This window comes from Gorilla gorilla, chromosome 15 (genome assembly GCF_029281585.2).
Source record: "Gorilla gorilla gorilla isolate KB3781 chromosome 15, NHGRI_mGorGor1-v2.1_pri, whole genome shotgun sequence".
Taxonomy (NCBI): Eukaryota; Metazoa; Chordata; class Mammalia; order Primates; family Hominidae; genus Gorilla; species Gorilla gorilla.
Window position 1 is genome coordinate 29,447,725 of NC_073239.2, and position 72,089 is coordinate 29,519,813.

Below are 72,089 nucleotides of genomic sequence, written 5' to 3' on the forward strand. Positions count from 1 at the left end.
AAAACAGACTATATTGTTCTAAATATCAGCTTAATTTTAATATCTAGTGGCTGAGGAAATAACACCTTTGTTACAATTCAGTTTTATAGTGCTGTTTTCACGTTAATTATACATTGGTAAGAAAAGAGGGACAAGAAGTGTACACTCTAACCCTGTTCATGTCCACATTAGTTTGATGTAACTTTTCCCTCAATAAGGCTTTTTTTAATGAAACTGATTTATCCTTCCAAAAATATTAGTGGAAATGCTGCTTAAATGCTCTGTAACATTTAGCAATCCCTAGAACATTTTAAGCTACTCTGGAAAAAAACAAAACAAAACAAAACAGAAACACTCAATGTTCTGCCCACATGTAGGCATATGAGTTTCCCCACTGTCTCAAAGCATAGGAAATATTTCATTTTACCCCCACAGCTTCAGCTAATGCATGTAATAGAAATGGATATTAGAAATCTATTCTCATTTATTGTTATACAAATACAAGCAGACAAAACAGTAAAACTCTGCAATGTCTGCACATTTCTTAGCACTCTTGCTTGTAGGAGAATAAGAATTATTTATGGACATTCTTGCACAGCTCTAGTATTTAAAGGACTACAAGTCATTCTTTTCCAAGAACTGCAGGTTTGAAAGTATCCTATACAGATTTCCATAAATTAACCTTCTTAAAAGTAAAGGAGGAAATGTCGGTCTTTACATGGATTAAAAAAGACTTAGATGTATGAGGTTGGCTTAAGTCTTTTATTATGCATTTCTTTATACTAAGTTACCACGTTACTTTATTTTTTAAAAAACACAGAGGCAGTTATCCTCCACAGTAGCAGAGATTAGAGACAAAAACATTCTGGCATTTCAGAATCCCTAAAAACTGGTGTTTATGCTGGTAGTTCTTTGTTATTTGTCCCCTGCATACGCAGAAACATACAAAAACAGGAATGTAACAAGGTTTTCAATAAACTTGCTTTCATTTAAAAACAATATTCTGGGGATAGGTGAGTTCATATTCTTCTAATTAAAGAGTATGTTTCCAGGCCCACTGGAATAAAAGGTATTTAAATTGGCATTCAGCTTCCTCAATGATTATAAACTTGCTCAATTCCTACCTAACATTCCGAATCACCAGTGGTGACTCACTTTTTTTTTAAATATTGAATTCTAGGGCTATGCAATATTATTCAAAATAAATCTGCCTAACCACTTGTTCTCAGGGACAGAAGCCATGTACTAAGGGAAAAAAATACCAGGATAGGTAAGATAGAAGGGTAAGCCCTTCTATCTTAATTCATGCCATTGAATATTTGTGTACCGACATAATTTTCATAGGGAAGAAACTCGAAATTTCTGTAGACTAGGATATGAAAAGATAGAACAGGTCAGTGAAATATTTGATAGTACTGGAAAGTGTGTAGTTGGAAAGAAGCAGCAATCTGGTTGAAGAAAGAGATTCTTACAATCCAGATGGCAGAAACCTGTGCTGATTGCCAACACCTTTAAAGGTGTCTGGGGAGGGGTTTGGATGTAGGTGTATATTTATAGAATTAAAATCTGTTTTTCATGGCCTTTCACTAGGAGAAACCTCATTCACTGTAAATATCAACCTTCAGGGGAAACTCCATGATAAGGTATTAGAGTAAAAGGGTGACTTCTCAACCATATAATTTTTCAACTATAGGCACATCGTATTATACAGCAGAGACTTTTTACCTAGTATATGCAATACAGGTATGAAATACAGATCAATCTTTTTATGATGTAGCCCGAAATAAAAAAAGACTTGGAAAAGTTACAAAACTTATTCCAATCTGAAGCATTTTTTATGCTTTTGTTCACCAACTTCTTTTGCTTTGCCCTTTGCAAATCTCCACCCACAATTAAATCCTGTGTGAGAATATAAAGTTTTATCCCCAGCTCTTACTGCTTCCCTATAGTCAGTTACCACAATGGCCTTACGTCAAGCTAGCAGCTTACATAGACAACTATCTAAACAGGTTTCCATCTTAGCTTCTGTGGTTACACTATAAGACAAATTGTTTGATATACCAATACTAATATTATATATGATACCATAGTTACATATAATATACCAATACTAATGAATACTATTTATTAACTGAAGAGGAATATAGGCTCAGTGTAAGATATGGAAGTTAGTTAGCATTTACCTATCTTCAAGGACAGTCACTTACTCATTCTGTCCCTCTATTTCCCCATATGTAATTCATGCCCTTATTTAACAAGGGAAATGGAAATATTTCAGGATCACCTTTAGGATTAAACAAATTACTAAACACTGTACATTGATCAAAGATATGTGCAATGTAAGTCTGAAACAGAATTATGCATATTCAAAGAGCAAATAAACATATATTTGAAGAGTGTCTGAAATCAGATTTGACATTTGTACAACTAAAGTAAACATAGGTGAAGTTTCAGTGTGTTTGCCTCTAGAATGAACACATTGGATTTGATATCTTAGTACAATTTCAGCTTTAACTTTCCATAATTCTTTGATTGTGTATTTTTTAAAAAGAAAAAAATGATAAGCAAACAGTAATAATAAAAACCTAGAATCACTATTTCATTTGTTGTTAATCTTTTGCAAGTAAAGTTTCAGATGTAGTTCATAATTGGACATTTTAATTGCTTACTCCATATTATTAATTTCAACCATTATTGTTAAGAAATTGGACTTTACTAAGCAACGATTCCACTAATTATTTGTAGTCCAGAGCCTCACTTTCTTCCCACAAATACTTGTATTGATTTATATTCAAGCTTTCCAATAGAGAACATTCTGAGCTAAACGAGTTCTATGTTTGGCTAAATAATTCATATACACGCCTTTATTATTATAAGACTCCTTTGCCAAGCTAGTTCCTTCCTGAATAGTCTATGTTTTCATATTGTCTTGGCATCAATACGATGTTGCCTTGTTATTTTTTTCAATCACAATGAGATAAGTGGCTCCATATAAAATGAATTCATAGATGGTGCTCTAAAAATCTCAAGTGATAAATCAAATTAATACAAATAAGCTTACTCATCTAAGAGAAAATAAGAAAATAATGAAGTCTTTCTTTTTTTCATCCTGCGTTGTGTTGGTCACTACTGCTTCCTCTGTTAAGTGAATTTAACATAATCAGATTTGTAAAGGATGTCAATTTGTGCAGACTACTTTGTGTCTTTCATATCAATAAAAACCTCTGATAAGCAAAATATTGTAAAACCAGAAAATATAGTCAGAATAACTTAAAGTAGTATAAAAATCAAATAGAGCCAGAATAACTATAAAACTAATTATGTTGGATATTCCTTGAGCTGGGAGTCCTATGAATACATGAATGGACAAAATAGTAATAGAATTGTTACTCCTTAGGAGATAAATTCTTAGGAATGTACAAATATAATAACAAATCTTCGCTAAACATTTACAAAACTAATCATAGTTGCACCTCTCTAGGAATTAAGGAGGCATCTTTAGTAAAAATCTAAATTTAAAAGTACTGGAATTGAAGCCATTTTCAGGTGGTGTCACCACCCTTAAATTAAAAATTAGAGGCAGGGCAGACAAAGTTACATAGTTAATGAGACAGATGACTGTGAACAATGCTCATAGTTATTTGAAATAACTAGAAATAATGTAATATACAATAGCTGAAATGGGAGATAACGTAGTCACAAAGGACAAACATTGGTGAACAGATCAGGATTAAGAATGCATCATGATAATCTCATTCTGAAATCATAGACCGTGCTAGAAAAGCTGTTTTGGTTTAGTTTTTTTTTTGAGTTCTTGAGTCTAAAATACATATGTTCCTCCCCATATATCTCAGTAGTAGACTTTGGCCTTTGGTCTGTGCCTCAGCTGAGTGTTGGAATGAGAGTTATTAGAGGAGTTGAAGATGGTGTGTATGACTGATGAGGCAATTTGCCCTTTCTATATCCACAAAAGCCTTCTTGAATCTAACCTTCTGTCCTGAAAAGAAAGGCAACAAAATCTCTGAAATGTGACATTTTCCAAATAGAAGAATATGAGAAACCCAATTACCAACTTATTCATTCATTCTTTCACTCTTTTTACCACTCTCTTCTTTATAGTCACTAAAATCAGAGGTTTTGTTATAGTCTCAACAGACCAGCCAGTTACTAATTGTATCCATTCTCTATTCATGTTTTATGAGGCAGATTTCTTCAAATTTCCATCTAGCCTATGTACAAACCAGTTGCATTTGATCTACACTTTTAAATTATAAAATTCTCTACTGTGCTAAATTTCAGAGGGAAATGAAGCAGCAAAAGAGAATAGTTTGTGGTCAAAGAGTTTGCAGGGTGAGTATAATTTGCCCCAAGTGAAACTAGAATGAATATCCATGAGATGCTCCTCAGTCTTTCTTTTTAGCTCTGCCTCTGAAAAACGCAGATAGTATAGTGTGAACACGTTTATTTTCCACGTGACCTGGTCAGATACTTGGTAATGGCAGTAGCTGACATTTCTTAGGGAAAAATCTAACAACTTAACTTTAATTGAGTGCACTGCAAGATAGCCACCAACATAATTTTATTTTTCAAAGATTTCCCAGGATGGGAGAAATGCTCATAGACCTAACAAGCATAGTGATTGCTTTTCCTCTGGGTAATAAAACCAGCTCTATTTCTCTCATTTTGCCTGTAGTTCCTAAATGCAAAAGAAAAGCAATTATCACATGAAATGTATGCCTAAGGTTCTCTTCCTGCATTAGTCAGTAGGCATCTATTTCTCTTTCAATTCAGGATCTTTTGGAAGAAAAGAAAATTTCAGGCCATGTAAGATATGTGCCCAGAATATTTGTGAGATTGGGTGGGTTTCTTTTTAATCTACTTAATTTACTCTAATAGAGACAGAAGTCAGTTTGTTTTCTAATTATAGCAAAAGACAGTCCCCCACACCTGTTATTTAAAAATTAAAAAAAATCTTAGAAACAAGAAAAGCTATCGGTATGTCAGTTACCTTCTAACAGATATTTTCTTTCATATTTTGAGGCTTTCAATTAAAACAAGCATTCGAGACAGGTAATTAACTGATTTGAGGATTATATAAAAATTTCTTGGATTAAAAAAGGGCTATGTATTACTTAAAATTATCTCATACATGTTTCTCTTTCCTTTAAGCAGAGCATTTAACAGTGTATCACTATTTTCTAAATAATATACATGAGCAATAAAACAAAAAATGAAAGAAAATTACTACTTAGGTTTTAGATATTTCTAGACTAAATATCAGGCTGAAAATTAAAAATAGATACCTCAAATATTTGGGGGGAATTAATGGGTTGGATCAGTTAGCAAAATACTTGGTTTAAACTTTGGTATAACCTATCAAAAACTCAAATTTTCACCCACATTTAGCTGGCCAATTTAGTTGGATCTAGTACAGATTTTGAATCTTCAGCACCAAAAACAAGGACAGGTGAAAAAGGCTTCTCAACAAACATAAGTTTAATGAATAAATAAAAAGGCTGATTAATTTTTAAAGTGTTCATGCAACATTTATTCAAATATCTGCACACACTCAAGTATATAACTGTATATACATCAGTAACTGTGCTAAATGCAGAGAAAACAAGATACACATTGCTGGCCAGACCCAGTGGCTCATGCCTGTAATCCCAGCACTTTGAGAGGCTGAGGCATGCAGATCACTTGAGGCCAGGAGTTCGAGACCAGCCTGGCCAACATGGTGAAACCCCGTCTCTACTAAAAATAAAAATATTGGTCAGGTGTGGTGATGCACACCTGCAGTCCCAGTTACTCAGAAGGCTGAGGCATGAGAACTGCTTGAATTTGGGAGGCAGAGGTTGCAGTGAGCTGGGATCACACCATTGCACTCCAGCCTGGGCAACAGAACAAGACTCCATCTTAAGAAAAAAAAAAAAAGGAAAAGAACAAAGAAAAATATATATACATTGTCTTTGGTGTTGTGGAAATTATATTCTAGTAAAGATGGAAAATTATAGGCAGATACATTTTGAAATGACCCAAAAGTCACAAGTTTCAATAAGTTTAGTAAAAGCAATAAATGGGAGTGGTGGGCTGATTAGATGTTTTGCTTAGAGTTAGGGAAGCGTTTCTCAGGAAGTGACCTCTAAGCTGAGATCTCAAGCTCAAGATGGACCCAGCCATATTATGAGCTGACAGGAAGAAAAGTAAAAGAAGAAAAGAACAAAATGAAGGAAAGGAAAGAAGGAAGGGAGGGAGGAAGGAAAGAATGAGTGTGGGATGGAGAGAGAAAGAAAGGAAAGAAGGGAGTAAGGAAGGAGAAAGGGAGAAACAGGAAAAAGAGAAAAAAGACATAAGAAATACTTGCTAAGCCTGAAATACTATTTCTCTAGAATTATTCTGTCCTAGCAATCTTTTTGTGCAATGATCATAAGGCTGAAAACTAGTAAGCAGTCAGAAAATGAAAGGTTAAAAAAAAAAACCGTATTGACAAATAAAAATATATTCAACTGTGAAAAGTAAAAATGAATACATGGAACATGGATCTCAGCAAACATTATGGAATTCATTTCTGAATATATTTTATGTACAAGAAAAACTAATCACTAGTAAGTAGCATATGTTCATATAATAAGTGTTGCCAGATTTAACTATTTTCCTATCTTGATGATGTTGTAAAATTGTCAGGGACAATTTCCAAATATTTCCACATTCAAACTCCTGTGATGGCATCCTTGTGCATACCTGGGGGAACTATGTGTTAGGGAACAGTAAGAATATATAGATATATAATTGTCAATTAGTAATAATATCAAGAGGTTATCTCCAGCAATGTGCTACAGAACTCTGTCCCCGTCTACAGGATTAACAAAGAAACACAGATGATGATATAGACATAATTGGTAGAGCATCTATGATATCTGGAAGGAAAATAGAGCATTATTAGAAAGAAAGAATTTTTTTTTTTATCAAGAGACTAACCTATTATCTACTTTTGTATAACTTTTATATTTGGTCCACTTTGGATCCTTTGAAGCTATAAAGAATACTTTCAACATTTCTTTTATGTCACATCCCTTCAAACATTTGAAGAGAGGTATATTCATATTCACTTTCTTCTGATGTACTATGCACACACACACGTGTGTGTATATATATGAAGTGTGCATATGCATATATTGTGTATATAGGAAGATATATATCTTCATACATATGTGTGTGACTATGCGAAGGGTATATATGTGTAATATACACATAAGTACACATAAGATACATCTCTCTATATATAGATTTTATATATATGTTATATATCTAGATTTTATATATAATATATATAGATTTTATAGATATATATAGATTTTATAGATAATATATAGATTTTATGTATATTATATATAGATTTTACATATATATTTTATATATATACATTTTACATATATATTATATTTATAAATATATATAAAATCTTCAGCTCTTGCTCTTATTCTTCACCATCTTGGTTAAGTGTCCCTACACATATTTCAGCTTATCAGCATGCAGCTTAAAGTGTGGTACCAAGAAATGAGCACAGTATGTTCCTTCCAAGGATGAGAAGGGCTACCTCAGGAGATAGTCGAGTTCCACAATATTCCAAACCTGTAGCTGGATGGTGACTTGGAGCCCACTCAGGAAGAGGAATCTCATTCAGTTGACACTGATCCTTAAGGCCGCTAGTATGTTAAACTTCATCCATCAACAATTGTTTAAAGAACTTAAAAACTTCATGTACATATGGTGAAACTAAGTATTGTATAATATTTTATTAATAATTTCCGCAGACAAGTGCTATTTTGGATCTAAGGTATAGAATACATTAGGAAAGAAAGAATCAGAATAAACAAAGAAACTTCTCTCAATCATCTCTATTAAAAACTACTTACACTGACTATTTGATCAGGGTGACTAACTCTGTTTACGGGTTTGACAGAGCAGTTAAAACAATTTTTTTAATGTTACTGAACTATTTCTATCTAAGATGAAATACTAGATCTCCAAAAAAATTAACACTAAGAAAATGTGACTTTTATATAGAAATAGGTTACGTATGTTGAGTTTACTCTTTCAGTTTTTCTTTACCTTGATTCCTCTTCTTTGAATTATGTTTTTTTTCTATTGTCATCCTCTACTTAGTTTACATTTGCGCTTATACCTTATCTTTCATCAGCGAAGGAATAAAGATATGAAAAACACGAATGATTCTATGCACAACTGAATGAACAAAATGAGCATTTGGTGATCACAGGAGTTCTTTGAGACATGAAGTTCAAGACAAACAGAGTTGGAATTTCACTAAGCAATTCTTGCAAACTGGATATTGCTAAAGTCAATTTAACTTGTGATAGTTAATAGACAGTCTTGGAATCATATATTAAGGTTGCTAGTAGAAACTAGAAGGTCAAAGGAACAGAAAAGCTACATTATTATGCTTCTGTATGTGCTCAACACACACTCTCAAGAACCATAGATTTTAAAAGTTCCTAAAATTCTGAGAAAAAATGAGGAAGCATTCTAATAATCATCTTAAGAATTGCAAAATAATTTTCTACTGTTGGTACTTGAGAATGACTGTGAATTGTTTGAACAGAAAACTGATTATAAGATAGTTCTCATATGAATAATAATTGAAAACAGCCCAAGAATAATGCAGTTTGTCGATTAGAAAGTCAAATATATACCATGCATTTTACATACATAACTTCTTTTACTCAAACAAATACCATTTTTATAGGGAACAAAGCTGATAGCATTTATTATTATTATTACTTGAAAAGTCAGCCCTCACACACTCAAATGCTTCCAAGAGTAAACACTATCCACTGTAAATAGAAGAAGTAAATAAAATTTGCTTTGCATTTCTTCATCAAAAAAAATATTTCTGAGTTTTTGATATATCTTACTCATTTCTCTCTCTAGGTTTGCAGAATTTATAATTCTTGTGTATTTGTAAATAAATGTGCATAGGTATATATTTGCATATATACACATATGCTTTTTCAAAGTATTTTTAAAATAGAGTTTTTATTTATTTATTTTTATAAATAGAGTGTTTATTTGGGCCACATTTGAGGATTGCAAGCCGGGAGCATAGGTTTAAGTTGCCCTGAACATACTCTCCCTCAATGTTTTTTAATATAATAGACTCAAACCATATATACTCCTTAGTGTTTTTTAAAAATAAAAACTTGTTTGCACATCTTCTAAATTAGTATGTACATGTAGATTCATTCCTTTTAACGAGAATAGTACATTGCATGGGTGCACCACGTTTTGTTCAACCATAATTTAAGCAAGTTCTGATTTGTATTTAAAGCAATACTGCAATGATGTTGTAAAATATATATTTCTATATTTTATTTTTGTAATATCAATTTTATAGAACAGTTTGTTAGCACTGTTAGTCATTAAGTTTGAACATTTTTATAGATTAAAAATTGCCTTTTAAAATATTGTGTCTCTATATATTCTTACCAAATCAATATTGGAATAGCTTTTTCTTTCTACACCCTTACAAATAAACATCATTAAATGTTTCTTTAATGAACATTTTTATTAATAAACTTTTATTTTTGTCTATTTGTTAGACAAACAAAAGTGACAACTAATCATTGCTTTTATTTAGATTTCAGAGAAATCATTAATATTATGTATTCTCAACAGGTGATATGTGAATCTCAATTTATAGGTACAGGTTCTATGTATAAATACAGAAAAGAAGACAATGGGATTTGTCCTGAGGATAGGATTTTTGACTGACATTTCAACAAAAGGTGGTGTGATTACAAAACTGGTGAAAAACAAAAACAACAGTTCATTTGGCCTTTTCTATTGCAGTAATTCTTAGGATCTTTCCCATTTACTACTCTTTAAGAGTGGTAGATCTAGATCTTAAAACACCAATGTATGTAGATTTCGATCTTTCCTACCCCTCCCATACCATAAATATCGTTATTTACCCTTGAGATGTTTACAATTTAATGAAGAAAGCAAGCCTCATATGTAAAACATAAACTTAAAAAAATTTAAACCACTCTGGATGACATTGAATAGAATATGTAGATATGGAAGAAGTAAATTAGGAGAAAGTTTGATGAGTTGCAAAGCCCTAAATTAACAGGGAAACTAAGGATTTGTTTTTGTTTTCAAATTACAGAAAGCACTTTAAGATCTTCAGGATTATTCCTGTTATCATAGATGGCATTATTAAAAGTAAGAAAATTGTGCAATCATGAGCAAGTAAGCTAAACTCATTGTGGTTAGTAAATTAGGAAAGATAAGAAAGCAAAGTTTACCACACAAATAGAAACTGATAAAAGAAAACAATCACTTTTCCTTAATATTAGTCTCCAAAAAACAGTGCAATAGAAAAGCATTAAAGATATGTGCAGCTTTAGGATTGCAACCATACTAACCATGCACTCTATCTCTGTTGCCGTTCTGCTGGCAGAACTTGACCTTAAGAATCTTCACCTTTTAGAGATAATAAAAATGATTTATTTATATGTAATTAAAAATTAGAAAAAACTTATGAGTTTCACACAAATAGTTTGTATTTTCAGAAAATTAAGGTTGTTTTAAAATATGTTATCTTGTAAAGATTATGAAAAATGTATATTTATTAGTATAATACTTTGATTATCCTAGTTGTTTATTTGGTGGGGAATATAAGCACTCACAAGCCAAAGCATGTGTAATATGTCCATATATGGACATAAACACACACACACATACACACCTAGTTTTAGCCACTGAATCTCTCATCATCTTGATCCCTAATATATACCCACAAAGTAGTCACGTTTATATACGGAGGGAATTTTAGCTCTATTTCAAAACTGAAGTCTCCTTGCTGCTAATCTGGCCCTGAATTTATGCTCTGGGAACACAGTAACTGAAAAAATATCCTTCTGGCATCTCAGGATCTTGTGCCTGAATATCTGACTTAACCTACCAAATACTATACCAATTCCTTCTGGAACTGAGTGTTTGTCCTTTGAACAAGGTCATTCAAGTATCGGAGTCTTGCAACTAAATCCCAGTTCTGTGGCCAAAACTTGGTATTCCTAAATATTCTTAATCTTTACCACTTGCCATGAAACTTTTTTAAATGTTTAACAATTTGTGAGGTGCATGTGACATTTTGTTACATGTATATGATGTGTAGTGATCAAGTCAGGGTATTTCGGTGTTTATTGCCCAAACATAATACATCTTTATTAACTATAGTCACTCTACTCTGCTATCAAACACAATGTATTCCTTCTATCTTACTATATGTTTGTACCATTTATTGCAGTTGTCTCCATTCTCTCACCCACCACTAACCCTGCTCAGTCTGTTATCTATTTTTCCACTGTCTCCATGTGATAAATTGTTTTACCTCCTACATATGAGCGAGAAACTACAATATTATTCTTTTTGTGTCTGACTTATTTCACTTAGTGACCTCTAGCTCCATTCATGTTGCTGCAAATAACATGACTTCTTTTTTTTTTATGGTTGAATAGTATGCCATAGTGTATATATACCACATTTTCTTTATCCTCCATTTATGCCCACTTAGGTTGATTTCTTATCATTGCTATTGTGAATTGTGTGGCAATAACCATGAAAGGGCAGGTATCCCTTTGATATATTGATATTGATTTATTTTCTTTTGGATAGATAAGAAAAGTGAGATTACTGGATCAAGTAGTAATACTATTTTTAGGTTTTCTGGAAATCTCCATGCTGTTTTCTATAGTGGCTGTACTAGTTCATATTCCTACTGACAGTATATGAGTTCCCTTTTCTCCACACTCTCACCAAAATCTGTTGTGTGTGTGTGTGTGTGTGTGTGTTTTTAGTAGTAGCCATTCTGACTGGGGTAAGATGATATCTCATTGTGCTATGAGATTCTTAATGGCCTCTTATTTGCTTATCACCAATAGCCAAGGTGAAAAACAAAATCATATGGATTTTGAGCATTTTAAATGTAAGAAATTTAAGCAAAGATTATTATGTAAACTCATGCTTTTACATTATCAATACAAGCTTTTCTTTTCTAACTTTTGGAGAGGTAGATTGCTTTAAAAGGGGGTACAGTTTAAAGTCAAAGTAACAGATAATGCTTTGTTTCAGTTTTCGAAGCAAAGGCACTTAAGAAGCTTCAGTCTGACTTCTCAAAAGAAGACATTTATGCAGCCAAAAGACACATGAAAAAATGCTCATCATCACTGGCCATCAGAGAAATGCAAATCAAAACCACAGTGAGATACCATCTCACACCAGTTAGAATGGCAATCACTAAAAAGTCAGGAAACAACAGGTGCTGGAGAGGATGTGGAGAAATAGGAACACTTTTACACTGTTGGTGGGACTGTAAACTAGTTCAAACATTGTGGAAGTCAGTGTGGCCATTCCTCAGGGATCCAGAACTAGAAATACCATTTGACCCAGCCATCCCATTACTGGGTATATACCCAAAGGACTATAAATCATGCTGCTATAAAGACACATGCACATGTATGTTTATTGCAGCACTATTCAAAATAGCAAAGACTTGGAAACAACCCAAATGTCCAACAATGATAGACTGGATTAAGAAAATGTGGCACATATACACCATGGAATACTATGCAGCCATAAAAAATGATGAGTTCATGTCCTTTGTAGGGACATGGATGAAATTGGAAATCATCATTCTCAGCAAACTATCGCAAGGACAAAAAACCAAACACCGCATGTTCTCACTCATAGATGGGAATTGAACAATGAGAACACATGGACACAGGAAGGGGAACATCACACTCTGAGGCCTGTTGTGGGGTGGGGGGGGGGGGGAGGGATAGCATTAGGAGATATACCTGATGCTAAATGACGAGTTAATGGGTGCAGCACTCCAGCATGGCACATGTATACATATGTAACAAACCTGCACATTGTGCACATGTACCCTAAAACAAAGTATAATAAACACACACACACACACACACACACACACACACACACACACACACAAAAGAAGCTTCAGTCTGTCAGAGCTGCTATAAAAATTGATAAAGTCCTTGTGGACAGTTCTATCTCGTGATTTCCACGGAGAACATGAAGCCATGGAGCCACAGAAGTCCCATGATTGCCAGCTCTAGGAGAGAAGGTTCAACACTTCCTTCTCTCATCTCTGTGTACACCTGCCCTTTGTATGTTATTCTAGGGAAAACTTCATGGATTTTCCAGGTGCACTACTACTCACCTGTGGGACCAGAAAGACACTTTTCTAGAAAGATACAGATTAATGTCAAGCTAATAATGCAACAGTAAAAGCTTTGTTGTGTGGACTTAAACCTAGAGTAAATACGAAAACAAGATAAAGACGACAGTGGGTGTAGGGAAAGAAAAGCGAGTTGGCGTTCACATGTGATTAGCCAAGAAGCCAGGTAAGAACCACGTAGAGAGATGTAGGTTTATATTAACCGTGAACTCTGTACTGATCTCTCCCCCAAAATGAGCCAGAGTGTGCTTAAAACAACAGAACTAAATAGAAGGAACATATTCTAAACTTGCATAATACAAAGCACATGAGATAGGTGCCCATATAGATTTTAATTCCACTTTGCCCAAAGTATTTCATTTCAAATGGCTAACGTAGGCACATCTTTTATTTTCAACACTACTTCATTTATTGCAGGCAGTCTAACAACTGTCAGGTATGCTAATATGGGCAAACAGTAGAAAATCTTTAAAGCTTAACAAGAGGAAAACTTTATAGAGTGTGAAAAAAAATCCTATTGCATTCATATCTTCATTTTTCCCTTGGTGATTTTTATGTTAGAATGACTGCTGTGATTTTAATACTGACACATTCAGTTCACCCAAACCTAGGAGAGACTGTGATTAGAGTTTTAGAATAATATAAAAGATTTTTTATTAGAAAGATTTAAGATCATCAGGAAATCTTTAAGTTGCAGCCATTTTACTCTCCAAAGCTTTATATTCAATGCATCTTTTTATGCAAATACAATTTATTGATAGATTTGTAAAGAAACACATAATTTATTATTTTTCATTATGTTTTTCCTGAGTTTGGCCAGTAACTATATACAAATGCTAATTTTTTCAACCTCATAAATAGTCCCTCACAAAATTCCAGTATACTAGGTGGGAGAGGAGGAAAGAGAACACACAGGTTTTATTTTTTGTTTGTTTTTAATCATATGCAAAATATTTCAGAGTGAAAACATCCTAAATAAAGGATGCTACTGGAGAAATGTAGATGCAAACATACCCAAAGTACATTTTTGAGAACTTGTTGTCCTAGTCCTTTCAGCCTCCTATAACAACATTCCATAAATTTGGTGGATTATAAACAAGAGAAACTTATTTCTCATAGTTCTGGGCTTGGGAAGTCCAAGATCAAGGTGCTGGCAGATTAGGTGTCTGGGGACGACTTACTTCCTGGTTCAAGGATGGCATCTTCTTGCTGTCTTCACGTGATGGAAGGGACCAGCTAGCTCTCTGGAGGCTCCTTTATAATGTTACTATCCCTACCATAAGAGTTCCAACCTAAGGGTGTTTTTTGTTTGTTTGTTTGTTTGTTTGTTTGAAATGGAGTTTCACTCTTGTTGCTAAGGCTGGAGTGCAATGGTGCAATCTCAGCTCAGCGCCACCTCCGCCTCCGGGGAAGCTGGGATTACAGGCATGTGCCACCACGCCCGGCTAATTTTGTATTTTTAGTAGAGACAGGGTTTCTCCCTGTCGGTCAGGTTGGTCTCAAACTCCTGACCTCAGGTGATCCGCCTGCCTTAGCCTCCCAAAGTGCTGTGATTACAGGCTTGAGCCACCACACCTGGCCTAATGGCGTAATCATCACCCAAAGGCATCACCTCCTAATGCTATGAACTTGGGGATTCAGATTTTAACATATGGATTTTGGAGCAACACCAACATTCAGACCTTAACCCGTGTGATGAACAGAGGTGCTTGAGGAAGAATGGTGCAATATGTAAAAGTTGCCTCTGACTTTCAAGAATGTATATTCCCATAAATTTAGAAATAATATCGGTTTTTAAAGAATTTATAAACTAATCAGAGTATTAAATTTAACAAAAGCATATAAAGTTACTGGAAAATAACAGTTTAGTTCAGTGTAGTGGAAAGGATATTTGCTGTAGAAATTCAAAAATTATTTGGTTGGAAGAGGGGCCTTCACAGAGAAGATGAGGCTTGAATTGGCTAGAAGAATGTTTAACATACAGAAAGGCTGATGTCAAGAGCAAGAAACTTTCTTCAGACTGGTCAGTGGGGGTGAAAGTACATAAGCCCAAACTCAGAAATGGACACAAGGGAATTCCAGTGTTGTAACTGAAAGATGAATAAGTGGAGCTAGTGGAAAATGAGGCTGAATTAGTGGAGCATGTATCAGCTTGTTATTATGTTCAGATGCATGTAACAGAGACTCAACTGAAGTGGCTTAACTAAAGAATAGATTGTTTTTCTCACAAATCATGGATCCTGAAAGTAGACAACTCAGGGATGCCATGACAGCTTTTTAAAGCAGCATGAGATCCTGTGTCCTTCTCTCTTTCTGCACTGCCAGTCTTCTTACATCTTCAGCACTGTTGGTTACAGCAAAGTTCCTGCACGCAAGCAGAGTATCTTTGCTCCAAGTAGATGAAGGGCAAAGAGAAACCTACATTTCCTGAAAGCTCCATGCAATAAACTCATCTGTCTCTCACTAGCCAAAATCATGTCACATGGCCCCTTTCACATGCAAGGGACTTGGGAAATCATGTTCTGTTTTATTTTACTTTGAACTGACTACATTGGCAGACTTACACATCACAGAAGAAAGAATAAAGGAAAAGTGTATATTGCAAAAGTAACTTGCAGTATTTGCTTCCAAAAGAAGTTTCAATACAAAAAAAAAATAGATGCAATGTGATAGTAATAATGGACTATTACAAGTTCCTTAACAAGGCAATTTGGAAGAGAAGTAATGGGTCATAAAACTGAGTTGGCAGCAGTGGATATGAATAGAGAAAGGCAATCATGGAAGGAGGGAGGAGAATGACCGGCAACAATGCTGCAGTCTCATGTATAATGTAAGAACCTATTCTTGTGTGCTGATAATAGAAACATAGAAACAGTAGTGGAGATATTCCCATGGAAGTAGCTAGTGAACACAACGCCATTTTACATAGGTGTTAAACGATAGGGAGAAGCAAAGATCATGCATGTTCCAACCTGTAAAGTTTTAAAACAATATTTCTAAAACCAGTTTTCTGATTAGAAAACTAAAACACAGGAAAGGTCAGAGATGTGTTCAAGATCACAAAGCATCAGTGACAGCTTTGACCAAACTATTTGCATATAAATGTATGCATGCATATTTTAATAAGAATGCATATTTTATACATTAAGAATATTCCCATTCATTGCAGTGCATAAAGATTAGGAATCTAGGGTCTAATGCCTTTAGTTGTTTTTATTAATATGTCTTATATTACAAAATTTTTACAGCATACTTTTGTTACTATAAGGACGTTGCTGGAAATTGCATATATAGCCTGCAGAAAGAAAACATAAACAAGAAAAGATGTGTAGAATTCTTGTAAAAGATTAGAAAGTGAAGAAAGTTACTCTCTACTGATAGAGATTTTGAACTTTTCATTTGGATATTTGTCATAGAAAAGTTACTATAAGCAGATACATTGTTATAGAATAATTATTTTTAAAGTCTTGGTGTTGACTGTTTGACAAAAAGCCATTCACACTTAACAATATTTTTATACCAAAGTTTTACCTGTATTCACCAGCTCTATAGTGCTCACCCCGTCTCTGAAACCCTCCAGACCCATTTACTCCAAAGAGAGAAGGCATTTCACAGATGAGGTATCTGGCTAGCTATCTATATTTTCCTGCTGCAGAATCTAACATAGGAAAGGATCACTGATTTCCCATCTTCCCAAACCTCTGTTCCAACAACATATTCATCAAAACAGACCTCTGCTGTGTCCCAATTCTAAAGTCTTTGTTTTGTTCTTGACAGTAGGTCAATAAATTTGAGTTAATACATGTAATTTCAGTAACGATTTAATATATCCTGTCTCTAGGCAGTATTTTCCTTTTAATCATATTTTTAATCAAATAAATAAAATGGGCTTTCAGACTTAGGAAGCTAGCAATTGCACATGTATTCGGGTTCAATCGCAAATTACATATTATTCATTTACACAATTAATAAACATTTCTAGATTATCTACTATATACCAGATATTAATTCTAAGAAAAATGCACAAGGTCCCTACTTACCCTCATGAAACTTAAAGTTTGGTGGGAGATTAAATGTTAACTACACAAAGAAATACAAAATTCCAAACTGTTCTAAATTCTATAAAGTACAGGATTCTGTGAACAATCTCAAAGGTAAGACTTGGAGTGAGCAGAAAAAGTGAGATTTGCTCAGAAATGCTTTTATATTTAATTCAAGTATCTTTTTTAACCCGAACCTCTAATGAGTGTGCATAATTTTTCTATTCCATTGTCTAGGATTGCATATTATAAAATTTATACATTAGTATGAACATTTAAGATTTTCAGCTAAATAGTTCTTTTCTTCAAATATGCCATTCATTAAGTCTCTGTACAGACTGAAGCTTATGGAATTAGGAACTGAGGAAATAATAGAAGTAGGAAATTTTTTTAAATCACATACTGAGAAGAATTATGCTGGAGTTGATACAGCATATTCTAGGTCACAGTTTAAAATTTTTCTGGAGTATAAGCTAATTTCTCTACATGTTCATCAGTGATGACTATCATGTCTAGAAAAAGACATATTTTTAAAGTTTCTAATTTTAAATGAGTTTGGAGAAATAAACAAGAGGCTATGCCCGAGGCACAAAAATAATTAAGAAGTTGCTAAATAGTTTATTTGAGTAACAGTAAGATTGAAGGATTTGAAATAATTCAGCTTGTAGTAAAGAAAATCTAGTGGTAATGTATTAATAGTCTTCAAACGTGTAAAGGGTTAGTAAGCAGGGTATGATAACCAGATGTTCTTGATCTCTACAATGGAAATAATAAGATCAAATTAGCTTCAAGAGCAGCTAGAGAGATCAAGGCTAGACATAACTTTCAGATGGCAAGGAAAAATGAGTACAAAAGAAACCCTTGTAAAAGAGTTTACAAGATGCGACCACCAAAGGTCATAATGAAGTTGCTACCATGTGCCTGATGTTGTTTAGGTACAGATCTGTTCATAGGTCCCTCCCACCTTATATCTCTCTGATGATTGGCATACAACATTCGGCACAAGATTTCTTGGGAGGAGATTAACTAGAAGCCAAACTGGTAATGACTTGAACAGTCAGAGGAGAAAGAAAAGCAACAGACTTCAAAACAATAACAATGATTTCATACTTTGTCCTCAGGACACAGAATAAGAGTTGATTTCAAAGTTAGCTGAGTCCATGTCGGAAAATATCACTTCTTTACTGTTGAATCCAAGATTATTTGGAAGCTAACTCCTTCCCTAGCCACTAATATGGAAGAAATTTGACTGATGAACTCTGGATAGCTGAACAATTCTTCAACAATCCTGGATCTTGACAACACATAACATATGCTCTTCTAGTTGAGTTTTTTACAAAAAAATCTTGACATCACAAAACTTAATTTGTTTCTCATCCTTTGTAAATTAGTGGTGAAGAATGAAGTAAATAGGGGGAAATAAGACCATGAGAATTCAGATACAACATAAGAAGATTAGCTACTATCATTTGAAGCTTAGTGTTCATGACAATTATAATATTGTATACTTGTTTAACAGGCAATATGATAAAATTGTATACTATTTTATGCTCACACCAATCCTATAAGTTCAGTACTTCCATTTCCTGTAATTTAAAGATTACTAAACTAAGACTTAGATGACAAGGTAATTGATCCATGGTTATATATAGAGTAAATGGCAGTCTCTAAATTGAAGATAGGTCCATTTGACTCCAGAATACAAATTCTCAACTGCTATGAAATACATTTACCAAAATCCCCAAAGTTTAATATACTCATTTGTAGAAGAATTTTCCAGAATGAATTCTCCTTGCCATGCAGATACTAGAAATATCTATTTATTGAAAGAATGGAACCAAAGTAAAATTATAATGTATTCTCATCTGCTTAATAGTAATATGTGTCCTAAATTAATTAAATTTTGTGAAACTCAGCTACTCAATTATTACTTACCACCTGCCAATGTATGAAAAGTCTTATGGAAATTGAGATGAATGTTTTAAATACTCCAGTGCATAACACAAGAGAAACATGGCAAGAGTTTACAAGAATGATAAAATATTGAGTTAGAATGAGCATTAAACAAAAGAACTGGATTTTAAAAACTGCCTCAAAAACTAGTTATATAAAATAGCACTATGCTTACATAATAAATGTTTTCTATGACCTAATATTGTCTCCATAATCTTCTCCACATCCATTCTTCACCATTGTGGAGATCCTTGGTTAAGTTGGTAGTTTTAAAATTTATTTATTTATTATTTATGCCTATTTAAACAAATATTTTAACCATGTTTTAATATTTATTATTTATATTTATTTAAATAAATATTATTGTTCATAAAACTAATCTTACTTCTCATGTCTCCATTAATTAATTACATTTACACACCATCCCTGGATTAGAATTTTTGAAATGTAGCTATAGTCATACTCCACTGCTCAAAATTTCTTGATGACTTTCTATTGTCAGCATAACGCATTATTATAATTACCATCATTGATATCAGCTTTATTTTACTGAGCATTTTATGTGTGCCGAGAGAGATGGTGAACACTTTGTATATTCTATCTCACTTTACCCTCACACGGATGTTGAAATCTACATGTTGTTATTATTTTATAGATGAGAAGCTAAGACTTAGATTTCTGTAGATTAACAAGAACTTGGATTCAAACAAGCTTTGGGTCTTCTAATTCGAGAATAAACTTCAAGTTTTTTCTTCCGGCATGTAAAATCTTAAACAATGTCTTCCAATGCCCTGAATTTTATATAAGTTTGCAGCACTGATATTTCTTCAGCTTTAGTTCGTCTCCAAAATCTGTTCTTTCCCCTCTGATTGAACAAAATTGAACATTTTCTCTTAACAAGGAGACGACTTTGTGTGTATTGTTTGCCATGGGTTACTTTCCACAGTTGTTCAATTAGTCAGTTTATCTTTCTTAGAGGGCTAAAATATTTTATGTTGACAAGATCAGTGTCTGACTCAAATGTGACTTGCTGAAAAGAATTGTGTTATATTTGCTTTTGAATGAACAAAGTAAATAGACCTAAATTATTAGCAGGACTTTACTTATGCCTTAGAAAATATAGTTAGTAAGAAGTAATAGATGTAAAATGGTTACTAAGAAGAGAAGTGGCATTTTTCACTCGGAGTTTCTGAGCAAGCAGAATACCTTTTTATGTTCCATGAGAATTTCCAAGTGGTTCTATCTGAAGAACAGGAATGAAATTCAAAAAACCACTTAAAACTAATTTATAATTCTTTGATTTTGTGAGTGAGGAATAAAATTTGGGCCCACTGGAATTAACTAAGAAGAAATTTGAGAGGAATTACAGCTACAAAAACATAAGCCAGCAATTTTCTTCTTTTTTATCTTCTTTTTCTTTCTGCCTTTAAAAAAATATTGTTATTGTTATTTTTGTGAGTGACGCAAGTGATTCAGTCAATTTACAGAAATTTCCAAGGTCTGGCTATAGCTTATTCACTCACTTAAGTCTTCAGGGATGAATTTTTACATTCCATAAATATTTTACATCCATATTTGAAACTGGAAAGAAAGAATGGGAAGAAAATGCTCATGTCATTTTATTGCTTCCCTCTTTTTGTTCAAGGCAAAAGCCTAACCACGTGAAATATTTGACATAGGAAGTAAATTAACTATGTTAATATACGTTGTAAAGGTCTAAAATCATTTGTAATGCAGGCTGAGGCTATAAGGAAAGTAGGAGCTATTTCGCAGAAGCTATTTAACCTATAGACTACTTGTCTCTTTCTTTGCCTAGTGATGTTGCTGGGAGTGTAGTGCTGAATGATGATGAAGTAATACTAAACACAAACCTCTGCTGGGCTCCCGATAGGAAAGCATGCCTTAGTCACAAGTAATAAAGTAAACACAGAAGCTGCAAAAATCCATCACCAGAGGAAAACAATAATTTAAATGAGTGATAAAAAAGGCACTTCATCTATGCATAATAAGAAACCACTGAACAAAACAAATTATACACCACATCAGAATGGCTCACTGCCCAAAGAAATTGCAAACAGCTTATGATGAGAGAGAAGAGAAAACCGCAGACTCAGAAAGGAAAGGAGAGCGTCCCTCATAAAAAGAATACCAATGCTCTGTCCCTGAAAATCCTACCCAAAGTATTTTGCTCAGTTGCACGGATTGTATACAAGGAATACAGGGCCATTTGTGAAGAATGCCTTTGATGGTGTTTTGGATAAGAGAACAATACCATCAAGGAGGCATCTGTCATACACAAATATGTGTAGCAATGCATTACCTATATTACACCTGTGTCTTCAAATTACTGTTTCCTTCTAGCGAAGTTCAGTTAGATCAAAATAAGGCCTGGATTTTGCTATTTAAAATGATATTTATTACTGATAACCATGGTTGTTGTAGATATTTTTGCCTGAAATATTGTAAGAGCCATTTCCATTATGGAAACTGAAGAACAGAAATATTTGGCAATTTCCCAGTCTGTAGGTAAGTCAGTATTCGTCCCCAAACAAAACTTAGTTCTCATAAACTCCTCAGATACTGTTATAACACCATACTTTTATCTTTTTGTGGATATGCTGTTATATAGAGAAATTCTCACAATCTCAGTGTCTATAATATGAACACAAGTTTAGGAATTGGAAAGTTGTTATGTAATTATACAATTAAATTTAAATTGATTTTCAGAATTAATGAATAATAATATAGAGTACTGTAATATATTGAGTTTAAGCTGTACTAGACAATAAGATCTACATTAAGGTGGTAATTCATATCTATGGAGGAGATCATCAAATGTGATTATTGAGCATGAAAAAAATAATGATGACCAATTGAAGAATTAAATTCAGAGAACTTTTATTATTTATTAACATAGAGAAAAATGTTGAGAAAAACTTCTGAGGAAAAAAGAAATAAATGACACTAGAGAGTTAGAAGTAAAACAAACTAACTAAAACATAATTGAGGTACAAGAATCCACAAGTCATAAGGCTCAAAGTAAAGAAAGGTGGGTTAAAGAACCTTTAGAAATTAAGAGACATTTTAAGTGGTCTTAGTAGCAACAAAATAAATGATGTTATAGCAACAAATGACTGTTTAAGTATCCTTAGCAATATCTTGAAAACACACAAAGAGCAGATTAAAATGGCGAAATGAATACAAATGAGTAACTCCCACTCTTAGTCTGTAGCTTCAAAACTACGTGTGTGTGTGTGTATGTGTGTGTATGTGTGTGTGTGTGTGTGTGTGTGTATATATATGTATATAAAATAAATCTGTAATAAACCTGAAATACAAATAAGCAAACAAAGTAATATCAGCAAACTAGTGGGTGAGAATGTCAGATGAGCAGGGTAGGTCAGCCCCTTTTAAACATGTTTCTTAGGGACTGGCTACAGAAGCCCTTAGGTTGAGGATGAAGCAATGGTTTTAGCACTGCTGCAGAGACAGGCTACTAGCAAGAGTTGGGAAGAGCAATGAGGTTTTAAGCCCAGGATTCAGAGTTCTAGCATCTGGCAGCATCTCTCACTGTTCTCCATGACCCTTTGAGACAGGTTTCAAGAAACTAGTATGGCTTCAGAGAACTGACAGTGGAGAGCTTAAAAAACAAGATGACTATACAACCAAAATTCTAGAAGTATTATTATTAGAGTTACATGAAAATCAATAGTCAGAAGTGCTAACAGAGGAAAAACTCTTTAGAACAATAATACAATTTTTAAAAAACTGTATATAATACAACTAATGGCTTAAAAAAGAACATTGCATTTATAAAATTGTAGCTATAAAATAAATGATTATGAACTTTGAAAATAAAAATATAAAGTCATTTTAATATAAAAACTATAGATGCAGCTGAATAGAATTAGTAACTTAGAAAATTCAAATGGCAGTTTCTGAAAAACAAGATGGAAAAAATCAGTGATTAACATAATGAAAAAGAAAAGTCAAGATTTACAGAGAATAGGTCTAGAAATCCCATCTGTCATCCATGATGCAGAGAGAATGAAAAGGGCTAATATAATCAAAGGTATATCAGAATTTTTTAGATATAATGTTTTTTAAAATAAAAATCCTCATCATTCAGAAAGAAGACAGCAAGATAGAGGCTTTCAATTTTCAAACTTCCAAGAGAAGCAAAATATAAATCTAGACATGAAACGATATTACTTTAAACATTCTAAGTTGAAAAGCTATGTAAGAGTAGAATAGATACAACTGAAAATAACAACTAGAATAAATCTGAAGCATTTTCTAAAATTTAGAATTGAGGTATCAACAAATTTAAAAAGACATCAAAAAACATCGAGAAAATAATGAGAAGATCTAAAGAAAGGCTTTTAGGGTTCTAAGGAGAAAAGAAAATCTGAGAAAAAGAATTATTTATAGAAATAATGACTGGAAATTTTGCATAATTGAATAAAAACATAAAATATTAGATTTGAAACACACACAGGTAAACAGAATATATATATAGGCTAATATTACTATACTGGCAGACTCAGAGTAGCTGAAGGGAAAAGAGAGTATCTACAAATAGAAATCTACAGTGAAAGTTGATGTTTAATACAAGAGTTCATTAATAAGAATCTTCACAATTGGATAGCTTGTGAGAGAGAGATTGTGATCTTAAATATCTGAAACATCTGTCAGGAAATTTGGCAAATAAATATTTGTATGTATAAGTAATTTCACAGTCGATAGTTATACGAATGAATAATCTAGAACTATCAGTACCAATATGAATGAAAATAGTTTTTATACAGAAGAATAGTTATGTGTCAATGCAAATAAGTCGATGATCTATAAATACATGAGCCTAGACATTTAGGAATATTGTCCAAGTTAGCGTAGTGAAGTTTGAAACTACATAGGGGTGTGTTCTGTGAGGAAGGAGTGTGGTTATTAAAAGGTCAGCCAAAAAGCAAGCGTTGCTCTGTTTTTCTCCAGCATTGCCCAGGGGAGGTGGGCGCCAGCCAGCAGATACAAGTTTCTGCTTAACCTAACAGCCTCCACCCTGCAGTGACAACAGAAGCATCTGGCTTGCAGCACTCCATAGCCTCAGGCACTAAGGTCACTCAACCAATACTCCTTCCCAGTTACATTTAATTTCAGGGAAAAATGAAGGAAAAAAAGACCAAAATTAGATGGGAATAATTGTTGAGGATTTCATTATTATTATTATTTATTTTTTTGAGAGTGGCACAGGCTTGTGTACTGGTTTAGGAGAAAAAAGTTACATAATGGATGGGTAAAGTCCAACGGACAGAAAGAAGATCATAGAGTTATAGCATAAGCAGATTGAAAGAAGGACAGTGTTTCCTCTAAAATTTGCAGAGCAAGAAGAAAATAGGAAATGAAAAAAATAAAAAATGTCATTGATGTTGGAGCACATTGTTGAGAAATTTATACATTATATTTATTGTGTTTTCTGAAAGCCAAGTAGGGAAATAATTAATTATTTTGAGGAGTAGAAGAGATTATGAGAAAAGCAATAATGTTTTCAATAGCTATATGGGAACATGGAAGAAAGAGCTGATCAGAGACAAATATGAAATACAAAAATGACTGAGGAATGCTGAAGGCCCAAATGAGAGTAGAGATGATAGATTTTAATAACTTAAACAGCATCATATAATACTTCTCTGGAAAGCAGGTGTTTGTTTTAGCCCAAGGTTAGATATGAGTAGGGAAAGAACAAAAAAAAAAGAAGGAAAGAATAGGAGAAACGAAGAAGTTAAGTAGACAGTTGTTGACATGTCAAATTATAGAAATTGTACTGGATAAGAAATGTGAAACTAGATAAAGACTGTATGGCTAGATCATATGAAAATGAATATATCAAGGAAATGAAAATCCTGATGCAGTCAAAGTGATCCAGTAAAGGAGTGAAAAAGGTACAAAAATAGGAGGCTATGATTAAAAATCAGCTTCCTACACAGAGTTAATACTTGACATTTTCTTGGACTGGTAACTTGTTTGTCTCATTTATTGATGTATCCCTCCCACCCTACCACATTGCATGGTTACTTCCACATGATGACTGTTTAATCGTTATTTTTGAATATCTGATCTCATAGATGGTTTGGTCCTTTGTGTAGGTGATAACTAGATGAGAAATTTTACAAAAATAAGAAGGCTTCACCTGAGAGAATTACATAAGAAACATTAATGGCAGAGTTGGATCAAGTCTTAGAAGACACAATATGGCGTGTGGTTATCAGGCCTCTACAGTAAATTTAAAACAATAAATTTGGCTATGTCACCACAATACATTAGCTGTAGGAGACTATACAATAAACTTAATCATTGTGAGCCTCCATTTTCTCATTTATAGAAAGGGCAAAACACTTCTATCATAATATTTTTGCAAGGACATAATTAGATAATAATGCACATCTGCTTGTGTCTGGAATATATGACTGTTCATTATATGTTTGGTATTTTTTAATGCTCCCCAAATTACTGTGATAGAATCTATACCCCTTTTTATGCAATAACATTACTTTACCAAGACATTAAAGATCCCAAGTAAGTTTAAGTTTCGTAATTTGCTAACTCTGAAAGTCAAATAATTGCACCTACTGAAGATTCATAATGTATCACTTAATCTTTAATCAAGGAGAAAATTTTTGTGGCAATGAAATTGATAAGCACAACTAATTGTACATTGTACATATAGATAAATTTCACATTGTAAAGCCATAACACTGTCTATGTCAATCTTTACACCACAAGTTCACAAAACTCTTTTGAAGAAATAACTGTGTGTCTTTTAGCTCTGATGTACGTCATCACCTATGGAACATGGTATAGTGCCATTGGCTTTTTCAAAATTATCTCAGCGGTATAAGCAAAGAGACAGTGTCCTGACAGTTGAAACTACCTTCTGTAAATGCTGCTGCATTGAGAGAACAAGTGCTAGTCTGGAGAGGAAAAGTGTAAGCATAAAACTTTGATGCCTCAATTCAAATTTTTATTTTAAGCTTCCCCTTTAACTACTTGTAAGGCATCCTGACTTTAAAAAGCAAAAGGATGTAAAGCATCTACTGTAGCATATTTAAGTTCTATTCTTCCTTCTGTTTGGCTAATCAAAAGTGATGTATATATCTCAATAATTTCATGCCAAAAAAGCATGGACATATATTGGCAAATTCTTCATAACGGCTCATTCAGACTGAATCAGAGCCTGATTCAAGATAAAAAGGAATTTAAAAATCTTTCCACTATGAGCATTGGAATTAACTCATTCCTTTAATAGCCTTAATTCATCGCTGGAAACCCCACAGCTACGCGAAAAGTTCATACCTATAAAAAAAAAATCCATAGGTATAAAAACGTGTCAAATGACAAGAAGACATGTTTATATAAGGAGCAAACAAATAGGTTTATTAATCTTAAGAAGGAAAAGACTCAATACTGATGGGAAAGATATGAGAAACAATCATTATTTTGATGGTGCATTATTTTACTGTGCCATTTTCATTTGCAATTTGTCACCCTTCCTGGGTTTTGGGGTTACTCTGCACTCAAACTCCACTTACTACATTTACAGAAAAATAAAAGGCAATAAATCACAAGAGCACATTGAAACACATAGAAATAGCTCATGTACACAAGAGATGCAAAGTCAAATAAGAGGCTCTATTTTCATCCCTTTTACTTGGTATACATACTAAAGCAAAACAGTTGGGTTCATCCAAACATGGAACATAATTCAAATTTTTCCATAATTTTTCTAAGAACTGTTTTGTCATGTAAATTATTGAGTGTATCTTTGCCTGAAATTAAAATGTCAAAGTATCACTTTTTACAGAATATTAATTTATTGTCCTTTAACTGAAAAACTCATCACACTGGAACAAAAGGAGACACTGTCAAAAATATAATACAAATTTTCAAGAACTACTATAGTAAATAGTTTTTAACTGAACAGGCATTATGTTAGGTAGCTCTGTTTTCGCCCCAGTTTATTAACTCAATATATTTTTGAAAGCGAAAACAGAAGCATTAATAAAATATTTGCAATATTTTGTAAGGTACTCTGAAGATAGCACACAGTAACTTTTAATAACATAAACACACACACAATTACTAATGTAATGGTCTGTTCATTATGGAAAAATAAGTTTCGTCAAACATCATATTTGCAGATATCAGATGTATAGAAGTCAAGGATATCTTTGCTTTCACTAAAAACTCAGGAAATAGTGACAAAAGACTCGAGGTTTTGTTTAATTTAAGGACAACTGCTCAACAAGGTGCAGCCGTTTCTGTAGCTTCTCAGGATTCAGTGTGTCACTCCCTCCATCCCACACTGTGGTGTGATGAGCTTTGGGAGGCAAGACATAATTTTTTCCTTATCAGTTTATTATCAAAAATATCAAAAGGACTAGATTAGAGATTTTACTTCATTTAGCCTCAATGAAGATATGTACAATGTTGCTACAGGCAGGACATAGTATATTCCACTGACAAATGAGATGAATATGCTGTCTTTGTTTAGGCCCCAAATATTTTCAGCATCATTACTGAAGTACGAAATCTGCATGTCAAATTAATTTGTGCTCTTTTCACCTCACACTGATTAGCACAAATTAAGTTTCACACTCATCACCTAGAGCAGTTAAGTGTACTAAATTCCATTATGTCCTTCAACTATAGTTTTTGAAAGTTCTCTTTCCATATTTTATATTTAATAAATGCCTGTAGTGTTCATTTCAAAGCAACCATGTGAAATGAAGTTTCTCACAGCATGTCTCAGATATTCCTCAGTGTTGAAAGATGGTGTTTAGAAACACCTGTAAATTTCACAGCTAATAGTTTCAAAAGATGTGCCCAAGAATTAGTTAAACAATAAGTATGGTCTTAAAGATCTCAAATATTACATGAATTTGCATCATGAAAACCCACAGGTATACTTTCAATACCTGGATTATATTCATTTACATAAAAAATCAAATGTAGATGTATCACATCACAGAAAATCCTAATATGTACAAAATGTGAGGTTTTAAACTGCTTTACCTTCGTTAGGTAGTTTCCTATTGACTCAAAAGGGAGTTAGTGAAGGAGGAATTTTGCTGAGAGTCTATATTCCAAATGTCCTCATAGAAACTCTGTTTATGTTAAAGTTTTGTAAATGTAAATACAGGGAAAATATGATTAGAAATCTATAATAAAGCACATATTAAATAATAAGCTGAAGGAGAAATACATTTAATACATGAATATAGTTTTGTATTTCATCACGTTATTCAGATAATGTGAAAATATTACAGTAATAAAAAGTCAAATTAAGCAGTCTGTAAAGTTATAAAACATTTTAGCAAACTTATGCAAAACAAGACTGCAAACAAACACTTTCTCTTTAATATTTGAAAAGTATTTACTAATTCATTTTAGATATGTTCTCCTGTAGACTGAGAAATTTGTTTCTAAGAGGAGATATGTGGGGGAGGGAAAAGAAGAGAAGGGGAGAAAGTTAGAAGGGATTCCTGCAACATAATAATGGTAAACTCCAAGATGGGTCCTAGTATATCCACATCCTAAGCATCACAGTATTAATATTGTGGTTTATGATACTGTGTTTTGTGATTGATTCTGCCATCTTTCCATCTCAACATTACATTGAACACTAAATTCAAGGACCAAGCTGGTGCCTTTCATTTACTTGGCTATCTGATTATTATCTGCTTCTGTCAATGTCTCACAAAATATTGATGTTCAAGAAAAATCCTCTAGATGTTTATTGCCCTTGTGCTTTGTTATATACTGAATGTTTATATTTGCCACCCCCTACATCCGTATGTTGAAACTCTAACATGAAATGTGATAGAGGCATAGTCTTTGGAAGCCAATCAGGTTTAGATGAGGTCATGAGCATGGAGCCCTCAGAATGAAATTAGAGTCTTTATGAGGAGAGAAAGAGGCCAGAGCTCCCTTCCTCTCTCCCAATGTGAGGATAAAATGAGAAGGTAACATGTATGTATGCGAATCAGAAAGACGGCCATCACCTAGAACCAAATTTATTACCACCTTGATCCTGAATATCTTAGCCTCCAGAACTATGAGAAATGTCTGTTGTTTAAGCCACTCAATCCACGGTATTTTGTTATAGCAGCTTATGCTGTACATCCACTTCACGTACACAACTATACTACCCTATAAAACCATGGGAATATGATTTGAAATATGACAATTATTAGGAAATACTAACTCTAATACCATATTCTTGACTCTGCTCTTAAAGAAAAAATAACAATACAAAATGCTGTAATGTTTTCTGTCTCTTTTAATTGCAGAATATAGTCATTTACGTGTAAGGTGGACATTTTTAATGACAAAACTTTGTGTAGGACACCAAAAATATTTTTATTAATTTATATCTAATAACTATTAATGTATATCTAATTTCCTTACCATGTTATTTTGTTTATTCATACTTATATGCTCATTATTTTAAGAGTTAACTGATGTATTTCAGTTTAATGTAGTAATAATTTCAATACCTAGAACAAGTCTTTCTATGGATTTCTGAGCGATGAATAACTTTTCATTAATGTACACATTAAGCAAACCTTGATTAACTCTAATACTTTCTTAGACAGTGATTCCGTACATTCAATGCTCTGTCATGGTCTCTCACTTTGTCTCTCTGGCCACCACTGGGAGCCAGTTGGATGCAGAAAAATGAAATACCTCATGCAGTAATATAATGTGCTAATTACATAAATGAAAAATATTCATTAAAATTCTAAGAGACATGAGGTCGTCAAAAGTAGACTTTTCATCTTATGTCCCTGGAATAATTCACAGAGACTAGTATGTACTAAGTCCTTGGTATATTTCCTGAATTGGTTAATTAAGAAAAAGTACCAGGCACTCTACACGTCATGAAGCATTAAAAATAAAGTACATTGATGCAGTGGCTCATGCCCATAATCCCAGTACTTTGGGAGGCCGCGGCAGGCGGATCACGAGGTCAGAAGATGGAGACCGTCCTGGTTAACACGGTGAAACCCCGTCTCTTCTTAAAAAAATACCAAAAAAATTAGCCAGGCATGGTGGTGGGTGCTTGTAGTCCCAGCTACTCAGGAGGCTGAGGCAGGAGAATGGCCTGAACCTGGAAGACGGAGCTTGCAGTGAGCTAAGATTGAGCCACTGCACTCCAGCCTGGGTGACAAAGTGAGACTCCGTCAAAAAAAAAAAAAAAAAAATTGAGGGTCCAACTCTAGAAGAAAATACAGTCTAATGGAGGGGTTTATTCATACTGAGAACTAATCTAACTAATTAGTAATGAGAATAGAATACAGATATATGCAGTTCATTTAAATAAGCAAGGTGCATATTTTAAGCAGTAAAATGATGGGCCTGAAAAATCATACCAACAAAACCAGAGCTACCATATATAAACTTTGAATACTCAGTTATGTTTATTGTATTCTTTGCTCCGTGGAGTTGTGAGTCACAGAGCACTGGTAGTGTTCCTGGACTAGCCTAGTAAATGAAGAGGTTTGCTTTGCTGCTCAGTTTTGTGATTAAGGCTTACTCTGAATTATCTACCAAGTTCTTTCCTATTAATACAATTTGGGGTCAATAATTTCAAATAATTATTTGAAAATAATTTGAAATCAATCATTTCAAATTCCTACATGTAAGGAGAGACTTATTATTTTTTACCTTAGAAATGAGTTAGGAAGAGAAAAGCACCTCTGGAATGAAAGACTAAAGAGCTCCGAAAAAATTACTCCTTGGTGAAAATTAATAAAAGCACTAGAAAAATGTCAAAATCAACTTTTTCAGAACTCTGGAAGTTAATAAAGAGACTAAACAATCCACAAAACATTTGTTTAGGGAGAAAAATGGTAAATCTCAATAAGAAAAGTGAACTTTATGGCGTTTTAACTTACCCCATCATATTTTCCTCTTGACATCACCGGCAAAGCCTCAAAACCCAGAAGCTCAACAGCCACTGTTGAAGCAAAGTGGATGTGCAGCCTACATAAAGCCCCTTTCCCAAAGAACTGCCACTATTTGACCTGCCTGAAAGATCTCAGGGAGTCACTTGCAAGGCTTTTCATTGTTTGACCTGACTAGCAGCTTGCTCAGTGAAGACAGCTCTACTCTAGAGTGTTTTTGAAAAACACTCAGCGCAAATTATTTAACACTGAAGTTGCCTGAGGCAGGCATACCAGGTGGGCCAAAGAAGAGAGTAGTCAACAAACCTAAAAGGAAAATAAGTGTAATGAGACACACATGTGGGATTTTGATAAGCTCCCAAGTATGCTGTGTTTATTTCTATGCCAAGAAACACCTGAAAGTGCCCTGCACAGTCACCTCTAGTTGACCTCAAGGATCTGCGCAAATTGGAAATGAAGGATAAGGCATAATTGTAAACCCCTGAAGAGCTAAAGTCACCCCACCCCCCCCAATATACACACAGATACCTTCTACAAAGGTTGTGAGATTTACTGATTTAAGGAATTTAAGAAAGTTTCTGTACACTCTTTGTTGACCACTAAGTTAACTGGAACAGAGACTTCAATGGCAACATGCAATGAAAAAATATAGACTTTAAAGAATTAGTCCAGGAAAGTCACTAAACAAACAAACAGCAACAACAAAACCTGGAGAGAAACAGGAATCTCTTTTCCAAAGTTTCACATTAGATTATTGCAAATGTTCATTTTTACACACACACACACACACATGTGAGAAACGTAGAGAAACAAAAAATATTACCTATACACAAGAAAGAAAAAACAAAGGAGTTAATAGAAACTGTCCCTGAGGAAAATCAGATGTTGGACTTATTAAACAAATATTTAATTCTGCTGTTATAAATATACTCAAAAAATAAAAACTAAAGGAAGCCATATCTGAAGAATTAAATGAAAGTATGAGAACTATGCCTCACCACATAGATAATATCAATCAAGAGACACAATAAAAAGAACAAAGTATAAATTATTTAGTTGAAAAGCAAGATTACTAAATGCAAATTCACTAGAAGTGCTCAACAGCTGATCTGAGCTGACAGGAGAAAGAAACAACAAACTTGAACATAGGTCAACTGAGATTTCTCAATTATTTCTGAGGAATGGGAAGAAAAAAGAAATGTATATAATTAAGGAAGTGTCAGAAAACTGTGTGACACCATCAAATGTACCAACCTATGCATAATGGTAGTCAAGGAGAAAAAAGAGAAAAAGGAAGAAAGAATATTATACAGAATAATAGCTGAAATTTTCCAAAATTGATAAAGAACATTAATCTACACATTTAAGAAGCTCAATGAATCCAAGTAATAAACTCAAAGACATCCACACTCAGACACATTATAGTCAAATTGACAAGGGTCAAAGGCAGAGAGAAATCAAGAAGAAGAAGATATCACACATAAGGGATCATCAATAAGATTAAGGGCTGACTTTGCATTAGTAGCAATGGAAGTCAGTAGGCAATGGGATGATATATTCAATTACTGGATAAAAAGAGACTCTCAACTAACAGTCAATAATTGAATTGTTTGTATCTCAAAGGATAAATACTTGAGGGGATGGATGCCCCATTCTTCATAATGTGCTTATTTGACATTGCATGCCTGTATCAAAACATCACATGTACCCCATAAATACATATGCCTACTATATACCCACAAACATTTTTTAAAATTTTTAAAATGAACAAATAAGAATTCTATATCCAGCATTTAGATCCACAGTTTTTGTATTTTATTAAAACTAACTTGATATTAATCAAACATAACTGATGAAAGTTAATATGCTGCTTATAATCCCCAGGGCAACAATTAAAAAATAACCCAAAGTACAATAAAATAACAAGGGAATTAATATTAAGCATAAGTGGATTAGGCACTTCCATCACAGGCAGAAATTGACAGAATAAATTTGAAAAAATAAAGTACCAATTCCTATCTACAAGAGACATGCTTTATAATCAAACATAAAAAGAGATTGAAAGAAAAAGCATGAAAACCTATATACAATGCAAACATTAACCAAAAGAGAGCTGAATGGTTATATTAATATCAGGTTTAATATGATTTGGCTACATCCCCACCCAAATCTCACCTTGAATTGTAACTACCACAATTCCCACATGTCATGGGAGGATCCCTGTGGGAAGTCATTGAATCATGGGGGTGAGTCTTTTCTGCACTGTTCTCCTGTTAGTAAATGAGTCTCATGAGATCTGATGGTTTGAAAAATAGGAGTTTCCCTACACAAGCTCTCTCTTTGCCTGTCGCCATCCACTTAAAATGTGACTTGCTCCTCGTTGCCTTTCACCTTCCACCATGATTGTGAGACCTCCCAAGCCACATGGAATGGTAAGCCCAAAAAAACCTCTTTCTTTTGTAAATTGCCCCGTCTCGGGTATGTGTTTATCAGCAACGTGAAAAGGGGCTAATATAGTAAATTGGTACCAGTAGAGTGGGGCATTGCTGAAAAGATGCCCAAAAACGAAGAAGCGAGTTTGGAACTGGGTAACAAGCAGAGGTTGGAATAGTTTGGAGGGCTCAGAAGAAGACAGGAAAATGGTGGAAAGTTTGGAACTTCCTAGAGACCTGTTGAATGGCTTTAACAAAAATGCTGATAGTGATATGAACAATAAGGTCTAGGCTGAAGTGGTCTCAGATGAAAGATGAGGAACTTGTTGGGGACTGGAGCAAAGATGACTTTTGTTATGTTTCAGCAAAGAGACTGGCAGCATTTTGTCCCATCCTAGAGATTTGTGGAACTTCGAACTCGAGAGAGATGATTCCGGGTATCTGGTAGGAGAAATTTCTAAGCAGCAAAGAATTTACAGGTGACTTGGGTCCTGTTAAAGGCATTCAGTTTTATAAGAGAAGCAGAGCACAAAAATTCAGAAAATTTGCAGCCTGACAATGGGATAGAAAAGAAAATCCCATTTTCTGAGGAAAAATTCAAGCTGGCTGCAGAAATTTGCATAATTAATGAGGAGCAAATTTTATTCCCCAAAACAATAGGGAAAATGTCTAAAGGGCATGTCAGACATCTTCATGGACCCCCTCCCATCACACACACAGAGGCCTAGGAGGTAAACATGGTTTTGTGGGCCAGGCCCAGGGTCTCTGTGCTGTCTGCATTCTAGGGACTTGGTATCCTGCATCCTAGCTCCTCCAGCCATGACTAAAAGGTGCCAAGGTAAAGATCAAGCTTTGGCTTCAGAGGATGCAAGCCCCAAGCCTTGGTAGTTTCTTTCTTTTTTTTTTTTTTTTATTATTATGCTTTAAGTTTTAGGGTACGTGTGCACAATGTGCAGGTTAGTTACATATGTATACATGTGCCATGCTGGTGTGCTGCACCCATTAACTCGTCATTTAGCATTAGGTATATCTCCTAATGCTATCCCTCCCCCTTCCCCTCACCCCACAACAGTCCCCAGAGTGCAATGTTCCCCTTCCTGTGTCCATGCATTCTCATTGTTCAATTCCCATCTATGAGTGACAACATGCAGTGTTTGTTTTTTTGTCCTTCCAATAGTTTACTGAGAATGATGATTTCCAATTTCATCCATGTCCCTACAAAGGACATGAACTCATCATTTTTTATGGCTGCATAGTATTCCATGGTGTATATGTGCCACATTTTCTTAATTCAGTCTATCATTGTTGGACATTCGGGTTGGTTCCAAGTCTTTGCTATTGTGAATAGTGCTGCAATAAACATACGTGTGTATGTGTCTTTATAGCAGCATGATTTACAGTCCTTTGGGTATATACCCAGTAATGGGATGGCTGGGTCAAATGGTATTTCTAGTTCTAGATCCCTAAGGAATTGCCACACTGACTTCCACAATGGTTGAACTCGTTTACAGTCCCACCAACAGTGTCAAAGTGTTCCTATTTCTCCACATCCTCTCCAGCACCTGTTGTTTCCTGACTTTTTAATGATTGCCATTCTAACTGGTGTGAGATGGTATCTCATTGTGGTTTTGATTTGCATTTCTCTGATGGCCAGTGATGGTGAGCATTTTTTCATGTGTTTTTTGGCTGCATAAATGTCTTCTTTTGAGAAGTGTCTGTTCATGTCCTTTGCCCACTTTTTGATGGAGTTGTTTGTTTTTTTCTTGTAAATTTGTTTGAGTTCATTGTAGATTCTGGATATTAGCCTTTTGTCAGATGAGTAGGTTGCGAAAATTTTCTCCCATTTTGTGGGTTGCCTGTTCACTCTGATGGTAGTTTCTTTTGCTGTGCAGAAGCTCTTTAGTTTAATTAGATCCCACTTGTCAATTTTGGCTTTTGTTGCCATTGCTTTTGGTGTTTAAGACATGAAGTCCTTGCCCATGCCTATGTCCTGAATGGTAATGCCTAGGTTTTCTTCTAGGGTTTTTATGGTTTTAGGTCTAACGTTTAAGTCTTTAATCCATTTTGAATTAATTTTTGTATCAGGTGTAAGGAAGGGATCCAGTTTCAGTTTTCTACAAATGGCTAGCCAGTTTTCCCAGCACCATTTATTAAATAGGGAATCCTTTCCCCATTGCTTGTTTTTGTCAGGTTTGTCAAAGATCAGATAGTTGTAGATATGTGGCGTTATTTCTGAGGGCTCTGTTCTGTTCCATTGATCTATATCTCTGTTTTGGTACCAGTACCATGCTGTTTTGGTTACTGTAGCCTTGTAGTATAGTTTAAAGTCAGGTAGCGTGATGCCTCCAGCTTTGTTCTTTTGGCTTAGGATTGACTTGGCAATGCGGGCTCTTTTTTGGTTACATATGAACTTTAAAGTAGTTTTTTCCAGTTCCGTGAAGAAAGGCATTGGTAGCTTGATGGGGATGGCATTGAATCTATAAATTACCTGGGGCAGTATGGCCATTTTCACGATATTGATTCTTCCTTCCCATGAGCATGGAATGTTCTTCCATTTGTTTGTATCCTCTTTTATTTCATTGAGCAGTGGTTTGTCGTTCTCCTTGAAGAGGTCCTTCACATCCCTTGTAAGTTGGATTCCTAAGTATTTTATTCTCTTTGAAGCAATTGTGAATGGGAGTTCACTCATGATTTGGCTCTCTGTTTGTCTGTTATTGGTGTATAGGAATGCTTGTGATTTTTGTACATTGATTTGGTATCCTGAGACTTTGCTGAAGTTGCTTATCAGCTTAAGGAGATTTTGGGCTGAGACAATGGGGTTTTCTAGATATACAATCATGTCGTCTGCAAACAGGGACAATTTGACTTCCTCTTTTCCTAATTGAATACCCTTTATTTCCTTCTCCTGCCTAATTGCCCTGGCCAGAACTTCCAACACTATGTTGAATAGGAGTGGTGAGAGAGGGCATCCTTGTCTTGTGCCAGTTTTCAAAGAGAATGCTTCCAGTTTTTGCCCATTCAGTATGATATTGGCTGTGGGTCTGTCATAGATAGCTCTTATTATTTTGAGATACATCCCATCAATACCTAATTTATTGAGAGTTTTTAGCATGAAGGGTTGTTGAATTGTGTCAAAGGCCTTTTCTGCATCTATTGAGATAATCATGTGGTTTTTGTCTTTGGTTCTGTTTATATGCTGGATTACATTTATTGATTTGCGTATATTGAACCAGCCTTGCATCCCAGGGATGAAGCCCACTTGATCATGGTGGATAAGCTTTTTGATGTGCTGCTGGATTCTGTTTGCCAGTATTTTATTGAGGATTTTTGCATCAATGTTCATCAAGGATATTGGTCTAAAATTCTCTTTTTTGGTTGTGTCTCTGCCCAGCTTTGGTATCAGGATGATGCTGGCCTCATAAAATGAGTTAGGGAGGATTCCCTCTTTTTCTATTGATTGGAATAGTTTCAGAAGGAATGGTACCAGTTCCTCCTTGTACCTCTGGTAGAATTCGGCTGTGAATCCATCTGGTCCTGGACTCTTTTTGATTGGTAAGCTATTGATTATTGCCACAATTTCAGATCCTGTTATTGGTCTATTCAGAGATTCAACTTCTTCCTGGTTTAGTCTTGGGAGAGTGTAAGCCTCAAGGAATTTATCCATTTCTTCTAGATTTTCTAGTTTATTTGCATAGAGGTGTTTGTAGTATTCTGTGATGGTAGTTTGTATTTCTGTGGGATCAGTGTGATATCCCCTTTATCATTTTTTATTGCATCTATTTGAGCCTTCGTAGTTTCCATGTGGTGTTGAGACTGTGGGTGCACAGAAGTCAAGAATTTAGGTTTGGGACCCTCCCTGTAGATTTCAGAGGATGTATGGAAATGCCTAGATATCCAGGCAGATGTTTGCTGCAGGGGCGAGGCCCTCATGGAGAACCTCTGATAGGGCAGGGCAGAAGGGAAATGTGGGCTTAGAGCCCCCATACAGAATCCTTACTGGAGCACACCTAATGGAGCTGTGAGAAGAGAGCCATCATCCTCCAGACCCCAGATTGGTAGATCCACTGACAGCTTGCACTGTGTGCCTGGAAAAACTGCTGACGCTGAACACCATCCTGTAAAAGCAGCTGGGAGAGAGGCTGTACCCTGCAAAGCCACAGGGGTGGTGCTGCCCAAGACCATGGGAACCCACCTCTTGCATCAGCATGAGCCAGATGCAAGATATGGAGTCAAAGGAGATCATCTTGGGGCTTTAATATTTGACTGCCCTGCTGGATTTCAGACTTACCTGGGGCATGTAGTCCCTGTGTTATGGCCAATTTCTCCCATTTGAAATGACTGTATCCCCATTGTAAGTAGGAAGTAAATAACTTCCTTTTGATTTTACAGGCTCATAGGTAGAAAGGACTTGCCTTGTCTCAGATGAGAGGTTGGACTGTGGACTTTTGAGTTAACGCTGAAATGAGTTAAGTCTTTGGGGGACTGTTGGGAAGGCATGATTGGTTTTGAAATGTGAGGGCATGAGATTTGGGAGGGTTCAGGGGAGGAATGATATGGGTTGGCTCTGTCCCCACCCAAATCTCATCTTGAATTTTAACTCACACAATTCCCATATGTTGTGGAAGGAACCAGGTGGGAGGTTATTGAATTATGGAGGGGTGGGTTTTTTCTGTGTTGTTCTCATGATAGTGAATTAATCTCATGAGATTTGATGGTTTTAAAAATCGGAGTTTCCTGGCCGGGCGCAGTGGCTCATGCCTGTAATCCCAGCACTTTGGGAGGCCGAGGCATGTGAATCATGAAGTCAGGAGATCAAGACCATCCTGGCTAACACAGTGAAACCCCGTCTCTACTAAAAATACAAAAATTAGCCGGGCGTGGTGGCGGGTGCCTGTAGCCCTAGCTACTTGGGAGGCTAAGGCAGGAGAAGGGCATGAACCCGGGAGGCATAGCTTGCAGTGAGCTGAGATCACGCGCCACTGTGCCATTGCACTCCAGCCTGGGCGACAGAGCGTGACTCCGTCTCAAAAAAAAAAAAAAAAAAAAAGGGAGTTTCCCCACACAAGCTCTTTCTTTGACTGTCACCATCCATGTAATACATGACTTGCTGCTCCTTGCCATTCACCTTCCACCATGATTGTGAGGCCTCCCCAGCCATGTGGAACTGTCAGTCCAATAAACCTCTTCCTTTTGTAAATTGCCTAGTCTTGAGTATGTCTTCATCATCAATGTGCAAATGGACTAATACAAGGTTCAATAGACTTTGAGACAAAACTTTTACTAGACTAACATTTTATAATAAAAAATGAATAATTCATTGGGAAGACATAACAATTATAAGCTGCTATGGTTTAAATAATCGTGTCCCCTCCAAAATTTATGTTGAAACTTAGTCCTCGATGTAACAGTATTAAGAGATGTGGCCTTTTGGAGGTGAATAAATCATAGGGACTCCAACATCATGGATGAGGTTAGCACCTTTATAAAATAACTCAATGTTCAGGGATGCTTTTTTGCCTTCCTCCCTCAGCCGTGTGAGGACGTAGCAACAAGGCACCATTTTGGAAGCAGAGAGCAGCTCTCATCAGGCAGCAATGTTGGCACCTTGATCCTGGACTTCATAGCCTCCACAATTGTATGAAATAAATCCATGTTCTCTATAAATTACTCAGTTTTAGATATTTTGCTATGGAAGCACAAATGGACTAAGAAGTAGCATATATAGACTTAGCAATGGATCCCCCAAAATACAGAAATCAAAAACTAACATAAGTGAAGAAGTTAATAAACAATTCTACAATAATAGTTGGAAACTATAATACATCATTTGAAATAATGAATGGGACTATTAGTCAGAAGATTGACAAGGAAATAGAAGACTCAACAACACTATAAACCAAGAATACTCAACAAACATCTTTAAAACCCTCCACCTAACAACAGAGAACAACACATTCTTCCGAAGTACACCAAGAACATTCTTTAAAAAAAAACATACATCAGGCCATAAAACAAATCTTAATAAATTTAAAATGATAGAAATCATACAAATTAACATAAGAGAAATCATAAAATGTACGTTCTATTCCCACAACAAATTGGAATAAGAAACAAATTTGATAATTTAAACAATATTTGGAGATTAAACAATGCACTCAAATTCCCAATAGGTTAAACAAAAGGGAGATTACAAAATAGTTGGAGATGTATGAAGATGAATAAACAACATCCCAGAACTTAAGAAATTCAGTAAAAATAGTGCTTAGAGAAAAATTTATATTTATGCATGCATCTAAATTAAAAGAAAGATATCAAATTAATTTAACTTTCCACATTAAGAAATGAGAAAAAAAAGAGTAAAGTGAACCCAAAGCAAGGACAAAGAAGATAATAATAAAGATTATGATAGATGTGAATTAAATAATTAATAGAAAAAAGAGGAATCTGCAGAATCAAAGGCTGGTTTACTAATTTTTTATTAGATTTGCCAAGAAAAAAATAGAAAATAATCAAATTACTGAAATCAGGAATTAAGGAGAAGCCACTATTACTGACTTTATAGAAATAGGAAATAATTACAAGAATACCATGTTCAATTATATGCCAACAAAGTCAAATAGAAAGTTTCCTAGAAAGGAATGAACAACGGAAACACTCTCAAGAAGAAAAACAAAATCTGAATAAAACTACAAGAGGTTAAATTTGTAACTTAAAAACTTTCCAGAGAGAAACCCTAGTCCGAGATGTCTTCATTGGTGACTCCTACTAAACATTTAAAGAAGAATTATTATCAACTTTTCTCATAGTTTTTTTCAAATAGTAGAAGCACTAGGAACATGTCTCAAGTCATTCTCTTAGGCTAATATTATCCTAATAACAAAACCAGACAAAGACATCACAGAAAAGAAAGCTACACACCAATTCTCCTGTGAGCATAGATTCAAAAATTGTCAATAAAATACTAGCAAACCAAATTTAGCAGCATATTAAATTAATTGTAACATCAACAGCAAACCTACAGTTAATATCATACTTAATATAAAACTGAACAGTGTCCACCTAAGCTGACAACAATATAATGGTCTCTTCTTTCACCATTCCTATTCAGTATTGTACTGGAAATCCTAACTAGGGTAATAGACAATAAAAAGAAATGAACAATATACATATTGAAAAGCAAAAAATAAAAGTCTTTATTTGCAGATGATATGATTTTCTTTGCAGAAAATTCCAAATAAATGTGCAAATAACTTGGAACTAACTATTGAGTATTGGCAGGTCCCAGGATACAAAGTCCACATACAAAACTCTATTGCTTTCACATCTAACAAAATATGCACCGTATCTCTAGGCAAAAAAATCTATAAGATGCTGAAGAAAGAAGTCAAGAATATCTAAATAAAAACTACAATCCATCTTCATGGATTGCACAATTCAATATTGATAAATAAGGCCAATTCTTCCCAACTTAACCTATACATTCAAAGCTATCCTTTTCAAAATCTCAGTTGCATTTTTAATTGAAATTGAAAAACTTAACCTAAAATTTATATGGTGATTCAAGTGTTCCCAGTATAGCCAAAACCACTTTGATAAAGAAGAACAAAGTTTTGATGCAGGATTTTTTCTCAATCTTTTCATCCGTCTTTCAATGGGGTCCTCGGTTTACTCGACCCGCAGCACTCAACCTCTTGCAGGAGGGAGCGCTTCAGCGAGCGAGTGCGGGATCTGGCTGGCTGCTTTGGGTGCCTGCAGGAGCAGGCTCCATGTGGGCCCTGTGGCGGCACCCAGGTGGGGGTGCCTGTGACCCCTGCAGCCTCAGAAGTTGTGTTACAATGCTCTCTTATCTCCACTGTCCATGGACCGTAGTGTGTTATCAGCTTAGTGGGCCCTTTGCCTCATCACATGGGGCAGCTGCCCTCTACCAGCAAGGATAAAGGGCTAATGTGACAGCAGCCTTTTTTGAGTACCTGCACTTGGTGGGTCCTGAGCTCTTGTCCAGCATCCAAAAGGAATGAGGTTGTGTGGACACTTGAAAGATGGTGGAGGAGGATGATTTATTTAGCAGTGGGAATGGCTTTCAGGGAAGAGAGGAGCTGGAGAGGAGATGGGATGGGCAGGTAATCTTTTCTGCAGTTCGGCTATCTGCAGGCAGTTAAGCCCTCTCTCCTCTAAAGTCAAGCCACACCTGTGAAGTCAAGTCACCTCTCTCCACTCAAGCTGCTTCTCTCTTCTAGCAACAGAATCTGCGGTCTTTCATAGCCACAGGATGGGGGGGCAGGGCAGGCCATAGGTAGTTTTAGAAAAGGCAACATTTGATTCATAAAAAGACATTATTCAGAAAGAACTAATTGGTAGAGAGCAGGCAAACAGGGATAGAAGTTCTCACGTTGGGCCAAGGGTTTCAAACTTTTTGGCTTGAAGGTGGGGTTTCACCAGGTACTCACCCTTGCCTGCATCTATCAGTTTGAAGACACACACTTTTCAATTATAAGACTTACTACAAAGCTAGTAATCAAGAAAATTTGGTACATATAGAAAGAAACATACACGTGGTAAATATAGAAAGGCTAACATAAATATCAATTTATGAGCAATTGACTTTTGACATGGATTCTGAGACAATTCAATCATGAAAGCATAATCTCTTCAATAAATTGTCCTGGGAGACCTGCACATAAACATGCCAAAGAATCAGCCTGTACCCTCTACCTCATATCATAAGAAATATTAAGTCCAAATGGATCACAGGACTCAATGAAAGAGCCAAAACTATAAACCTCTGAGAAGAAATCCTAACTGTAAGTTTTTATGATTTGAGATTAGCCAAAGAATTTTTAGATATGATATCAAAAGCACAAGTAATGCAAGAAAAGGCAAATAAATTGAATTCCATCAAAATTAAAATTGTTTTATTCAAAGGAACCATTGAAAATGAGAAAAGACATGAGAATCATATCCAGATTATATAAAGAACTCTTATAAATTAACAATAAAAATACAATACAACTTAAAAAGGACAAATATTTTGAATAGATGTTTTTCCAAAGAAGAAAAATATCACCGTAAGTTCCAAAAAGAGAGACAAATGATCAATGGCCATGTGCAAAGATTTTAAATATCATTAGTCATTAGATAATTTCAAATACAAACCACAATGTGATACCAATTTCACTCACTAAAATGGTTAATATTAAAAGTCAATAAGTCTTGACAGAGTGTGAAAAAATTACAATTCTGGTACGTTGCTTCTGTGAATGTAAAATAGTACAGCTACTTTGGAAAACAGTTTGGCATTTCTCCTAAATGTTGGACATGGAGTTACCATTTATACAAGCAATTCCATTCCTGAGTATATATTCAAGAAAAATAAAGACGTATGTCCATACAAAACCTTGCAGATGACTAGTCATCATGACATTATTTATAATGGTAAAAACATGGCAACAACCCAAAGCCTATTAACTAATGAATGGATAAATAAAATATGATATACCCATGATGTGCAGTATTATTTTTCCATAAAAAGCAGTAAAGTGCTAGTATATGCTACGATATGGATAAACCTTCAAAACATCTTAAGCGAAATAAGGCATTAACGAACGACCACATACTGTGTGATTTCATTTATATGGAATTTACAGAATAAGTAAACCTATAGAGACAGTGTATATATTAGTGGTTGCCAGAGGCTGGGGGAGAGAGTTGGAGACAGTACAAATGGATATGGAGTTTCATTTTGGAGTTGTAAAAATGTTCTAAAATTAGAGTGGTGATAATTACACAGCTCTGTGAGTATACTAAAAAATCAAAAAGTTTTACACTTAAAAGAGAATTTTGTAGTTTTTGCATTATATTTATCTAGCTAGCTATCTAGCTACCTATCTAACTAAAGGAATTAGGTTCAGGAAGATGAGAGAAAGGCAGGTACAGCCTCTTACATTCCAGGTGAGATGCTCCTATCATTGCTTCGGTCTCTGTAACTATGGAATAGCCCATTCCCTCCTTCATTCTTTGGTCATGTAGAGTCAAAAAAATGCATATTAATGACAAAGTGGAGGCACTCTTACTTTGCCTGAAGAATGTATTTGTGAAATAAAATTAACATACATTAACAATGTATGAGTCAAAAAACAGCTTTTGAGCAAAAAATACTGCTAAAGAACTTGATTGCATTAGGGTACCAGATGAAGCTGTCAGCTCCCAGGTTTGACCCACCAAGGGAAAAAGAAGCCAAAGACAAGGAAGGAAGACTGTATACTCTAAACAATTCCAAAGAACTCTCATATCTTCCCAGTACCAGGCATTTCAAGTGAACCAGAAAGACTTATGGATATGATACAAAGAAAAGATGTGCTTTGTTAAGGATACCAAGACCAAGAACAAATAAAATACAAGGCAAATGGAAAATGAGGGTCAAAATTAAATAAAGACTTCCTACACTGTGCTTTGTAATTGCCTCTTAATATAGCTCATAGCTGCAGTGGTTGCTGTCCTTGTCATGTTGCTTATGGTGAATTTCAGATCACTCTCCTTCAAACAGTGTTATACGTATGTTAATGTATGTTGATAAAATAACACTGAAAGATGTATTTTATAATTTAGATATTTTATGTTTATATTTATAGTTTAGATAACATACATATATCTAAATTATTGTTTTCCAATCAAGGTAGTGAGAAGTACCTGTGAAAATATCTTGACTTATAAATTCCATAACCATATCCCAAATTCACTGAAGAAGAATACCTAGGCATGATGACCAGTTATCTGCGTTAATAATACAAATCATAATAATAGTAACAAACTTGGAGTATGATTTTATGATCAGTCAGGTTTATAAGTTACTAGTCAACATTGTGAAAGGCAAAACACACACAAAGGATAACACACAGGTGCCTAAAAACACATAACTTGAAATCTGCAATGTGTAAATTAAGAGTCTAAACAGAGAAAGTGGTTTGTGTGAAGCTACATGGCCAGGTAGTAGCAATATTGCAAAATTACCTAGATTTACTAAAAATAGTCTTCCATTGGCTGAGCTCATGCTTTCCTTTTCCTTCAGTTTCCACAGATAGACCATAAAATGTAAGATTTAATGTTACAAAATATAATACAGTTTGTTAAATTAGCTCTGAAATCTCTTCAAACTTAAGGGCCAATTAATCACTATTTCACTTTTGTATATTATAAATATTAGAAAAGACATAAAATTAAATCACTTTTAAATCTTCATGTATACTTATGAGTTTGGAAAATCATTTCACCCGGGGTGAAAACGATATGGAACATAGCAATTGGCTCTGAGGGAGCATAATATAGGTTTGTAGAGTAGGAGGAATATTTCATTTACGTTGTGTAAAGTTTTGTAATTTAATTTTTTTCAAAAATTCAGACTCATAAATTAGATTTTTACAATTTTAAAGGTGTACAGAATAATAAAGGAACAAAAATCTAACTTATTCAAGAAAACCCAGTAGATTCGCTTTTCTATTGGTAATCTGTAGCATAAGTTTAGAAGGTTAAAATGAATACATTTATCATCTTACAGTGTCTGTGGGTCAGGAAACCAGGTACATCTTAACTAGGTCTGCTGTAAAGATGAAATTAGCGTATTGACCAAAGATGGATTCTCATCTGGTGGGTCAACTAGGGAAGAGTCACCTTCTAGACGCACTCAGGTTGATGGAACAATTCATTTCCTTGTGATTGTATGACTGAAAGCCTGACTTCTTGCTGGAGGTTGGTTGGAAGTTACCTTCAGCTCCTGTAAGTGTCCCTTGGTTCCTTGCCTTCTGGTTCTCCCAAAATGGCTATGTACTTCTCCAAAGCCAGAAAGGGTGTATTATATAACATAACGACAAACATCACATTTCATCACCTTTATCCTATTCTATTGATTAGAAGAAAGTCATAGCTCCCATTTTACACTCAAAGGGAGGGGATCACACAAAGATGTGCATGGGAACCATGGGTGGGCCACCTTTGAGTCTGTTTGCTGCACTCACTGACACAGTTCAACAAGATCGTTCCTACTTCTCATCCTACTCACCCAGATGTCTTACACTCTGGTTTACCCTATATCTTACCAGGTGAGTTATGACTCAGTTTTCTGGATGTTCATGATATAGCAGATACTGTATTTTGGAAGAAAAGAATACAAATTTTTTTAATAATCATTTTGTGTCAGGCATTTTGGTCAGCAATAGAAGAAACTCATGTTTCTTACAGCATTTCTATAAAATGGGTAGTACAAGTTCTACTTTTTGATGAAAACTCGGACTCAATTATACTTTCTTGTGTGGTATAAATAGCAAATTACAGAGTGTGAATTTCAACCAATGACCTTCCTTAATCCAAAGGTTTTTCTCTTTCATTTTACTATATTACTATATTAATAGACTGGGGGTTTGTAACCCAGTAACTAGTTTGTAAACTAGTTTCATTTACTCCCCAGTTTGAACAAGACAGTACATGTTAAAAGAGGCAAAAATGAAAAGAATATGAAAAAATGGACAGAGATATTAAATCAACTCACATAAGTTTTCACAATAAATGCAGTTAATTCAGTTTATATTACTTTTAATTACTTGATTGCAAATACTCAATTTAGACACTTAAGTAATCCCTTAGAAATGACCCTTTTTGATTATGTAGATAAATTTCCATGGGCACCTATCACATTTGGGTTTTAAAAGGAACAATACAAGAACTTACAGCTTTCTCCAAATAGGTTTTCCTTTGACAGTCAAATAGTAATAAAATTCACTTAGATGTTTCAATTTTCATTCATAATTGGCAACAGTAATTTCTACATTTTAGATTAATTACTAAGAATTTTCATTCCCCATAGGTGGCAGCATAAACTTCAATAGAATATTCATTACTAGCAATATTAGCTCAGATCTTCTTCTATAATAACAGCAAAAGTACTATTCTGAGGGTTTTCTGATTCCACTGAGTCCATCTTTTGAATCTATTTAAAAATCTTAATGTAGGACAGTCATGAGTAATTTATTTTATTGAAAGAATAGGACTATAATTTCACATTATTTTTCAAGACAGCCATACCACTTAGCAACGAAAATAAAGAACTAAGATTAAAAATCAAAATTAATAGTGGTTTTAATTGATATGTTTGTGTGGTCAATATGCTACTCTTAGGATTGACAACATGAGGTGATTTTATATTGATAAATGCACTCATTTATTGTACATTGAATTCTACATCTTGTGTATATAAAAGTATGCATATGTGCACAGTACTATATATAATACTATGTATTTTGTTTTCTAATTGAATCAGAGCTCTCGATCTATACAGATTTTAAGTTTGCTCATTTCTTTGGATTTCCAAAGCAAAGAAAAGAAAGGTGTATATTTGCACTTAAAAGAATGCTGACAGAGTCAATCAATTTTAAGCGTATTTTTGCATCCCCTTGGAAACACTGGAGAAATTTTCACTCTCCCAAGTGTCATATTTAAATCCTACTTACTTAGATATTAAAAAAGAGAAAAAAATAGACTTCAGTTGCTGTTAGCTTTAGGTTTATGTTCAATTGGAAAGACGTTTTGCCTTAGAGTGTTTTAACCATTTATTTATTTATTTATTTATTCACCTATTTGCTGACATTCTTTCTACTATTCTTTTGTATAACATTAGCTCAGGCTAATCCACTGTATTCTGGATACATGATGTACTTCAGAGAAAGCCTACTGGATTTTAAGTCAGGGGATTTTTTAGCATATTTGCTTACCCTCAGGTGTGCCACTTTATGTTTCAAAAGGCTGGTAGCAGTTCTACCCTCAAATCCCTGCCTTTCATAACTTATCTCCTAGGATATGTTCCAAAACAAGGATGTATATTGTTGACAAAGAATTAAACGTAATAATCAGGCAATTAACCAAGGGTGTTTGCAGCACTATATAAAGAGACAAATTAAGAAGACTACCATGGTATCCAGAAGCCATCTGTTAACAAATGTCAAGTTGATGATAAAGAAAATTGAGTTCCCTTGGCAGTTGGTTTTTCTCCAGCTGCATGCAGCAGTAAAAGAGCCATCACAGACAAATCTGCATTTGTTGTTAATTTAGAAATGCAGTAGACAGGCATTGAGAAACCTCTAGTGACAACTTTTGATTCTGAAAGTTGATGGTAAGATTCCAGTGAAAGTTATACATTGGGCTTTGGATTGGCATTTAAGACATTGTTGATTGATAGGGTAAAAAGGAAATCAGTACAATTCTGATACGTGTGCACACACACAAATACAATAAAAATCTGTTCAGAATGTGAAAAAATGAGTGAATAACTTCTGAAGTAATTAACCATACAAAGCTTAGTCAATCATTTATATGCATCTCAAACATTTAGTGTGGTATATAGCCTAGCATAAGCCTCATGATGAAGCAGTACAAAAAAGAATCATAAATTTTGATGGTCTTTATACCACATCTTGATAAAGGCAATACCAAAGATGTAAGTTAAGGTGTCCTTCAGAATGTTATCATTCTGAAATGGAATGATAACTTGAATAGATAGCTCAATGGAAACTTCAAGAAGTTAACATAATGTCTTGAAATAAGTTAGAATCTGGAGTCAGGCAAAAGTGAAGCTAAATTCACACTTCATTGTTTTTTAATTATATGATTTTGGGCATATTACTTAATCTGTTCTAGTGTGTGTGTAATAAAGATAATAATATTAATAACAGCAAAAATGTTAATAGGATAAAATGAATTAATAGATGTCAAAACTTATTTCTACAAAATAAAACAAAATATTTTATCAATGGTTTACTCAAACATACTAATTACTGAGAATTTAAAACTTATTGTGGAAAAGTCACTGGGCCAAAGTTCAGGAAATCCAGCTTGTTCTTCTAGCCTTGCCTAAATTAACCATGTGATCCTGTACAAATCATTTTTTTTTTTCTGGACCTTGGTTTACTCTTTCCTAAATTGAGGTTGGGATGATATGGAACTTGAAAAGCCTCTATTCACTTTAAAATCCTATAATTTTAAGTTATTGAGTTACAGTTCAAAAAATAAAGGCAGAATATAAAATAATGAATTTGTATATGAAGAAAACATTCAAATCATTGCAATCTCTTGCATCTGTGTTTACTACTGACTTAAAAAAAATTAAACAGTGGGAAAAGTCTGCTTCTATCTTCCACTTCAGATTTACATTTCTTATACATAATTTTATTAGAATGTATTCAATTATAAGTAAACATGTGTTTAATTTATTCACTTAAGACACCTAGTTGAACCAGATTAACTCAGAACTGTCTTTGACTTTTCTTGTACTAGCAGCTTTGAACTTTAGAATTGAAGACTAAAAAAATTACTACTTATTTATTCTCTATTTAATGGTTGAGGAAACATAACATAAATGAGAGATGACTCTAAGTGACAGATAATTGGTTCTAGATCCTAGGTTTACTGACTCCCAGACCACTCCTTTTCCACATCACATTTCACTACTTACATGTCTTATTTTTAACAATCTTGGACATGCATTCCACCTCAGTCACATTATCTGTTCCTGATACCTTAACTGGCTTTAAGTTAATTGTGACAAAATTACCACATTTAGTTTTCTTTTGTAACACTGAAAAATGATTTTCTTTTGGATGATATCAAATGCAAATTTGTTTGGTTTCTCACTGCCACTTTAAAATGCATCTAGTGGAAGAGGTTTCCCATGCCACTGTATGAAAACTCAGCAACCTCCATAGTTTTCAGTTTACTCCTCACTCTCTAACGCACTACATTCATTCTAGATTATAGCATACAGTTTAAATTCAGAAATACTAAGAGTTATTACAAGATAGTAACCAATATGTGACTCTTCATTTAAAAATAAGACTCCTCTCCTTTTAGGCATGGCTGGTTTTTCCATTCACCTCTTTCACTAGTTAGCTGCTGTTTTGAACCTAATGAAACTAAATGAATTTGGAATAAAATAAATACAAAGAGAAAGACTTGGCTACTTGGATAGTTACTGCTACTACAGTAGCAAGTTTGTTAAGTTAAAATTATAAAATATATATACAGTACATAGTGGTATTTGGGATATAGAGAATAAATAAAAAGAAACAGATTAAAGTAAAACACTGATCTTTGACAACGGAGTAAAGGCAAACCAATGAGGAAAAGAGTCTTTTCAACAAATGATGCAGGAAAACTGAACATCAAGGGCAAAAATAATATTGTAAAGGAGAGTGTACACACAGACCTTACACCCTTCACAAAAGTTAACTAAAAATATTAGGCACCTAATGTAAACTGTATAAAACATTTAGAAAATATCATAGGAGAAAATGTAGATGGCCTTGTGTTTGGGAATTACTTTTTAGATACAACATCACAGGAATGATGCATAAAAGAAATTACTAATAAGTTGAACTTTGCTAAAATTTAAAACTTCTGCTCTGAGAAAGGCACTGAAAAGAGAATGAGAAGACAAGCCACCGACTGGGGGAAAATATTTTCAAAAGATATATTTGAGAAAGGACTGCCATCAAAACTACATAAAGAATCCTTCAAACTCAATAATAAGAAAATGAAAAGCCCAATTACAAAATGGCAAAATATCTGAACAGACACCTCACAAAAGATGATATATAGGTGAAAGACGAACACATAAAATGTCGTTTAAATCATATGTCATTAGGGAATTGCAAATTAAATCAGCAATGAGATACCACCACACGTCTATTAGAATATCAAAATTCCAAACCACTGACAACACAACACTGGCCAGGGTGTGGACCAATAGCAACTCATACATTGGGGGTGGGAATGCATGATGGTGCAGCCACTTTGGAAGACAGTTTGGCAACTTCTTATAAAACTAAATATACTCTTGTCATACAATCCAGTAAACACACTCCTTGATATTTAACCAAATAAGCTGAAAATGTATGTTCCCACAAAAATCTGCACACCAATGTTTATAGAAGCTTTAATCATAATTGCCAAAACTTGGGAGCAACTAAGATGTTCTTCAGTAGGTAAATGAATAGATAGATCATGGTATGTTTAGGCAGTGAAATAATATTCAACACTTAAAAATCCTATCAAGCCAAGAACAGACAAGAAGGAAACTTAAATGCATATTACTAGTGAAAGAAGCCAAGAAGCCAAACTGAAAAGTCTGCATAACTGTATGATTCCAACATGATACTCTGGAAAAGGCAAAACTATGGAACTAGCAAAAAGATTAGCGGTTGCCAGAGGTAAGGTGGGAGGCATGAATAGATAAAACACACAGGATGTTTAGGGCAGATAAACTACTCTGTATAATACTATAATGGAAGAACATGTCATTATACAATTGTGAAAACTCACAGAATGTACACCAAGAGTGAAGCCTAAAGTAAACTATGGACATTTGTGAATATGGCGAGTCTACATAGCTCAGATTTTTTTAATGTGTGCTTTCAATGTGGGATATTTATAGTGGCAAAGTGTGGATCAGTGGGAGAAAAGGATATATAAATCTCTGTAATATTCTCGTGAGTAAAAACTGCTACAAAATATGAAGCGCATATATTTTTATAAAGTAAAGCAGAATACTCTAATGATACATTATTTTAACAGCGATGGCACAGAAAAAATTGAAATTTTTGTTAAGATAATTATATAAAGGGTTACCTTTGGGTACATTCAGTTAGAGGTGACAAACATTTCAAAGTAAATGTTAAAATAGAGGCATGTCCTAAAATCATAGGCAGAACATTTTTTAAAATTCCAGATTACTACTAAAAATATGAATTACACTACAAAATAGGGAGAAAACAAAAGCAAAAAAAATCATGGATTGTAATTCGGGTAAGGTTATTCATTTCAGATGAGCTCTAAACAATATCTAAAGAAAACTAATCACTAACTGTTGTGATTTTTGTTTTTGTTGTTTCTTTCTAATGTGGTGCTAGTGTCTCTCTGTCAAGAGAAGAGTGGCCATAAACCAAGATAGCCACTTTCTAGGAGAGCTCCGCCCAGGGGAGTGTTAGATTCAAGTGTGTGAATTAGGTGAGACACATAAGGAGGTGAAATGAATGTGTATAAAATAGAAGAAATGTATCACTTACAGATCCCAGTGCTGTTAAGGGTGGCAACAGGAGGCCAGAGGTATCTCTGGGCAGGTTGAGCAGGGAGACAGGGAGCCTGTGGAACTGTGTCTTCATTAAGGACCATGGGTGTTACCTCTTAGGTTTTCCCCTGGGGGTTGTGGATTGGCTAGTTTAAAGAAAACATCAGAAAAGGGGGAATGTATTTACATGATTCTGGTGTTGACCCTTAGGTTTTATCATGGTCGGAAGCTGTGGGATGTATTGGGATTTAGGTCTATGGGATGAAGAATAGATGGGCTATATCACAACCACACAAGGAGAGGAAGCTTTAACTAGGCTAAAGGTGGTGAGGTCTACCTGGATAGCAAACAACTTATGTCAGGCCTAAAAATTAATGCTGAAGCAACAATTGTATTAATCAAATTTATGGCATTAACTGAATAGATGATGACATCAAGATTACTCAGGCAAATATGATTATTTGCACAATATAAACTAAAATATATATACTTCATATCAGTAAACTCGATATATTAGCTCCTAATTACTGAGCAAAATATATTGCATAGAAGAGAAAGTCTGAAGGTATCCTAAATTGTTAGAAGCAGGCCGGGCGCGGTGGCTCACGCCTGTAATCCCAGCACTTTGGGAGGCCGAGGTGGGCGGATCACGAGGTCAGGAGATTGAGACCATCCTGGCTAACACGGTGAAACCCCGTCTCTACTAAAAATACAAAAAAATTAGCCGGGCGTGGTAGTGGGCGCCTGTAGTCCCAGCTACTCGGGAGGCTGAGGCAGGAGAATGGCGTGAACCCGGGAGGTGGAGCTTGCAGTGAGCCGAGATCGCGCCACCGCACTCCAGCCTGGGCGACAAAGCAAGACTCCGTCTCAAAAAAAAAAAAAAAAAAAAAAAATTGTTAGAAGCAAAGAGTATTACTTAGCTGTGGAGATTCAGCATAAGATGTTTACCCTCAAATCAGAATTAACAAGCAATATTTATTTAGAAGCCAATAATATGGTCAATCAGTGTTGTTAAGTAGAAAATGTATATCCTTCCATATGGATCATTATATACCTCTGTTATAGCACTTACCACAATATATTCAATTACCTTATTTAAATATACATAGACCTCATATGGGAAGCATTTGTATGATGACACTTGGCACAGCAGTTGGAAGATCGTTGCGTATCAAATACATGAGCAAATGGGTGAATATCTGGAAATATATAGAGCCGTAGGGGATATGAAGAGAATTATACTATTTAATATTTTCTAAATTTATGCTCAGAGCCAGTCCTACACACTTTAAAAATATTACCCAGCTTAATTTTTAAATTACTTATGACATAAGTATTACTATCCCTAAAATGGAAAGAAAAGCCAATTAAATTTCTTATGACTGAAAAATTAATAAATTGCATCAAGCTTTATATACAGATAGACATATTTACAGATCCAAAAATTTGCACTTTCTTTATGCTACATACCTAGAAATTGTATAGTTTCACTAACACTTTTTATCAGAAAAGAAATTTGAAAATTCAAAACAGTAAATGTTTGGCTTTTTTTCCCAAGATGGAAGATTAGAGGCTTTTAACATGCCTCAGCCACTTAGAAATAGCAAGACACTATATAAAGATCAAGTCTGTGAGCTTCACTTCAAAAAGGAGAAGGTAATCTTAATCTATCAGAATCATGAAGGAAACTCCAGATACCAGGGAGGAGAATGTGGGCAAACATCCCTCATGATGGCATTTAACTGATAAAAATGGGTGAAGCCCCCATATGTGAGGGAGGCGGAGAGCCTCCTTCTGTGATTCGTCTTTCCACTGAGGAGCCAAGCAACTCTAGCCAAGATAGAGTACTTTGTTTCACCCAAACTGTGGAGCTAATCTGGGGAGGGACTTGAGATGCTGTAAAAGAAAGACACTAGGAAAACCTGCAGACGTTTTTCCAGACCCAGGACCAAGAGCAGGTCAGTATTTTTAATCCAGGTACATGCAACTCAGTCATTCTTTGGCCACCCAGTCGTGTGGCTGTGCAGGCACTTCAGTCTTGGGCTAGAGATTGGAGTGCATGATTGTGGAAAGCACCTCAACAATAGGTGCTGGATTTGTGTTCTTCCCTGTCACAGGCCTGGGATGAGAGGAGAGGTGCTACAGCTGCAGTTTCTCCTGTGCACCAAGACTAGCAACCAGCTTAGTGACCTGAAACTAAGCTGGCACACTCTGTGTGCCATTTCCGGGTGTCCAAGCCTGCTCCCCTGAGATTGTGGTGCATTGGGGTGCTATCTCTCCAATCTCCAGGTAGAAATTCAGGTGTTCATACCATTCCTTCTCTAACTGGATCAACAGCCTGAGCCAACCCACCCATCTGGGCATAGACTGTGATACAGCAAGGCTCTCTCCACTCTGCACCCAGGCAGCTCTCCAAGCATTCAGGGTACCTACTTGCCTGGTTCAGCAGCCTGAGTTGCCTCATCCTTCCTGTGTAGGGATCTTGATGCAGGGGGCCCCCTCTTTGCTCCCCACCTAGCTAGATATCCAGGCATTTAGAGCATCCGCTCACCTGGAAAGCAGCCTGAGCTCCCCACATGCTTAATATGCAGAGACCTGGGTGCAGGGGGGCCCTCTCCACTCAACATCCAGGCAGATCTTCAGGCATCTGGAGCACATACTCTCCTGGATTACGAGGTTAGCTACTCTCATTTCCACGCAGATAACTTGGAACCAATAAGGTTTCCCAGCTCTATGACTAGGCATACCTGTGGGCACTTGGTGGCTGCCACTGGATTCTCCCTTGGTAATGGTGCTTGTGCTTGCCATTGAAGGATCTGTAGGTGGTCCTTTGCAGTCTGGCCCCACCCATCTTGGCCCCCACCCAAAGGGAGGAGGAGGGATCTCAGGCCACTGTGCACTCCAGGAATCAGCTCATTGCCTGAGGCAACGGAGAGCTTCTTCCAGTAATCAAGGATCTAGTATATACCCAGTCACATTGGCCTCAGCTGGCTCTTACCCATAAGCACCATTTACTGGTTTGTAGGTCAAACTGCACAGCCCAAAATACAACCTGCTGACAGAATGCATAGAGCTATAGAAGCAAAGCCAAAAGGCCCTACCATTCTTTATGATCTCAACCCCTAGCAAGGGAGTATAAGGGAAAGAGAAAGTAAAAGTACCAAAATAAAATTACCGAATTTACCAAATTTACCAAAAAAAATACCAAAGTAAAAATATAGGAAAAGGAAGGGGAAAATTCCTACCTACCTGCACAAAAATACTTACAAAAATTAAAAGTGGTGGTGTTTCCAGATGACAAGGAAACAGAGCAAGAATTTTGGCACCATGAAAAATCTGAATGTAGTGATATCACCAAAGGATCACCTTCGTTCTCCAGCAGTGGTCCCTAACCACAATGGAAATGCAGAAATGATAGGTAAAGAATTCAACGCATGAATTGAAAGGAAGCTCAACAAGGTCCAAGACAAGGTTGAAAGGAGTCAATGCAGAGAAACTTCTAAAGCATCAGAAAGTGAAGGAAGAGATAAACATGTTAAAAAGAATTCAGAGCTTCTGGAATTGAAAAACTCATTTAAAGAATTTAAAAGTACAATTGAATGCTTTGTCAATAGACTAGACCAAGCAGAAGAAAGAATTTTCGAGCTTGAAGTCCAGTCTTTCAAGCTAACTCAGTTAGACAAAAATAAAGCAATAAGAATTTAAAAAAATGACTGAAGTATGCAGACAGTTTCTGCCAGATATTATACAACATCATCAAAGCATTTAGTCACCAGGTTATCCAAGGTCAGTGCTAAAGAAAAAATATTCTAGGTAGCTAGAGAGAAAGGTCAGATGATGCACAAAGGGAACCTAATCAAGCTAACAGCAGACTTCTTAGTGGAAACCTTACAAGCCAGAGGAGATTGATGGCCTGTTTTCAGAATTCTTAGATACAATAAATTCCAACCATAAAATACTGATGAAAGAAGTTAAAGAGAACACCAAAAATTGGAAAGATATTTCATGTTAATGGATTGGATGAATCAATATTGTCAAAATGTCCATACTACCCAAAGCAACCCACAGTTTCAATGCAACCCCTATACAAATTCCAAAGACATTTTTCACAAAAATAGAAAAAAATCCTAAAATGTATATGGAACCACAAAAGACCCAAAATGGCCAAAGCTATCCTAAGGAAAAATATCAAAATCAGAGGAATCACACTACCTGACTTCAAATTAATTACACAGCTATAGTAACCCAAACAATATGGTACTGGCATAAAAACACAACACAAAGCCCAGTGGAACAGAATGGAGAACCCAGAAACAAATCCACACACCTACAGTGAACTCATTTTCAACAAAGTTGCCAAGAACATACTCTTCAATAAATGGTGCTGGGAAAACTGGATATCTGTATGCAGAAGAATGAAACTAGACTCCTATCTCTTGCCATATACAAAAATCAAATCAAAATCAAATCAAAATGGATTAAAGGCTTAAAACTAAGACCTCAAACTATGAAGGTACTTACTATAAGAAGACATTGAAGAAACTCTCCAAGATATTGCTCTGAGCAAAATATTTTTAAATAATACCCCACAAACAAGAAAGCCAAAGCAAAAATGTGCAAATGGAATCACATTAACTTAAAAACTTTCTGCACAGCAAAGGAAACAATGAACAAAGTGGAGAGACAACCCACAGAATGGCAGAAAATATTTCAAAGCTATCCATCTGTCAAAGGATTAATAATTAGGACACATAAGGATCTCAAACAACTCTATAGGAAAAAAAAACTAATAATCCAATCAAAAATAGGCAAAATATTTGAATAGGTATTTCTCAAAAGAAGCCGTACAAATGGCAAACAAGCATATGAAAAGGCCCTCAACATCATTGATTATCAGAGAAATGCAAATCAAAACTACAATGAGATATCATCTCATCCCAGTTAAAATGGCTTATAGCCCAAAGACAGGCAAGAACGAATGCTGGTGAGGATGTGGAGAAAGGAGAACCCTCGTACACTTTTGGTGGGAATGTCAATTAGTACAACCACTATGGAGAACAGTTTGGAGGTTTCTCCAAAAACTAAAAGTACAGCTACCATATGATCCAGCATTCCACTGCTGGATATAAACCCCAAATAAAGAGAATTTGTGTATTGAAGAGATATCTGCACTCTCATGTTTGTTGAAGCACTGTTCACAATAGCCAAGATTTGGAAACAACCTAAATGTCCATCACCAGATGATCGAATAAAGAAAATATGATACATGAACACAAATGAGAACTATTCAACCGTAAAAAGAGTGACATTTACTTATTTGCAACAACGTGGATGGAACTGGAGATCATTATGTTAAGTGAAATAAGCCAGGCATAGAAAGACATCCATTGCTTGTTCTCACTTATTTGTAGGATCTAAAATTCAAAACAATTAAACCCATGGAGATAAGAGAGTAAAAGGATGATTACTAGAGGCTGGGAAGGGTAGTGGCAGATCAAGGGAAGGTGGGGCTGGCTAATGGGTACAAAAAATAGTAGAAATAATAAATAAGACCTACTATTTGATAGCACAACAGGATGACTATAGTCAATAATAATCTAATTTTACATTTTAAAATAAATAGTATAGTTGGATTATTTGTAACACAAAGGATAAATGCTTGAGGGGATAGATAACCTATTCTCCATGATGTGATTATTATGCATTGCATTCCTGTATCAAAACATCTCATATGCCCCATAAATACATACCTACTAGGTACTCACAAAAACTGAAAAATGAAAAAAAAAAAGAAATTCCAACCAACAATTTCATAGCACACCAAACTAAGCTTCATAAACAAAAAATAAATGAAATATTTTCCAAGCAAGCAAGTACTAAGGAAATTCATTACCACTAGACCAGTCTTACAAGAGATCTTTAAGGGAGTTCTAAACATGAAAATGAAACAATGATACCTTATACCACAAAAACATACTTAAGTACATAGTCCAAAGACACCATAAAGCAATCACAAACAGAAACTGGAAAGAACCAGCTGTCAACTTCATGTTAGTATCATAACCTCACATATCAATATTAATCTTGAATGTAAATTGTCTAAATGCCCCACTTAAAAGACACAGAGTGGCAAGTTGGATAAAAAAAATAAGACTCATCCATCTGCTGTCTTCAAGACACTCATCTCACACGTAATAACACCTATAGGCTCAAAGTAGAGGGTTGGAGAAAGCTCTACCATGAAAATGGAAAAAAAAAAAAAAAGAGCAGGGGTTGGTATTCTTATATCAGATAAAACAGGCTTTAAATCAACAATAGTAAAAAGGACAAAAAAAGGCCATTATATAATGACAAAGGTTTCAATTCAACAAGAAGACTGAACTATCCTAAATATATATGCACCAAACACTGGTGAACCCAGATTTATAAAACAAGTACTTCCGGATCTATGAAAAGACTTAGACAGACACACAATAATAGACTTCAACACCCCACTGACAGCATTAAACAGATCATCCAGTCGGAAAACTCATGAAGAAATTCTGGACCTAAATATGACACTTGAACAACTTGACTTATTAGCCATCTACAGAACACTCACCCCATCAACCACAGAATCCACATTCTTCTCACTCACACATAGAACATACTCCAAGGTTGACCACATGCTTGGCCATAAATGAAGCCTTAATAAATTCAAAAAAAATGAAATCTTCCCAACCATACTCTCAGATCACAGTGGAATAAAAATAGAAATGAACATAAAGAAGATCTTTCAAAACCACATAATTGTATGAAAATTAAACAACTTACTCCTGAATGACTTTTGGGAAAACAACAAAATTAAGGCAGAAATAAAAAAAAAATTTGTAATAAATGAAAACAGAGACACACTATACCAAAATCTCCAGAATGCACTAAAAGCAGTGTTAAGAGTATAGATTATAGCACTAAATGCTTACTTCAAAAAGTTAGAAAGATCTCACCTTAATGATCCATCATTACACCTACAGGGACTAAAAATTAAAGAACAAATTAACTCCAAAACTAGCAGAAGAAAAGAAATAACTAGTATCAAAGAAGAACTGAACAACACTGAGACCCAAAAATCTATACAGAGAGTCAAAGAAGCAAAAAATTGGTCATTTTAAAAGATAAACGAGATCCCCAAACAACTATTTAGATTTACAAAGATAAAAAAGAGAGAAGATCCAAATAAGCACAATCAGAAATGTTAAAGGTGACAGTACAACCAATCCCACAGAAATACAAAAGATCCTTGAAGAATATTATGAACCCCTCTATGCACACAGACCAGAAAATCTAGAGGAAATGAATAAATTCCTGGAAACATAAAACCTCTCATGACTGAAACAGAAGGAAACTGAAACCCTGAACAGACCAATACTGAGTTCCGAAATTCAACCAGTATTAAAAGTCCTACCAACCAAAAAAGCCCTGGACCAGATGCATTCATAGCCAAATTCTACCAGACACACAAAAAGAGCTTATACTAGTTCTACTGAAACTATTCAAAAAAATTGAGGAGGAGGGACTCTTCCCTTAATCATTCTATGAAGCCAGCATCACCTTGATATTAAAACCTGGCAGATACACAATGAAAAAAAGAAAACTACAGGCCAATATTTCTTTTTAACATAGATGCAATTATCCTCAACAAATACTAGCAAGTCAAATCCAGCAGCACATCCAAAAGTTAACTCACCATTATTAAGCAGTTTTTATTCCTTGGATGCAAGGTTGGTTCACATACTAAAATCAATAAATGTGATTCACAACATAAACGCAATTAAAAACAAAAACCATATGATCATCTCAATAGATGCAGAAAAATCTTTGAGTAAAACCCAACATCCCTTTATGATAAAAACTCTAAACACACCACCTATGACAAAACCACAGCCAATATCATACTGGCTGGACAGAAACTAGAACCATGTTCCTTGAGAACTAAAACAAGATAAGGATGCCACCATAACCACCCTTATTCAACAAAATACTATGAATGCAAGCTAGAGAAATCAGGCAAGAGAGAGAAATAAAAAGCATCCAGAAAGGAAAACAAGAAGTCAAACTATCTCTGTCTGTGGACGATATGATTCTATACTTGAAAACCCTGAAGACCCTGCTAAAAGTCTCCTGGAACTGATGAATGACTTCAGTAAAGTTACAGGAGACAAAATCAATGTACAAAAATTAGTAGCATTTCTATAAACCAATAACATTCAAACTGAGATCTATATCAAAAGCACAATTCCATTAACAATAGCCACACACAAAAAACAAAATATCTAGAAATTGAAGGGGTGGGTTGCCTCTCCACACCTGTGGGCGTTTCTCGTCATGTGGAACGAGAGACTTGGAAAAGAAAGAGACACAGAGACAAAGTATAGAGAAAGAAAAATGGGGTCGGGGGACCAGCGTTCAGCATACAGAGGACCCGCGCCAGCAGTGGCCTCTTGAGTTCCCTTAGTACTTATTGATCATTATCCGGCATTTCTCAGAGAGGGGGATGTGGCAGGACAATAGGGTAATAGTGGAGAGAAGGTCAGCAGGAAAACATGTGAACAAATGTCTCTGCATCATAAACAAGGTAAAGAAAAAAGTGCTGTGCTTTTGATGTGCATATACATAAACATCTCAATGCCTTAAAGAGCAGTATTGCTGCCAGCATGTCCCACCTCCAGCCCTAAGGCAGTTTTCCCCTATCTCAGTAGATGGAATATGCAATCGGGCTTTACACGGAGACATTCCATTGCCCAGGGACGAGCAGGAGACAGATGCCTTCCTCTTATCTCAACTGCAAAGAGGCCTTCCTTCCTCTTTTACTAATCCTCCTCGGCACAGACCCTTTACAGGTGTCGGGCTGGGGGATGGTCAGGTCTTTCCCTTCCCACGAGGCCATATTTCAGACTATCACATGGGGAGAAACCTTGGACAATACCTGGCTTTCCTAGGCAGAGTTCCCTGCGGCCTTCCACAGTGTATTGTGTCTCTGGATACTTGAGATTAGGAAGTGGTGATGACTCTTAACAAGCATGCTGCCTTCAAGCAATTGTTTAACAAAGCACATCCTGCACAGCCCTTAATCCATTTAACCCTGAGTTGACACAGCACATGTTTCAGGGAGCACAGGGTTGGGCGTAGGGTTACAGATTAACAGCATCTCAAGACAGAATAATTCTTAGTACAGAACAAAATGGAGTCTCTTATGTCTACTTCTTTCTACACAGACACAGTAACAGTCTGATCTCTCTTTCTTTTCCCCACAAGAAATACATCTAACCAAGGAGGTGAAAGATTTTTACAGCGAGAGCTACAAAATGCTGCTAAAAGTAAACATGGATGACACAAACAAATGGAAAAACATCCCATACTCATGGATCAGAAGAATCAACATCATAAAAATGATCATACCATCCAGAGATATATACAGATTCAGTGCTATTTCTATCAAACTACCAATGTTGTTTTTCAAAGAACTAGAGAAATCTATTCAAATTAATATGGAACCAAAAAGAGCCTGAATAGTCAAAGCAAACCTAAGAAAAAAGAACAAAGCCAGAGGCATCACATTACTTGAGTTCAAATTATACATACTATAAGGCTACAGTAAACAAAATAGCATCGTACTGGTACAAAACCAGACACAAAGACCAATGGAACAGAATAGAGAACCCAGAAATAAAGCCATATACCTATGATCATGTGATCTTCAAAAAAGTCGACAAAAATAAGCAACAGGGAAAGGACTCTCTATTCAATAAATGGTGTTGAAATAGCTGGCTAGCTATATACAGAAGAATAAAATTGGACCCCTACCTTTCACCACATACAAAAATTAATTCAAGATGGATTAAAGATTTAGATGTAAGAGCTAAAAATATATAAATGTTAGAAGAAAAGCTAGGTAACCTCAAACTAGTCATAATAGTTATTATTAAAAAGTCAAAAAACAATAGAGGCTGGCTAGGTTGTAGAGAGAAGGGAATGCTTATACACAGTTGATGTGAATGTAAATTAGTTCAGCCACTGTGGAAAGCCATTTGGAGATTTATCAAAGAATGTGAAAGAGACCTATTACATCATTTGACCTAGCAATCCCATTACTGGGTATATCCAAAAGAAAGTATATCATTCTGCCAAAAAGACACATGCACTTGTATGCTCATGACAGCACTACTCACATTAGCAAAGTCATGGAATCAGCCTAGGTGTCCATCAACAGTGAATTGAATGAAGAAAATGTAGTACATATACACCATGAAATTCTATGTATCCATAAAAAAGGAATGAAATCATATCCTTTGCAGCAACATGGATGCAGCTGGAGGTCATTATCCTAAGTGAATTAACATACAAATAGAAAACCAAGTACCATATGTTCTCAATTATAGGTTGAAGATAAACACTGGGTATTCATGGATATAAAGATGGCAACAATAGAAACAGGAGACTACTAGAGGTAGAAAGTGGGAGAGCGGGGTGGGAAAGGGTTGAAAAATTAAGTATTAGGTACTATGCTTAGTACCTGGGTGACAGGATCAATTATACTCCAAACCTCAGCATTACGCAGTATACCCAGGTAGCAAGCCTGCACATTTACCCCTGAATCTAAAATAAAAGTTGACATGGCATGACTAAAAAAATAGTAAATGGCATGACTAGAGTAACATACACAAGACCTTAATCCAGAAATTTTTGTACAAAGAAAGAGAATTATAATTTAGTCTATACAGTCATGTGCTATTAATGACAGGGGTATGTTCTGAGAAATGTATTATTAAATGATTTCATCATTGTGTGAACATCATACAGCATACTTACATAAACCTAAATGGCATAGCCTACTACACATTTAGACTATTTGGTATACCCTATTGCTCCTAGGGTACAAACTTGTGCAGTTTGTTACTGTACTGAATATTGTAGACAATTGTAACACAATGGCAAGTATTTGTGTTTCTAGACATATCTAAACATTGAAAAAGTACAGAAAAATACAGTGGTTATAATCTTATAGAGCACTATCACATATATAGTCCATTATCAACCAAAACTAATCATGCAGCACATGACTGTATGCTCTTTGTTTTTGGTATCTATTGAAGAACCCTGATTAATAATTAGTCTGCATTGGCAAATGGCTGCAAACTTCTAAAACATAAAGGGTTAGCAGAGTTAGTAGAAAGGGAAAGAAAAATGATCAGGGTAGAGTAAAAGCAGCATGCCAAAAAGCCTCCAGTAAGCAGCTGAAGTGATTAAGTTGTTGCTATGACAAGATTTAGGGGAAAATGTTTCCTGGGACCTCCAGGGGAAGCCACAGAGGACTGTAGTGTGATGTCACCCATAGGGAAACAGTGAGATTATTATTCCATTGACCTTCAAGATACCTACTGCGTAAGTCTTTCCTGCCTGAGGTGGGTATCAATGATGTCTGCCATAAATACAAGCTGGTCGCTCTGATATGGGAGGTAAACATGTTTAAAAGACAACGTTCTATCTTCTGATTTATTATAAAGTATGCAGAGATCCTAATGAGATAGAAGAAATTCTGCACAAAAGGCTGAAAAATATTCCCAGGATAAAGAAAAACAGCAAAGAAAGGTGCAGTTTCTATAGTGTTGACAAAAAACAAAGTCCTTTTTTAAAAGACATGGTTAAGAAATTTTTTAAATGAATAAAATGAACAGTAAAGGGTTACAGGTAATTGTCCAATAATGTTTATTTTATTTTATTATTTACGTACTTATTTATTTTTGAGATGGAGTCTTGCTCTGTCACCCGGGCTGGAGTACAGTGACACCATCTTGGCTCACTGCAACCTCCACCTCCCGGGTTCAAGTGATTCTTGTGCCTCAGCCTCCCGAGTAGCTGGGATTACAGGCACCCACCACCATGCCCAGACAATTTCTGTATTTTTAGTAGAGATGGGTTTTCACCATATTGGCCAGGCTGGTCTCAAATTCTTGACCTCAAGTGATCCACCAGCCTCGGCCTCCCAAAGTGCTCAGATTACAGATGTGAGCCATGGCGCCCAGCCCATGGTTATTTTCATAAATGAAACTAGCGAATATTAGCTAGACTTAAGGTCACTTATAGATAAAGAATAAAGATAAGGAGACATCACCACCCACAAAAAGGAATGAGTGGGGCTGAGGCTTAACCATTTGGTATCTATTGTGATTACTGTACCTGTTAAAGAGGGGAAAATGAAGGGCATTTAGGTTTGAAATGAAAACCAATAATTTCTCATAGGTCAAAGACAATGTTATTACTGGGTACATCTAGAATAGTAACAGGTAATGGGGTCTCATAATTTTGCTTTCTACTTATATAATTTCTGCTTTGGCAATAAAAACTTCTGTGCATAAAGTCAATGAACTATATTTTAAGTGGCTCTAACCAACTTTGTCAGACTGTGAACTAGTTTATTTTAGGTTGAAGTTTACGGTAGAAATCTGGGTTAAATTATTGACAAATAAAAGCTCATGTCATAGAAAAGAGAAATAGAAATAGCTAGCTCTACACAACTGGTACCAGATACAGGCACATTTTAGGGAGAATCTAAAACTTCTGAAGTCCATATCATATAATCCAAGGCACAAAGGCAGAAGCTGGAATGACTTCTTATGTTAACAGAACAAGTCAGCAAGTATTTGACAAGCTAAGACAACCAAATGGCATAGCTTAGCTTATTGCCAGTATAAGAACAGAGAGGATAAAATTATCTGTATCCTCTTCAAATGAACATTACACTGAAAAGAGCAAAATCAGCATGAAAAATGAACAATTCCAACATAGAGAAAAGCATCATAAAAGATTACCTTTATTTTATGTTAGTTTATAGACTTATACCAAGACTACTTAAATAACTGAGAGGTAAGGAAATAAAAGCAGTATCATTGCAGAATTACTGAGAATCATTGTTGACTATATTTTGGGCCCACAGTAAAATATAAAATGTAGAGGGAGACAGGCAAATATTAACCGTGGTAGTTTAAGTTTGTTTCAGTTAAATCACTTTTATGTTTGTATAATAAGTACAAAATTTTCCTGAAAAGAATGTTTTAAAGTAATGGGAAATTATAAGGACCTGGGTGAGTTAACAATATATTTTAAAAATATATTATCCTCCACAGGTAATGAGCTTTCTCTTTATGAACGTATGTTTATGAAAGTGTACCTTTTATGAAAAAGCTATCTGATGTATTAGAAAAAAACACTTTCCAGTGTTTAAGAGGTTGAAATAGATGAACTCTAAGGTATCTTCCAAATTTTAGCACTATCAAGTGCTAAGAAATTGTCCTCATTGTCTTTATTATCATAAGGAATAATGATATTTATTATATGTCACGTCCACATAAAAATTAATGTATACAAGTGTAGAAAGAAAACTCAAACAGACTGCTTTTGTTGAGTTTCAGAATAGGCTCTTTAGCACTGAACAAATATGAATGCCCAATCCTTTGTTTCTTTCAGTCCTAATTACATATCTACAAGCCTAGGATTTAAAGTCAGCTAGAGCTCAGGTGAACAAAAATGGTGGCAAAGGATATTATCCCTAACTTTTATATAAAGTTTAGATAACAGAAATTTTAATGTATCACATTGTTTAGCAAGCTACATGTTTGTCATATATTTTAGTTAATGTGATACACAGGAACCTCTCACAATAAAAGGGCAAATGTTGTAGCTGAGTGTCTCCTTTTAATCTTTCCCCACTCTGCTCAAAGAAAAACCATCAGCATCAGCACCTCCACAATAATTACATCCCTTACAAATGAGTGGTTACAGTGCTACGGCAGAAGGACACTGCATTGGGAAAAGATTAGGGAAATCTGGCTTATAAAAATTATAACAATTTATTCTGCGACTAATTAAGTGAGAACCCACATAACAATGAATTTCTTAAGATTTTGCCTAAAAACCACTGTTTTAATAAAAAAGAACCTCAAGTTACCGGTTACTGAAACATAAATTCTTATATAAATATAAATATTAATGTGTAGATTATAAAGTTATTTTTATCAAATATAAAAGCTACAAAAAATAACAGTATTTTCAACAGAATTAATGGAATATTACCTCTTATTGTTCATTGAAAGAATATACACAATAAATTGTAATTTTCCCTAACCAACTCTCAAAACAAGTAAACAAATACACAGATATAGAAAACAATGAGTTGTTTAACGTTCACTAATTACAATATAAAAATCCTAGTTACAGCTCTGGAAGTAGCTTGTAAGTTTTAGTTTTAAGCATATGAACAATAAGAACAATTATTAAAACAAAAAAATTCATTATTTCTCAAAATGAATTATGAAGAAGACTATAAATAGATTAATTAAGATATAGATTGATAAATAGAAACAAAAAGTATAGGCTTTAGCTATTATACTGGAATTATATCACATAATAAAATTCATGAGAGATTATGCTTCCTGAAATTACCAATAGCTTCCAGTAATACGAGTGTAATTGCAAGTTTTCATATACTATATTGTTGGACATGATTAAGATTTCATATGTTCTTTATTGCACTGAAGTAGCCTGCAAAGGTTTTTCCAAGCCTACAGATGCAATATTTTGTTGACTATAGAGTAAGGCCTGTTTCAACAAGAAATGGTAGGTAGAAAAACAGAAATAAACATAAGGGAAAATAATCTACCATTGAGTTAAGGAGACCATAAGAAGCTAACACTAAAGAAAACGAGAACTAGGGCATTTAAAAAATTGAACACAACTAGGTGAAAACAAAAACAAAACAAAATAAACAGAATGCCTTCTCACTATGTAATAACAAACAATAGCACTACCTTGTATTCACCCAGCACGTTTTATTTATACAAAGTATCTTCATAGAAATTATTGCATTAATCCTCACAACAATGTTTCTCTGGTATGAATTAGAAATAGATGGTATTATTTCTGTTTAATAGTTGATAAGAGTTGCTAAAATTCACACAGAAATTCAGTGACTTCTGAAATAAAATCAGAATCCAAGCAATCGCAAATTTTAACTTACTAATCTATTTCCTAGCTTGCATTACTGATAAAAACCGAATGTTTGACATTTCTTCTCCTATTCACTGAATACTTCATATTTTGCTGGTGGTATTCTGCTATTTTTGGACAGATGATTAGCTGCTAGTGAAAACATTATTTCTCTTTAACTTCTGAGGACTTCAGAGTAAACAACATTACATAAAAGACATGAAGAAAGGTGCTAATACACTGGCTAAAAATACCCAGAAAACAAAACAAAAGACATTTATTACTTCTCCACTCTTTTGAAGGGCAAGTATGTAATATATGTCTAAAAATCAAACTGCTGGAATAATATGTACTTTTCTATGACAGTGATTTAAAATATACCTATAACACCGCTTTTCATATTAGATTTTAAGTGAAAGAAGAGCTAGCATAAATTGCTCTTTCATAATAAAAGCCAGCTATTTCTTCTCAACTCAAGGAGGTCTTACTTCTCTTCAATGTGGCCATCACAGGCACACTTAAAGTAACCACTTCTCAAGCATCATTTTGTAAAACTAAACCAAAACGATATTAATAATGATAATAATTTGCATGACTGACGGCTTCAAGGCAGCTCCACAATCAATCAATATCTTCTTTTGATTGCATGGAGTAATTGATGCTTGTTAGACAGAAACTATGGTTTGGCTTCTTTTGGCAACAGCAGAAGGGAAACGAAAATATTAGCAGGGTAGGAGCAGCCCACGTTTTAAAGATTCCTGAAGTCTGCAGAGAGCAATGCTTCCCAGTAATTTTTAGCACAGAAAAGGTGCTCCCACTGTTCCCTAGCTGATAGCTCACTGTTAGCCATCATGCTTCAAATGAAAATATTCTGGAACAGTCTTGAACTGACTGACTCCTAAGTCAGACAGCCTGTCAACATCTGAAAATCAATGTTATCAGTATCTCTTCTAGTGGGAGGATTACTTAACAGGGGTATCTCCACAGTCATCCTTGGCACACCTGGTCACAGGAACACATGCTTTATACAGCTGCCCAGTAGGGGTTTATGCTGAGAGAGATTTTGGCAGATGAGGCATAAAATTTGAAAATATGCTGCCAGGAAGACTTGTAGTATGAAAACCCTGTGTTCTGTAAACATCAGCCTTCTGATTTTGTTAAGTCTCTAGAGCTAAATAGAAAAGTAACAAAGTTACAAAAAAGCATAAAAAGATGCTGGAAAATAAACAGATTAATAATAATGAGCTGGCAAAAACAAAGGCTCAACATTTATATATTTCATTGTATATTTCAGAAGTGAATAATCCTATTGGCCAAGATAATATTGGACAACAAGAGACACAAGTATGAAATTACGCACATGAAAACATGTTAGAGATAAATCCAGAAAACATGAACAATAGTATCTACACTGACTGTGCTCCACAAGTAAAATGGCAGTTAAAGATATAGGCATGGGCTATCAAGGAAATTCACCTGCCTCTGCTTCTCTTCGCACCTGAGGTGCTATGGGAAATTTGTTCTATTAAAAAAGAAAAACGGATAGAAGTCAAGAATTGGCTAATGTGTCTTCTATGCACATTCTGAATTCATTACTACTGTATCCAGTTACTGAATAATAACTTGAATTAGACTATCTACCTTGAAGAGAAGATTAATCAATTAAAAAAAATCTTACAGATATACCATGACCAGTTTCCTTTTACAATTTAATATTATTTAGCTAGTAATGCCATTTTCTCTTTGGCATTAATATTTTTAGTACAAATTAATAAAGAATACTAATGTATTAAAATGTCTTATTTTGTCAACTCAAGACTAACAATATATATCCATATGTGCCTTATTACTTTCCCCCAAAACTTCACTATTCTATGTATTGTTAAGAACACACATACATATTAGTAAGGACAATAGCTTTAGAATCTTATTTTAGGACCAAAATAGAAGACTATAATACATACAAAAAAAAGACAAACATTAAATATAACTATTTAATAGTCAAGTAAAAAGCCTGTTTTGGTTGTGCCAAAGATATAGAAATTAACACTTTCAGTTACTTGTCAAAATAAAATGGTGAAATTTGAGTCAACTCAGCAGCCTAGATGCCAGTTACTCCAGGAAACCTCCCAACATTTCATCAACAGCTGTGAGTGACATTTCACTTTTCTGATGTCTCAATTTATTCATACCTCTTTTACGAAAAAAAGTGTCTTTTAATCATTCCATATAATTCAACATGCGCTTTATCTCTTCAGCTCCTATAGAAATTTCTTACGGGCAGGAGCTTAGATGCTTTATTTTTAAAATTGCAATAATTTAATCAGTAATATTTTTAAATGAATGAATAGAGCAGTGCTATTCGGGTATTAAGGTACTGGTCAGTACTACACTTCTCTTCTAGGGCTCTGTATCAGCTTCTCCCAAGGTTGGTGGTTATTGGAAGAATTTGGTTTCTTGTGACTGTAGGACTGAGGTCTCTGTTTTTTTGGGTTTTTTTTGTTTCTGTTTTTGTTTTTGTTTTTTTGCTATATTGTCCTGTTCATATTTAAGCAAACAAAAAACATTGAATCCTTCTTGTGTTTCCAGTTTCTCTGACTTCCCTTTATGTCTTACTCTTCTGTGTCTAAGGAATTATACTGGGCCCCTGCTGCTGGATAATCCAGGGCAATCTTTCTGTTTTAAATTCAACTGATTAGTAAGTTTAATTACATCTGCAAAGTTATTTTACACATGTAAAATAACATACTTATAGTCTTGGAATTAAGATGTAGAATCTTCTTGGGATACAATTCTCCTGTTGCATCCAGCTTGTCTGAAATGTCATCACCAAAGGTATATTTACTAGAATATGTAAGTATATTGTTTTATTAGACAAATATTTCTAAACATGCCAATATGGTCATGATTAACATTCACATTTCAGTGTGAATTTGTAAAGTCAGAATCTTACCTTTTAAAAACTCATATTTGCACTTTAGTAATGAGAAATGTAGAGATGAAAATATTAAGTGATGCTGTAATTTTATACCATAGACAACGATTTCCCTGTAGAAAATTACAGAGAGCCCTGGGTGGAATACTTAAACGTGGCACTCTGGAAAGGGGTGCTAGAAAGTAGAATGAATTGGATAGAGTATATAACAAATCATAAAACAACTTTCTTTTTTTTTTTTTTTTTGAGATGGCATCTTGCTCTGTCACCCAGGCTAAAGTGCAGTGGCGCGATCTCGGCTCACTGCAACCTCAGCCTCCTGGGTTCAAGCGATTCTTCTGCCTCAGTCTCCCAAGTAGTTGGGACTACAGTCACGCGCCTCCACATCTGGTTAATTTTTGTATTTTTAGTAAAGACGAGGTTTCACCATATTGGCCAGGCTGGTCACGAACTCCTGACCTCGTGATCCGCCCACCTCGGCCTCCCAAAGTAAAACAGCTTTCTTATAGGCTGGGAGTTATAGTACTGAGCTAGCTACATTAACCGGATCTTAGATTGACCCCCTCCTTTATCAACTACTCAAACATCCACCCCACCCTCTCCCCACCCACAACCCCCCCACACACAAACGTCTACATAGAAATACAAGACAATATCCTGGAGAGTTTCTGGAGTTGAGAGACTTGTTTTTTTGTTTGTTGGTTTGTTTGTTTTTCTCTTGCAGCACTGTAAAGTATTTTCATAAAATAACAATAGAGGTAAAAGGGCATTTCGAACAGAAGGAAAGGTACAATATATAATTATTTCCAATGGTTTAAAAAAAAACTCCTTAACTAACAGGAGTAACCTTGCCTATTCAGTTACTGAATTGTATATTTAAAGAAAGAAATAATTTTCTTTGGTTCCAATATTGAGTCCATGATAATCCAATCATAACCTGACAGGGAGTAAAACCAATTTCTATTTCGCTTTACTGCACCATAGTATCTAATCTTTTTCTATTGATAGTTACTCCGTGCAATTTTCATTAGAAGAGTTTTAAACATCAGACGTAACACTTGGAGGCTGCAGCAGATTCATAGCAACTCTTTCATATCTGGTCACTTCATAATTAGGTTATAACTTTACAAGAAAGCACATACAAGGCACTGGGTCACAGCTTTAAAGTTATAGAACGAATAAAATCACCCAGGGTGTACCATTATTTTGAAATGACTTATAAGCAGTTTCATTTTATTGCCAAACATTTTTATAATTCCTTTTCCAAAGACAAATGTGCTTAGCTTGATTTGTGTTTGTCTTTGCATTTAATCATGTTTGCAGTCATTTTTTGAATTTACAATTAATCCTTTCTACATTTATGTAACACTATCCTAAACTTTTTTCCCTCTAAATTTATCTTAGTGGGTGATTGCTTATTACATTTTTATAATGTAGTAATTATTATATATACATAGTGCTTTGAGCATCCTGACAGAAGGTATTTTATAATTTTATTATTTAATTGCTCAAACATTTGCAAATAACACATTCATAAAGTCTAAAACATGTAAGCATGACACAGATTCTAGTGCTATTCAGAAAACCACTAGATCGGAAATACTTTACGTAAACATAAATTAGCATTTTACACACTCCTGGCCAAACTACGTAAGACCTGGGCCTGAATTTAGTTACCTACCCTCAGACAGCTAGTAGCAAGATGCTGGTATATCCATACAGAGTGCAGCAACAGACTTATGAGGCAAAAGTGTATGGTTTATTGTTGTTGGCTATTGTTTTTTCTGAAGAAAAATAATGAAAATCGAAGTCTTAGAAAAACAATGGGGATGATAATGAGAAAACTGAGACCTAGTTGTCGTTCTTCCACTTACTAAGCACACGAGCACATCACTTAGCCTCTAGGTTTCTCTTTAGCATGTGTGAAAAAGTGAGGCTGAGCTACAGCTGCACCTTGGTACTTTCTAGTTTGGGAATTAGAGGAGTTTATGGATTGATATGTGTTCTGCCTTTCCGTAAGCTATTGTCCTGTTGTAAAACTGGCAGCTTGGAAGACAAATTAACCGTATTAGTCAGTATTCTCCAGAGAAACAGAACTAATAGGATAGAGATAGATATCAGGACTGTGAATATGATTTTTTTTTAAGTTTCAATAGCTTTAGGGGTACAAATGGTTCTTGGTTACATGGATAAATTGTATAGTGGTGAAGTTTGGGCCTTTAGTGTACCTGTCACCTGAATAGTATACACTGTACCTAGTAGGTGATTTTTCATCCCTCACCCCCCTCACTCTCTGCCCTTCTGAGTCTCCGAAATCCATTATAACATTCTGTATGCCTTTGCATAACCATAGCATAACTCCCACTTATAAGTGGGAATAT